The sequence below is a fragment of the Poecilia formosa genome, unplaced genomic scaffold (genome assembly GCF_000485575.1).
Source record: "Poecilia formosa unplaced genomic scaffold, Poecilia_formosa-5.1.2 Scaffold174, whole genome shotgun sequence".
NCBI lineage: Eukaryota > Metazoa > Chordata > Actinopteri > Cyprinodontiformes > Poeciliidae > Poecilia > Poecilia formosa.
Genome location: NW_006800113.1, coordinates 431,819 through 503,907, shown reverse-complemented (window position 1 = coordinate 503,907; position 72,089 = coordinate 431,819). Strand labels below are relative to the sequence as shown.

Sequence of the window (72,089 nt, the reverse complement as noted above, 5' to 3'; positions counted from 1 at the left end):
CCCACCCATATGCATTTTGGTAAATGTGTGTTTTTGGCTAAATACACAATAAACATGATCAAAATAAGATTATTTTATTTGAACCTAGAGAAAAAAATTACAACATAATATCTCTGACTCTTCTCATCAGGACGGCATTTTAAGACCTAAAGGCTTAAGCTGCATAGCAATTATGAATCGTCAAGTTTTATTGAGTTCTCAACTACCACAAGAAGATGACTCACCATAAGAGAACTACTTGACTTGTATTGATTGAGTTGCTCCTCAAGAAATGTTTTTTTTTGTTGTTGTTTTTTTTTTTTTATTATTATGAGAGCTTCAGGCTCATAAACAGTGAAGATATCAGTATCATGTGTGGAATAAAAGCTAATTTTAGCTCAGTCTAATCTCATGATGAAGAACTTCTTCAAAAGTCTGGCTCGGAAAGTTTAAAATTTGACAGCTTCTTCCAGAACCTCTGACTTTCAGTAGTAGCTGTAGCTGTCCATTCCATACGTTCATGCACAAAAATAAATCCTTTGTTGACCAGTTTTGAACGTCGCTCGAGTCTACAACCTCAACCTTCTCAATGCTAACCCCGTTAGCTGCTCTAACTATGTCTAAAATCAACGGTAAGATCATTTGTTTTTGACTTGTTGAGATCCAGTGAGTTATCGTGAACAACGTTTAACATTTCTCCTCTGGAATTTCTGGAAAATCTGGAATTTGTCCAGATTTTCTTTCTTTTTTCCCCCCCATTCTTTTCCAGAACACTTAAGTGAAATTCCAGTCTTTTCCAAAGAGCTTAGGAATCCTCCATTAATCAGATGATCAGACACATATACTTCCTTAATCTAACCGAACTTAATTAAGAGCTAATCCATCATTCTGGAACCCATTAGCAGGGACCACCTGTTGTGTCCTCCATGTTCTGCAATAAACCCCGACTTACAGTGGGCCTTTTCCCGCGTTCTGCTCAGTTTTCCCATAGTCAGACATCGTACTGCGAGCACAGCCTAATGATCGAAGATAATTTGCTGCTCGGGGTTTCAGAAAAAACTCAATCCACAGCTGAAGTTTCACCCATTCCCTCGATAAACGCTCCTCTAAAACACATCCATTCGGTTCGCTTTGAAGACAGATTTGCACCACTGAAGTCTACGATCAATCTGCACGCCATACCTGAGAGATAATTGCACTGAAAGCTTCACTGTGTCAATACGGACAGCTTATGTCTGCATAAGGAGTAGTGTTTTTACTGCTGTAATGAGTCAGTCAGGTGATGCTTAAAGATTCAAATGGCCCGTACGGATGAGGAAGGAGTCCCTCTGGTTGCACAGTCACAGTCGCCACCGCCGCTCCTGAATATCGACTGAGCCTTGTAACCCCATCAGTCTTTCACGCGAGTTACGCCAACGGGTGGGTTTTTGCTTTCATAAGGAAGTCACAGACGACTGCATGGCCACCAGCGAAGCTCCCGGCCAGTGCAGGATTTTTACTTTTTTTTTTTTTTTTTTGGACAGGGTTAACAGAGGATCAGTGAAGAGTGGCTCCCCGTGGCCCGTCTCCTTCCTTACCCCCCATCTCGGCATCAATCAATACCTGTTAACAAAAGCTCTGCCAGCTTTCTCTCCACTCTCTCTCTGCACTCTTATTCATATTTCAGGATGTTATTAGAGAGCACAGCGAAATGTCAGGATCTTTACAAGGTAAATATCTCTGTGAATGTCATGGGGAGAGTCGAGGGGGGTTGGAGTGAAAGTACTTTCCTACAGTGCCGAAGTAGGGGAGCTGCCAGCGTTTGGGGCAGGAGTGATGTCTCTGCCAGCGGCTATTTCACCAAGTCGTTTGTTTCTGCCGTGTTCTCAGTGATCAAATTGGCGTGGGAGTTTGCATTTTAATGTCTGGCTGCAGAAGGAACTGAGGGAAGATTTAGAGGAGGAAAAAAAACTGGAATATGCAAGCAGCAGTGGTTCTCACTAAGGGGAAAAAGAAGGTTTAGGTAAGTGGACTGCAATGGACCAGATACTACTTACAGTTGAAGGTCCATTTAATGAGTTAACACAGTTTTCTCTAGGCATAAACAGCTGACTGCACGTATGACAGTCATTTTTTGAAATATGACACGTTTAACAGGGTGTACATCTACAAAGAGTTCCCATTTAGTCTAATGTATCTTCCCATAAGTTTTGGGGATCATCTGGATGGGATTTGTTTAGGCAAATTCTGTTTGGTTCACAGTGGTGTTTGCCTTGCAGCTCGCCCACTGACTTGTTGTCCTGTCAAATCATTCAAACCAATCTTAAATGAGACAAGAGAGACCTTCAGGTATTTCTTGTGACCTCCTGCATGAATCATCAATGCACTGTTGGAGTAATTTTGACAGGCAGACCTATCCTGAGAAAAGTGAATAGCTCTGTTCCTTAGTAAATCAGCATCTTTTATCAACAAAGATTGTATAGATTTTGTACAGGAAGCTATACAGCTGGAATTGCCAAATACCATCTTAGCATAAACTGCGACATTTTCACTCAAAGTTATTACGCAGCGAAAACTTCCACTTTCTGAAGCTAAGGAATGCAGACCCAGATTAAAAAATACGAGGCTGTGTCTTCACAATCCACACAGCGCCTCGCAGGAGTCTCTCCTGTCCCTACGGCGGGTAAATCAGTCGTGTCTGGGAAAGCTGTATGTCTGATCAAAGCGGTGAACAGAATGCATTCAAAGCAGGTACCCAGGCTGACTTTACAGCTCATTTCAAGTTGTATGAGGGATACAAAGGGGCTCCAATGTGGGGCCTCCTGATCAGGAGAGGGAAAATTGCCTTCATTCTCTTCCCTTCTCCACGCGAAACATCCGCAGTGATGACAGCCCAGACTCCAAGGGATCGCTTACTATTTTTGAGTTGCTTGTTTTTTTGTTCTCTCCCTCTTCTAGGCAAACATCTGCACGATGCCTCTGAACGACCGGCCGAGTGCAAAGAAAGAAAAGACGATGAGAAACAAAGTCTTTGCATTCCCCGGTCAGCTTCCAGGATTGTTGGACGCCTCCGCCTCAGTTAGGTAACAGCGAACAAGAGCAATCAAAGATTCATTTGACAGGAAGCAAGAAGGCACAAGAGTGCCGCTTTTCCAGAACATGCCTCTTCATGGCTGGTGACAGCCAGAGTGACAGTAGCTCCTGTATGACCTCATTCAATTGATGCCTCCTTGAGAAGACGTCTCCTTTCTGTTTCTGACAGTCTCTTGTCTCCACTTCTCGCTTCCTTACCGTCCGGGGTAATTAGGAGATCCGTCTGACAAAGCAAGCCCCGACTCTCTATTTACCTCCCGGACGAGCTCTGTCGGGGCCCAAGCACTTACACTTTGTCAGATAAAGATTCATCTTTCTTTTTTTCTTTTTTTTTACAGATAATTGCCCGCCTCGCATTGCTCACGTTTCAATTTGAGCAGCTCGGGCTGTGGAAAGACGCAATTTGTCTCTGATAATTACGAGAATTGTGAAGGAACTTGTCAGACTGAAATCTCCCAATTATGGTGTCCATTTAACATCTTACCTCAGACTCCAAAATTGATCCTTTAGGCGTCGCCAAAGCCTTTATTTGCAAGGCTGATGTGGCGCGTAAGCCGTGAGCTGAACTTTAAGAGGCAGAACAACCCTCGGCTTACCTTCCATCCTGCGTGTGATGACTTTTGCTTGCAGGGAGGCTGCCGCAGTCTCTAACATGTGCTGCTGAGTGAACTTCTGATGCCACAGTGCCACCTATTGGTGAAAATGTTTAAAAATGATGCAAAGGCACACGTGCCTGGTCATTTTAAACCAATATTGCCTTTCCCATCCTGCTTATGCGCAATGTAGTTTGATTTTAGGTTTGTTCCTGCATCAGAATAAGAGGATCCAGACTTTAAATGAGACATGAGAATTTCCCGTCTTCTATTCTGCAGTAAAACGGCCTGTTTGCTTGGAGAACCTGTCGATTTGTCTTTGGTAAAATAGTTTTTAAGCCTTGCCCGGGTCCTGGTACAAAGGGAGAAAATAAAGCAGAGCAAATCTCTCATCCCTTGCAACTGTGTGCAACTAATCTTGTTGCTCGGGCAGAGACGAGGTCTAGACATGTCGCAGAGGCAACAATCATCCATCATGTCCGATTATGCCATTTAGATGTAATTGCAAACCCTAGAGGATCGCTCCATGCACTATAAAAATGCACATGCAAGCGCACCGCAAGCACCTGCAACGTTGGAGAGAGAGAGACGGAGAGGAAGGGTGGAATATCAGTTTTGGCTGGGCAGACAGAGAGACGGAGAGCAGGCAGCACCTCCATGCACATTTCACGGACAATCAAATTAGAGCTGGCGTTCGATACATCACTGACAAATTGTTTATTAAACAAAAGGCTTGAATTGCAGCCGAGCCGAGAGAAATTTAGGAGAGTCCTGCGCCCTTGTAAGGAAGGCAGCCCGTTCTCCTGGAAACGCGCCTTTTATGTCCGTTTTCTTTAAGCAGGAGCGATTGTCTGAGACCTTTTGGAAACGTAAACACCAGAATGCAACTGCGTGAATTAGATCACGAGTGTTTTGAGTTCCAGAGGGCCCACCCACGGCCCCAAGAGTCTGTGGTCAAAAGCATCTAGCATAATGTTAAGATAATGTACTGTACCATTTGTTTCCTGTCATTTTTAAGAGTCAGGAAAGCATAATACTTACATATTTTCCAGTAAATGGAGGTCTGAACCCAGTGATTTAGAAGGAGACAGAAGCACTTATTGTCACAACTCGAGTAAAGCTTTGGTAAAGATGTGTGGAACCAATGTTTGGAACGCTAAGCGAACCGCAGAGGGCTTCTAAAGCAGGAAGCGGACTATGGCGCAGGGCATTATGGGTAAATACAACCTCAGCAAACGTTCCAGTGAAGCGCAAGCAGGAGGAGAAGTCCTAAAATCGCTATAATCTGACGCCACGCCATTTCTGTTTCCATTTTGTGAAGAAGGAAGTTGCGCTCGTCTCTTCTTCAGAGGTTCTTGGTGCACAGGTGAGGGAGTGAACAGGTTTCATTCGACTTGCGAACATTTTTTACACAACACTTTTCTGAACTGACTGATCAAACTCGTCTTGAAGTTCTTACGCTGTTTTCTAAATTGGGAGAAAACGCTCGGTTTCAACTACTTTTTCAGGTTTTAAACTTTATAATGGTGTTGCACATTTCATGTTCATCTAGTTTCAAAGTTTAAAATAAATGTTTAAAATAAATGACAAGTTTAAAATAAATGACAATCCGACACAAACGGGGGACGTTTGAAAGAGCAGTGTTAAATATTCCAGATGCTACGCTAACAAAACGGTGACTGATTCACTGGTTGGGATAAAACAAGTGACAGCCCGCCGGCGGCGCAGGCGGGGTTTGAGGAGCTCCACTGGATGTTTTGACGTGTTTTGACACCCGGCATTCCCCACGTCGCGGCGTCTGCTCCTCTGCTCGTTCAGTAGAGTCACACAGATGTTGAGCGTTAGCAGCTTTATTTTAAGGAACCAACAAAAACAATAAGTCGCCCAACCGGCTCTTGAACCTGTCTGTTACCGCTGAGGTAAATCACAGCGCCGGTGGTCCATGAAATGTTTACTGTACGCTGACAAGCGCAGTCAGGCGAGTGAAGAGGAATGCTAAACAAAAGTGAGGAAACACCGTCCTCCATCAGAGGATGAATGTGTCAGGCTTAGCAAATATAATTGTCCACTGTGGGAGATTGTGTGTGTGTGTTGTTTTTTTTTTGGTTTTTTTTACTTTGTTGGAGTGGAACTTCACCTGAAAGCTATCTTTGACAGGAAGCGGCAAAATATCATCAGATTAGGTCTGCTGAAGCGGCGAGGAGAAATTAAAAGTGTCTCCCCACTTCCGGGTGGGAGAGGGGGACTTTGGACTCCATGATGTTGGGGTGCGGTCGGGGCTAAAAGGTTAACTCCTCGTTTCTCCCGCCGACGTATTGTTCCTCCGCGAGAGGTGACGGCGTCTGTCAATCAGGACCTTTGCGGCGGGACAAAGGCCATTCAGAGGCCGCCATGAGAAATGTCAGGGATGCTGAGATAAAAAAAAAACCAACAAAAAAAAGATGTTCGGCCTTAGGTGGAGTTTGGGCAGCTTCATGCAGATAGTTTCCAGCTTATGTGTGGTCGGTAGGTGACGTAGAATGATGCATGTCTTTAATAACAGTCCATTAGCTCCCTGTGTGTGTGTGTGTGTGTGTGTGTGTGCGCGCGCGCGTGCGCGCGTGTGTGTCTTTAAAGCAGGAGGTTGTGCAGAGGCATGTTGGCCACTGATGGGTTGTGCTGGTTTTGCTTGTTGGTCCCAGTGGGACCAGACTGGACTGCTGTCTGTTAACCCTCACCCCTAAACATATTTTTCTTTCTCACCCCTCCACCCCCACTCCCACACACATTGTCATGGCAGTATTTTGTTAGTTCCTTCCAAAGAAACTAACGAAAGGTTTTATATTTGGTTTTCAACCTGCGGCTTCAGCTCTAGTATCTTTATACATGGATTATTCCTGCAATCACTGGATTATTTTTCCATCGGGTGCCAACAGAAAACAAATGGAGTTAAAATTTTTATCACAACATTTTATGGTACTATTGTGAAAATGATAAAAGTGAAGATAAGAACTATTTTTTATAAGTTACTTTATGGCGCAGCGATTATAGTGCAAACACTTCACTTGTAGTGCGCTTCTTTAGGACACAGACGACTTAAAGTATTGCAATTTATATCACACAGTTATTGCATTTAATTATACTTACAAATATATTGATATTTATCGACACTCTGATTGAAAACACTCTGATTGAAAAACAATCAAATAGCAATCCCGACATAATGACATCTTGTTTTTTTTTCTTTTAAACAATCATTAATTGGAGTTTATTGTGACAACCAAAAACCTAAATTCTTATGATGACAAGAAATTCACCACGATAAATGATAAACGATACGATACATGCCCACCCCTGCTGGAGAAATAAATAAATTGCACATTTGTGCAGCACTCCGGTAATAGTTGGCCCAGTTAGTTCAGGTGGATGATTTGAACCTGATTTATCCTCTTGGTGTAAAAAAAAAAAAAACAAACTTCCAAGCTAGACTTTTCGCAAAAAAAAGCCCTCCTTTTTAAAACTTCTCCACAACAACAAACATTTCCATTTCTTGGCTCTCTTGCCGCGTTTCGTTTCTATAAAACTTGACTCCGTAGGCTGCTATTTGAAGTAGTAGCACCAGAACCGACGCCAGCTTCTAAAAACACATGTTGGAAAGCAAAGCAGTCGCTCCCCTTCCCCACACAGATCCATTCAGCACCGCACACGCGCTGACAGAATGCACCGAAATCCACAGATCTCGCCCACCACAACAGCAGGCCATAACTAATCCATCTCCCACTACATGTTTTTAATGAGCCTCCATAACCATAATCCGTATGGTGCAGTGCGGCTCGGGCCCAATCGAGCTGTTTTTTGTTTTTTTTCTGACTTTGTGCTGTCAGCAAAATGTGACAAGGGACACGTGTGTGTGTGTGTGCGTTTGTTTGTAATACCTTGTGGGGACGATTTTCCTGACACGTACTACGTTGTGGGGACCCACTGCTCCTTGTGGGGACCGAAGCCTTTTTCACTGTTTCTGGGTCAGGGGTTAGATTTAGGACTAAGGTGTGAATTGAGTTTTGTTTAGGATAAGGGTAAGGTTTAGGCTGTAGAAATGAATGGAAGTCAATGGAAAGTCCCCACAAAGATAGCCACGCAAACATGTGTGTTTAAGGCCCTCGTGCGTGTATGTGTGTGTGTGTTGCTGTCACAGAACATCTGCGTTGTCGGTGTGCCATCGCGGCTGACGATTTCCCATCTGGTAAGGGAGGGAGGAGTGTGTGTTTATCGTCAAAAGCGGAGGGCTCGGCCTGTTTACCTGCCCTCGTCTGAAAATGTAGCGGGATTATCAGGGGGCAGGAAGTGATGGAGCCGCATCGCACGAGTGTGTGTCTGTGTGTGAAAACAAAATGGCTGCCAGGCCCTTTTCAGAAACCCCTAAAGGAAAGCAAATTAAAGCCCCGCGGGGCCAAATTAGAGGCAGCTAACCAAGTTAGAGATCAGCAGTGAGAGGGGTCTGACTGGCAGGACTGGACTGATTTCAACACACACACACGCACACACACACTACATCCACACACCTGTCTTTGTTTTGCCAGTGATCAGGATAAGATAAAAGCCAGTTCCTGACAATAGCAGCCTCTCTTTTGTGGAGTCCACAGGGAGATCCTGGAACGGCACTAACATATTCCTGTAGGTCGGCCTGTGTTAGTGCAATACATTTAAACTGATTTAAACCTCAGAGTAGAAGCTAATTTCTAGGAAATCGCGTTAGGTTTTTATTTGTCCACGCATTTTGTTCTTACTGTAAAATGTTCCTCGACGAGAACCAAAAGTAACGCCATTGTAAATGTAAATTAGACTAAACCAAACAGTAGATTAGTACAAAAAAAGGTGCTTTGAATGAAATTAATCGCAGTGTAGCTTATTTTGGTGTGTCAGAGAAAAAAGGAGGATGATTCAAATTCAAATGCCAAAATTTAACTGATTAATCAGAGATTAAGTTGAGTGCACAGTAGTTGTTGGCGCTCGATTTTATTTAGGGGTATCAGAATAAGCTAAAAATGATGGTGCTTTTATTCACTTTGAAAGTAAAAAAAACAACAAAAAAACAACTCCTTATGTAATGTTCATTACACCGACTTTGTATTTCTTTTAAATACGTTTAATTCTTGTATGTGTGTCTTTTTGTGGTGATTCGTGGAATAAATGTAGATGTTAGTCTGTTTGTATTTATTTATTTGTTTTGGCACTGTTATCTTGATTTTAGACTAAATGAAAAGTTGACATCTCGGTCATCATCACAATACATATTTTCCTTGTAATTTGTCATCTTTTGACTGTTACTTCGCTACTTCATGTAAATGCCACCTGTTTGCTCTTGACATAGATTAAAAAGTGCTCCGTTGATAAAGGCTGATCATTTGGGGCATCAGATTAAAAAACAAACACATGCCACACTTTTCAGACATTTCTAAAAAAAACCCAAAACACTTAATATCTTCCTTTCACTTACAAATTATGCTTAACTTTGTTGTGGTTTCTCACATGTAGTGGCAATGAGTTAAATAGTTTTGCAAGGCGTCCAACTGGGGTCGGCTTTTAGATTGAGGTGGAGCTTCAACACAGACCACCATCGCCACCATCAGGATGAGGTTGGAACGACAGGGTCATCCGAAAGTTAATTTATCATTCATGCATCCAGAAAAAGAAAAAAAAGAGTGAGAGTCTTTGACTTTTGGCACTGAAAACATACAATTTTCACATTTCTACCGTCATGTCTTGTAACTAATACATTTGTTGATATGTTAAAAAGCTGAAAAACGTTTTAAGTATTTTTTTTGTTGGAGTTTGGAAATCAAACGGCGTCCTTGTGATGCCACTTTGAAATATCATCCCCATCAAAAGATTGATAAAAGAGAGCAGCTTCCCTTTTTTCTTGTGAGTGATGGACGTGTACACACACGCNCAAATGTTTTGCTCATGTTTGGATATACTTTTTGTGTCTTAATGGTGAAGAAAGGCAATGGACTGAACACACAGCCTTGATGGACTCCAGAACTCAGGAATTAATCAGAAATCTTCCACCTGATATGGATTAACTGTGGTCTCTCAGTTAAAATGGCAGCAATCAGGCCAAGTAAAAATGACTCTATTAGTGTCTGTATCGGTATTTCAGTTCATCAGTCAGTTTGTGCTTGGTAATGGACATTACGTCTCCTGCAGGGTGGAAGGGACAATTAGGCAAACTGGACATATTGATGCAGGGAGGCAGGTTTTGCCCCAAGAAAACTGAGGTAACCCAGATTGATTTAAGTAAACCAGTTCAGGGGCCGCAAAAGAAAAACTTTACATGCTCTGCTTGTGCGTGTGTGGCTTTTCCAGGGTTCATCATTGGACTGGCGACCAATTCAACTCCGTCTTTTCAGCCTCAGGAGCATCCCAGGTTCGGTTTAAAGGATCGTTGTGCTCTTTGCTGCCTTTTTTTGATCCTACAAATTGAACCGTGAAGAACAGGAAGTCCACCCCCAGCTTCTTCAGAGAGATCAGAGTTTAAATTCTTGCAGACTCCAGTGGAAGACTCAATGCCCCGCTTGATTACTTCATCAGTGCAGCGGTAAGACCAGCTGCCCTCCAGGTGATCCTGCTGCAGAGGCAAACCCTGAATAGACACTTTTCCCCCCCTTTTCTTATTCTTTCTCTCTTTTTTTCGTAATCTGATATCCTCTCGAGCTTAAGAGAGAGGCGGATCTCGAGAAATCATGGATGTGTCACGGTTAAGGAAATGATGCGACTGGTAGAAAAGGTCAGAGGGAACGTCGAAAGATAAGGAAGGGATCAAGAAAAAGACGAGTGTGGAGGGTTGTTGAGTGGGCAGAAGAGGAGCAGCTTGTCTGAGCCAAAAAAAAAATAAATCAATAGGAGCTTGAGAGTCAACAGCATGTGGGTGGTTAATGGCATAATTCAAGCTCATTAGCACAGCATTTGACTTGATTGCTTGACCCTTACACCCGATCATCCCACTCTCACAGTTCCTAAAACTTTTGACAGATAAAGAACCAGCTGAGCTCACCCACCTGTTGTCCCAGAGAGTTTTTACTTCTCAGCAAACCCAGCCTGACAAGCCCCTCGGTTGTTTGCATTACGGCAAATGGAACACAACCGGAAACTGACATATTTCCTGTTTTGCTCCGGGGAGGAGTTCAAAATTGCTCTTCCGTCGCTTCTTTTCCAATATTCTGCAGCAGAAACGCCGTCACACGCAGAAGAAACGTACACCCGTCAGATTTCCGTGCTCCCTTACAGTCATTCAAAATTTAATTAAAATGACTGATAACACCCAATCAATGGGGAGTAATTTCTCCAAATGATGCAGCGCAGTTCGCAGACTGCGGCCACGTATTGATTCAGCGGCAGCCTGCAGTAAAGCCATTCATCTTCCATTAAAAACAATCTATTCTAATTTCCCCCTAAACTGTTTTTTTAGTGCCGTGGAAGGGAGGAATTATCCCGAGCCACCGTGTGCAACAAATTACACGTCGTTAAAATAAGAATATATTATTGTATGCAGTCATCGTGAGTTCCTGGAGGTTTTAAATAAAGTGCGGTAATGTATGCGCTCATTTTAAATTCCCTGAGGTTTCTGTTGATTGCAGCAATCATGAAACACCCCCCGCCCCCCAAAAAAACCGGCTCTTACAGTTGGGCAAGAAAGTGTCTTGGTTGAGAAAAAAAAAACTCCAGGTGCTCCTTTTTTCCTTTACTTTCATCTCTACATTCAAGTTAATTTCGTATCTGCACAATGCTTGTGTTGTTTTGCATTGGTCAATACAAAGTCAGATTTAAGGAGGAATAGTTCAGATCTCTTTTGCACACTGTTTAGTCTTTATTCCTGATGATAGAAGGACTCTCTGGGCAACAGCTGTTCAATCCAACCAGCCTGAAGGTCGTTTCGTGGATGAGAGTTGGTCCAGGTGTTTTTTTTCAACTTCGGTCACCCAGAAGCCAAACTGCACACAAAGAAGAAACGGAAAACCCTAACGAAAACGAAAACCAAAAACTGAAAACTGAAAACCGAAAACCGCAAAATGAAATTCTGCTGAAAGTTTTAAGATAAAAATGGACAAAACCAACAAGTCGACATGATTTCTAATCAAGTTGTCTTGTTGGTTTTGTGTTTCAGCAGGCAAAAAAAGCAAACAAAAAAAAAAAAATCACACCCACCCATATGCATTTTGGTAAATGTGTGTTTTTGGCTAAATACACAATAAACATGATCAAAATAAGATTATTTTATTTGAACCTAGAGAAAAAAATTACAACATAATATCTCTGACTCTTCTCATCAGGACGGCATTTTAAGACCTAAAGGCTTAAGCTGCATAGCAATTATGAATCGTCAAGTTTTATTGAGTTCTCAACTACCACAAGAAGATGACTCACCATAAGAGAACTACTTGACTTGTATTGATTGAGTTGCTCCTCAAGAAATGTTTTTTTTTGTTGTTGTTTTTTTTTTTTTTTTATTATGAGAGCTTCAGGCTCATAAACAGTGAAGATATCAGTATCATGTGTGGAATAAAAGCTAATTTTAGCTCAGTCTAATCTCATGATGAAGAACTTCTTCAAAAGTCTGGCTCGGAAAGTTTAAAATTTGACAGCTTCTTCCAGAACCTCTGACTTTCAGTAGTAGCTGTAGCTGTCCATTCCATACGTTCATGCACAAAAATAAATCCTTTGTTGACCAGTTTTGAACGTCGCTCGAGTCTACAACCTCAACCTTCTCAATGCTAACCCCGTTAGCTGCTCTAACTATGTCTAAAATCAACGGTAAGATCATTTGTTTTTGACTTGTTGAGATCCAGTGAGTTATCGTGAACAACGTTTAACATTTCTCCTCTGGAATTTCTGGAAAATCTGGAATTTGTCCAGATTTTCTTTCTTTTTTCCCCCCCATTCTTTTCCAGAACACTTAAGTGAAATTCCAGTCTTTTCCAAAGAGCTTAGGAATCCTCCATTAATCAGATGATCAGACACATATACTTCCTTAATCTAACCGAACTTAATTAAGAGCTAATCCATCATTCTGGAACCCATTAGCAGGGACCACCTGTTGTGTCCTCCATGTTCTGCAATAAACCCCGACTTACAGTGGGCCTTTTCCCGCGTTCTGCTCAGTTTTCCCATAGTCAGACATCGTACTGCGAGCACAGCCTAATGATCGAAGATAATTTGCTGCTCGGGGTTTCAGAAAAAACTCAATCCACAGCTGAAGTTTCACCCATTCCCTCGATAAACGCTCCTCTAAAACACATCCATTCGGTTCGCTTTGAAGACAGATTTGCACCACTGAAGTCTACGATCAATCTGCACGCCATACCTGAGAGATAATTGCACTGAAAGCTTCACTGTGTCAATACGGACAGCTTATGTCTGCATAAGGAGTAGTGTTTTTACTGCTGTAATGAGTCAGTCAGGTGATGCTTAAAGATTCAAATGGCCCGTACGGATGAGGAAGGAGTCCCTCTGGTTGCACAGTCACAGTCGCCACCGCCGCTCCTGAATATCGACTGAGCCTTGTAACCCCATCAGTCTTTCACGCGAGTTACGCCAACGGGTGGGTTTTTGCTTTCATAAGGAAGTCACAGACGACTGCATGGCCACCAGCGAAGCTCCCGGCCAGTGCAGGATTTTTACTTTTTTTTTTTTTTTTTTGGACAGGGTTAACAGAGGATCAGTGAAGAGTGGCTCCCCGTGGCCCGTCTCCTTCCTTACCCCCCATCTCGGCATCAATCAATACCTGTTAACAAAAGCTCTGCCAGCTTTCTCTCCACTCTCTCTCTGCACTCTTATTCATATTTCAGGATGTTATTAGAGAGCACAGCGAAATGTCAGGATCTTTACAAGGTAAATATCTCTGTGAATGTCATGGGGAGAGTCGAGGGGGGTTGGAGTGAAAGTACTTTCCTACAGTGCCGAAGTAGGGGAGCTGCCAGCGTTTGGGGCAGGAGTGATGTCTCTGCCAGCGGCTATTTCACCAAGTCGTTTGTTTCTGCCGTGTTCTCAGTGATCAAATTGGCGTGGGAGTTTGCATTTTAATGTCTGGCTGCAGAAGGAACTGAGGGAAGATTTAGAGGAGGAAAAAAAACTGGAATATGCAAGCAGCAGTGGTTCTCACTAAGGGGAAAAAGAAGGTTTAGGTAAGTGGACTGCAATGGACCAGATACTACTTACAGTTGAAGGTCCATTTAATGAGTTAACACAGTTTTCTCTAGGCATAAACAGCTGACTGCACGTATGACAGTCATTTTTTGAAATATGACACGTTTAACAGGGTGTACATCTACAAAGAGTTCCCATTTAGTCTAATGTATCTTCCCATAAGTTTTGGGGATCATCTGGATGGGATTTGTTTAGGCAAATTCTGTTTGGTTCACAGTGGTGTTTGCCTTGCAGCTCGCCCACTGACTTGTTGTCCTGTCAAATCATTCAAACCAATCTTAAATGAGACAAGAGAGACCTTCAGGTATTTCTTGTGACCTCCTGCATGAATCATCAATGCACTGTTGGAGTAATTTTGACAGGCAGACCTATCCTGAGAAAAGTGAATAGCTCTGTTCCTTAGTAAATCAGCATCTTTTATCAACAAAGATTGTATAGATTTTGTACAGGAAGCTATACAGCTGGAATTGCCAAATACCATCTTAGCATAAACTGCGACATTTTCACTCAAAGTTATTACGCAGCGAAAACTTCCACTTTCTGAAGCTAAGGAATGCAGACCCAGATTAAAAAATACGAGGCTGTGTCTTCACAATCCACACAGCGCCTCGCAGGAGTCTCTCCTGTCCCTACGGCGGGTAAATCAGTCGTGTCTGGGAAAGCTGTATGTCTGATCAAAGCGGTGAACAGAATGCATTCAAAGCAGGTACCCAGGCTGACTTTACAGCTCATTTCAAGTTGTATGAGGGATACAAAGGGGCTCCAATGTGGGGCCTCCTGATCAGGAGAGGGAAAATTGCCTTCATTCTCTTCCCTTCTCCACGCGAAACATCCGCAGTGATGACAGCCCAGACTCCAAGGGATCGCTTACTATTTTTGAGTTGCTTGTTTTTTTGTTCTCTCCCTCTTCTAGGCAAACATCTGCACGATGCCTCTGAACGACCGGCCGAGTGCAAAGAAAGAAAAGACGATGAGAAACAAAGTCTTTGCATTCCCCGGTCAGCTTCCAGGATTGTTGGACGCCTCCGCCTCAGTTAGGTAACAGCGAACAAGAGCAATCAAAGATTCATTTGACAGGAAGCAAGAAGGCACAAGAGTGCCGCTTTTCCAGAACATGCCTCTTCATGGCTGGTGACAGCCAGAGTGACAGTAGCTCCTGTATGACCTCATTCAATTGATGCCTCCTTGAGAAGACGTCTCCTTTCTGTTTCTGACAGTCTCTTGTCTCCACTTCTCGCTTCCTTACCGTCCGGGGTAATTAGGAGATCCGTCTGACAAAGCAAGCCCCGACTCTCTATTTACCTCCCGGACGAGCTCTGTCGGGGCCCAAGCACTTACACTTTGTCAGATAAAGATTCATCTTTCTTTTTTTCTTTTTTTTTACAGATAATTGCCCGCCTCGCATTGCTCACGTTTCAATTTGAGCAGCTCGGGCTGTGGAAAGACGCAATTTGTCTCTGATAATTACGAGAATTGTGAAGGAACTTGTCAGACTGAAATCTCCCAATTATGGTGTCCATTTAACATCTTACCTCAGACTCCAAAATTGATCCTTTAGGCGTCGCCAAAGCCTTTATTTGCAAGGCTGATGTGGCGCGTAAGCCGTGAGCTGAACTTTAAGAGGCAGAACAACCCTCGGCTTACCTTCCATCCTGCGTGTGATGACTTTTGCTTGCAGGGAGGCTGCCGCAGTCTCTAACATGTGCTGCTGAGTGAACTTCTGATGCCACAGTGCCACCTATTGGTGAAAATGTTTAAAAATGATGCAAAGGCACACGTGCCTGGTCATTTTAAACCAATATTGCCTTTCCCATCCTGCTTATGCGCAATGTAGTTTGATTTTAGGTTTGTTCCTGCATCAGAATAAGAGGATCCAGACTTTAAATGAGACATGAGAATTTCCCGTCTTCTATTCTGCAGTAAAACGGCCTGTTTGCTTGGAGAACCTGTCGATTTGTCTTTGGTAAAATAGTTTTTAAGCCTTGCCCGGGTCCTGGTACAAAGGGAGAAAATAAAGCAGAGCAAATCTCTCATCCCTTGCAACTGTGTGCAACTAATCTTGTTGCTCGGGCAGAGACGAGGTCTAGACATGTCGCAGAGGCAACAATCATCCATCATGTCCGATTATGCCATTTAGATGTAATTGCAAACCCTAGAGGATCGCTCCATGCACTATAAAAATGCACATGCAAGCGCACCGCAAGCACCTGCAACGTTGGAGAGAGAGAGACGGAGAGGAAGGGTGGAATATCAGTTTTGGCTGGGCAGACAGAGAGACGGAGAGCAGGCAGCACCTCCATGCACATTTCACGGACAATCAAATTAGAGCTGGCGTTCGATACATCACTGACAAATTGTTTATTAAACAAAAGGCTTGAATTGCAGCCGAGCCGAGAGAAATTTAGGAGAGTCCTGCGCCCTTGTAAGGAAGGCAGCCCGTTCTCCTGGAAACGCGCCTTTTATGTCCGTTTTCTTTAAGCAGGAGCGATTGTCTGAGACCTTTTGGAAACGTAAACACCAGAATGCAACTGCGTGAATTAGATCACGAGTGTTTTGAGTTCCAGAGGGCCCACCCACGGCCCCAAGAGTCTGTGGTCAAAAGCATCTAGCATAATGTTAAGATAATGTACTGTACCATTTGTTTCCTGTCATTTTTAAGAGTCAGGAAAGCATAATACTTACATATTTTCCAGTAAATGGAGGTCTGAACCCAGTGATTTAGAAGGAGACAGAAGCACTTATTGTCACAACTCGAGTAAAGCTTTGGTAAAGATGTGTGGAACCAATGTTTGGAACGCTAAGCGAACCGCAGAGGGCTTCTAAAGCAGGAAGCGGACTATGGCGCAGGGCATTATGGGTAAATACAACCTCAGCAAACGTTCCAGTGAAGCGCAAGCAGGAGGAGAAGTCCTAAAATCGCTATAATCTGACGCCACGCCATTTCTGTTTCCATTTTGTGAAGAAGGAAGTTGCGCTCGTCTCTTCTTCAGAGGTTCTTGGTGCACAGGTGAGGGAGTGAACAGGTTTCATTCGACTTGCGAACATTTTTTACACAACACTTTTCTGAACTGACTGATCAAACTCGTCTTGAAGTTCTTACGCTGTTTTCTAAATTGGGAGAAAACGCTCGGTTTCAACTACTTTTTCAGGTTTTAAACTTTATAATGGTGTTGCACATTTCATGTTCATCTAGTTTCAAAGTTTAAAATAAATGTTTAAAATAAATGACAAGTTTAAAATAAATGACAATCCGACACAAACGGGGGACGTTTGAAAGAGCAGTGTTAAATATTCCAGATGCTACGCTAACAAAACGGTGACTGATTCACTGGTTGGGATAAAACAAGTGACAGCCCGCCGGCGGCGCAGGCGGGGTTTGAGGAGCTCCACTGGATGTTTTGACGTGTTTTGACACCCGGCATTCCCCACGTCGCGGCGTCTGCTCCTCTGCTCGTTCAGTAGAGTCACACAGATGTTGAGCGTTAGCAGCTTTATTTTAAGGAACCAACAAAAACAATAAGTCGCCCAACCGGCTCTTGAACCTGTCTGTTACCGCTGAGGTAAATCACAGCGCCGGTGGTCCATGAAATGTTTACTGTACGCTGACAAGCGCAGTCAGGCGAGTGAAGAGGAATGCTAAACAAAAGTGAGGAAACACCGTCCTCCATCAGAGGATGAATGTGTCAGGCTTAGCAAATATAATTGTCCACTGTGGGAGATTGTGTGTGTGTGTTGTTTTTTTTTTGGTTTTTTTTACTTTGTTGGAGTGGAACTTCACCTGAAAGCTATCTTTGACAGGAAGCGGCAAAATATCATCAGATTAGGTCTGCTGAAGCGGCGAGGAGAAATTAAAAGTGTCTCCCCACTTCCGGGTGGGAGAGGGGGACTTTGGACTCCATGATGTTGGGGTGCGGTCGGGGCTAAAAGGTTAACTCCTCGTTTCTCCCGCCGACGTATTGTTCCTCCGCGAGAGGTGACGGCGTCTGTCAATCAGGACCTTTGCGGCGGGACAAAGGCCATTCAGAGGCCGCCATGAGAAATGTCAGGGATGCTGAGATAAAAAAAAAACCAACAAAAAAAAGATGTTCGGCCTTAGGTGGAGTTTGGGCAGCTTCATGCAGATAGTTTCCAGCTTATGTGTGGTCGGTAGGTGACGTAGAATGATGCATGTCTTTAATAACAGTCCATTAGCTCCCTGTGTGTGTGTGTGTGTGTGTGTGTGTGCGCGCGCGCGTGCGCGCGTGTGTGTCTTTAAAGCAGGAGGTTGTGCAGAGGCATGTTGGCCACTGATGGGTTGTGCTGGTTTTGCTTGTTGGTCCCAGTGGGACCAGACTGGACTGCTGTCTGTTAACCCTCACCCCTAAACATATTTTTCTTTCTCACCCCTCCACCCCCACTCCCACACACATTGTCATGGCAGTATTTTGTTAGTTCCTTCCAAAGAAACTAACGAAAGGTTTTATATTTGGTTTTCAACCTGCGGCTTCAGCTCTAGTATCTTTATACATGGATTATTCCTGCAATCACTGGATTATTTTTCCATCGGGTGCCAACAGAAAACAAATGGAGTTAAAATTTTTATCACAACATTTTATGGTACTATTGTGAAAATGATAAAAGTGAAGATAAGAACTATTTTTTATAAGTTACTTTATGGCGCAGCGATTATAGTGCAAACACTTCACTTGTAGTGCGCTTCTTTAGGACACAGACGACTTAAAGTATTGCAATTTATATCACACAGTTATTGCATTTAATTATACTTACAAATATATTGATATTTATCGACACTCTGATTGAAAACACTCTGATTGAAAAACAATCAAATAGCAATCCCGACATAATGACATCTTGTTTTTTTTTCTTTTAAACAATCATTAATTGGAGTTTATTGTGACAACCAAAAACCTAAATTCTTATGATGACAAGAAATTCACCACGATAAATGATAAACGATACGATACATGCCCACCCCTGCTGGAGAAATAAATAAATTGCACATTTGTGCAGCACTCCGGTAATAGTTGGCCCAGTTAGTTCAGGTGGATGATTTGAACCTGATTTATCCTCTTGGTGTAAAAAAAAAAAAAACAAACTTCCAAGCTAGACTTTTCGCAAAAAAAAGCCCTCCTTTTTAAAACTTCTCCACAACAACAAACATTTCCATTTCTTGGCTCTCTTGCCGCGTTTCGTTTCTATAAAACTTGACTCCGTAGGCTGCTATTTGAAGTAGTAGCACCAGAACCGACGCCAGCTTCTAAAAACACATGTTGGAAAGCAAAGCAGTCGCTCCCCTTCCCCACACAGATCCATTCAGCACCGCACACGCGCTGACAGAATGCACCGAAATCCACAGATCTCGCCCACCACAACAGCAGGCCATAACTAATCCATCTCCCACTACATGTTTTTAATGAGCCTCCATAACCATAATCCGTATGGTGCAGTGCGGCTCGGGCCCAATCGAGCTGTTTTTTGTTTTTTTTCTGACTTTGTGCTGTCAGCAAAATGTGACAAGGGACACGTGTGTGTGTGTGTGCGTTTGTTTGTAATACCTTGTGGGGACGATTTTCCTGACACGTACTACGTTGTGGGGACCCACTGCTCCTTGTGGGGACCGAAGCCTTTTTCACTGTTTCTGGGTCAGGGGTTAGATTTAGGACTAAGGTGTGAATTGAGTTTTGTTTAGGATAAGGGTAAGGTTTAGGCTGTAGAAATGAATGGAAGTCAATGGAAAGTCCCCACAAAGATAGCCATGCAAACATGTGTGTTTAACGCCCTCGTGCGTGCATGTGTGTGTGTGTTGCTGTCACAGAACATCTGCGTTGTCGGTGTGCCATCGCGGCTGACGATTTCCCATCTGGTAAGGGAGGGAGGAGTGTGTGTTTATCGTCAAAAGCGGAGGGCTCGGCCTGTTTACCTGCCCTCGTCTGAAAATGTAGCGGGATTATCAGGGGACAGGAAGTGATGGAGCCACGTCGCACGAGTGTGTGTCTGCGTGTGAAAACAAAATGGCTGCCAGGCCCTTTTCAGAAACCCCTAAAGGAAAGCAAATTAAAGCCCCGCGGGGCCAAATTAGAGGCAGCTAACCAAGTTAGAGATCAGCAGTGAGAGGGGTCTGACTGGCAGGACTGGACTGATTTCAACACACACACACGCACACACACACTACATCCACACACCTGTCTTTGTTTTGCCAGTGATCAGGATAAGATAAAAGCCAGTTCCTGACAATAGCAGCCTCTCTTTTGTGGAGTCCACAGGGAGATCCTGGAACGGCACTAACATATTCCTGTAGGTCGGCCTGTGTTAGTGCAATACATTTAAACTGATTTAAACCTCAGAGTAGAAGCTAATTTCTAGGAAATCGCGTTAGGTTTTTATTTGTCCACGCATTTTGTTCTTACTGTAAAATGTTCCTCGACGAGAACCAAAAGTAACGCCATTGTAAATGTAAATTAGACTAAACCAAACAGTAGATTAGTACAAAAAAAGGTGCTTTGAATGAAATTAATCGCAGTGTAGCTTATTTTGGTGTGTCAGAGAAAAAAGGAGGATGATTCAAATTCAAATGCCAAAATTTAACTGATTAATCAGAGATTAAGTTGAGTGCACAGTAGTTGTTGGCGCTCGATTTTATTTAGGGGTATCAGAATAAGCTAAAAATGATGGTGCTTTTATTCACTTTGAAAGTAAAAAAAACAACAAAAAAACAACTCCTTATGTAATGTTCATTACACCGACTTTGTATTTCTTTTAAATACGTTTAATTCTTGTATGTGTGTCTTTTTGTGGTGATTCGTGGAATAAATGTAGATGTTAGTCTGTTTGTATTTATTTATTTGTTTTGGCACTGTTATCTTGATTTTAGACTAAATGAAAAGTTGACATCTCGGTCATCATCACAATACATATTTTCCTTGTAATTTGTCATCTTTTGACTGTTACTTCGCTACTTCATGTAAATGCCACCTGTTTGCTCTTGACATAGATTAAAAAGTGCTCCGTTGATAAAGGCTGATCATTTGGGGCATCAGATTAAAAAACAAACACATGCCACACTTTTCAGACATTTCTAAAAAAAACCCAAAACACTTAATATCTTCCTTTCACTTACAAATTATGCTTAACTTTGTTGTGGTTTCTCACATGTAGTGGCAATGAGTTAAATAGTTTTGCAAGGCGTCCAACTGGGGTCTGCTTTTAGATTGAGGTGGAGCTTCAACACAGACCACCATCGCCACCATCAGGATGAGGTTGGAACGACAGGGTCATCCGAAAGTTAATTTATCATTCATGCATCCAGAAAAAGAAAAAAAAGAGTGAGAGTCTTTGACTTTTGGCACTGAAAACATACAATTTTCACATTTCTACCGTCATGTCTTGTAACTAATACATTTGTTGATATGTTAAAAAGCTGAAAAACGTTTTAAGTATTTTTTTTGTGGAGTTTGGAAATCAAACGGCGTCCTTGTGATGCCACTTTGAAATATCATCCCCATCAAAAGATTGATAAAAGAGAGCAGCTTCCCTTTTTTCTTGTGAGTGATGGACGTGTACACACACGCGCACACAGACACACACACACACATATAAACATATCTGGTGGTGGTGACATTTGTGAAGGTGGACCATCGTAAATCTCCGTTTTATGAGCAGCTCCTGCTGAACCCAGTAGACTGCTGACCACGTTGCCTTGACATTCAAGACCATCATGTATAAAAAGAAAAATGCAGACCTGGAGGTTTAAACTGCCTCAGAGATGTGATTGATTTGCCTCATGAGGGCAGTGAAAGGTTCGCTGTTGGAGGTTAGACTTGTTTCTGTTTTTTTTAAATGAATTTGCTCATTACAATCATCGTAAGCGGAGGCAGACACGTCTGAGTCCTTATCACATTCTGATCTACAAGAGAGAGAAGTCAATCAGTCACTGCAGACAATAAAAAAAAAAAGAAATAAAACAGAGATATTTCTTTATTCTAGATACAATTTTATAAGTGTTTTAATATTTTTACACAGTGGATCATTCCTGGGTCCACTCTTTTAGATTTGATATCTCTGTTATGCTGATCTTCAGGCATCACACATTAACTTCATTTTTTTTTTTTATTTGTGATTCTTCTATGTACTTTGTGGCGTCAGATAATTTAGCAGCTCCAACGCTGACTGTTCTAAAAATAGCTTTAAAGCTAAAAACAAAACCTTATGTTCTACAACTCCAACTAAAAGGTTTTGATAGTCTTGATTGATATTTCTCTCTCCTTCAAGCTGTGGCTAAAACTGAAATTAAAGTTTTGTGAGACATATCTGCAACTTTTAGGTCTTTCGCTGGAGAGACGAAATGTCTTGCATTTCCTCTTTAACTCTGTTGAGGCAAAGCGGAGCTCTGAGATTCACCTTAAACTTTAAAACTCTGCGTTGGATGCGTTTTGCTTTGTTTGAACATTAATCAAACTTTTTTTTATCTTTTGGTGTAAGGACAAAGGCAGCGTTGCTCTTTGAAATCACACAAAAACTTTATGTTTTTGGGTGAGACGCTGTGATGGGTTTCAGAGCAGCTGCTTTTTTAGGGTTTGTGTCAGGAGGAAATCTTTGCTCTGCAGCTCAAAACTCGTTGGTCACCAATGAGACCGCCAACCAAACCCAAAGAGAACAAGAGACAACAAGATCACAGTGGGCAACTCGGCTTTCTCCTGCCACCTTCCAGCTCAAAACCTACCAGCTCAGAAACCTGGTGAGGAGAAGACGTCACAAAGCCTTCAGGTGGCCCAGGCCAGGCTTTCTTCAGAAAAAAGGAAAACCGACCCAGCTGCAGAGGTGTTGTTAGTCCAAGGCCCAAAGCTCAACCTGCCCAATCCTGACCCCGGCAGAAAAAGACCTGGGGCGCTTATCAGGGGCGCTTTATCTTTCTGACAACTGGCCGGCATCTCGGTCTGCACAACATCAATCAATCTGAGTGATCTTCCAAGTTGTGAAGCGCGAGCGGCCCGTGCCTGCGCCAGCGGAGACCAGGTCAGTGCGCTGTGGTGAAGAAAAGGTCGCCGTGGCGGTCAAAAAGAACTTTCTAGGTAATGGCTGCTGGAATTGATCAGTTGTGTTTGTTTAGTAGTTGAGTTTCCTCCTGCTCTGTGTGAAAACAGCATGTCTGGGTTAGAGGCCTGAGTTGGGAAAGCTCAGGCTTCTAAGACTGACTTACAGATCAGTGTTCTGTTTCTTGTGATTTCTCTTTTTCCTCATTGTTTTCCTGTTGGACTTTAGAGCGACACGTTATTTGTTCTGTCTCTGAACCTCAGCTTGTTAATTTGATTCCTCCTCTCTGTTTCCGGTAATAGTCAGCTGATCCAACCCAATGATCTGAGTTTAGGAGGCTGATGGTGGTTCATGCTGTGTATCACATCCTGCTGTTTGAGACAGAGCTACAGGGCTGTGGCAGCACAATGACCATAAGCATTCAACTCATACACGACTGCCAGTGTGTGTGTGAAGTCACTGGGTGTGTTTCGATCCTCTCAGATGACAGAAGTGGCTCTTAATCTACACCTATTCTCTGGAAAAAAATTTTTAAATTTTTCCAACGCCAAAATGGGTGTGGTAACTCTGCTGTAAAAATTTTTACAGCAGATTTTAGAATACTGTTGTTTTGTCATGTATATAACATCGGGGAACAATATTGATGTATGAAAGTTCCACAGCAGTTTTTGGGATCGATTCTCTGTAAGGATTGATGTAAACACGTTTGCACAAGATGATCTGTAATGAACCGGTTTCTACGTTTTCCTCGCAGGAGGCATTACGCGAGCAGCAACACCTTAAGGTCTCAGTGGACGACGTTTGCCTTTGAAATGCAAACAGAACAGTAGCTTCACTTTGCGTTGCGCCTCATGACAGGTGGGTGCAGGTTTAAAAGAAATAAAAAATAAAATACTGATTTATATCCAGAAAGTTTAAAGATTAAGACTTTACTGCCTGCTCTTGAAAATGCTTAACAGGATGAGGTGAGATTCCATGTCTCGTAGGCGGGAGCTGACCCAACAGGGTCATCCTCACGGCGAGGCGATCAATATCTTCCTGATTATGGTTTGTAATTAATTCCAAACGGACAGCAGATGATATCAGAGCTGAACTGTTCTTCTGAAAAGTTGGTCTTTCTGTACTCTGATTACTTTAGAGAAGTTAAGCCAGTTTTTTAAACTGCATTTCACAGAAACAGACCTTCGTTTATGCTTCTTATCCAGGTTCAATTTCTTTAATTCCTTCTTTTCTTTTTATTGATATTACCGTATCTCCATCAGCCCAGACCAATCATCTTCCCCTGGGCATCGTTTTAGCTTCATCTAATCGGATTGATGGTCCCGACTTTGCCTTTCCACTTACTGTGCATGTTTGTCATGTGGATTTGATTAGAGGTCTGGCGGTCGCCCAGGGCGTCCAACGTCGTCTTCGTGAGAGAGACAATGCACGTGGAGGCGGCAGCGATGATGCAGGGCTACCACGTCCCTCTGAGGGTCTTTGTGGACAGCTGTGTGTGGTCACCGCGAACCCCAATCCAAGTTCTCATCCCAGTTACTCCTTCATCGGCAACCACGAGTGAGGAGCTGTGGACTAACTGTGGTTTTAAAAAATAAATAAATACAGATAAATTAAGGTTTAGGGAAGGTTTGTGTGTGTGTGAATGCAGTTTCTCTCTCTCTCTCTCTCTCTCTCTCTCTCTCTCTCTCTCTCTGTGTCATTTCAAGGTGTTTGACTGACTCTAAGCTGACAGGAGCCCAGTTTTACTTCATGCCGAGGAGCCAAGAGGATAAACTTCATTTCCAGCTGAAAGCCTTCAAGTTCAAACATGATGACAGGAGCGAAGTAAGAGAAGTTACTCTGTGATTTGTTTATGCACTTTGAAAAATACCATATATATGTATGCATTTATGCAGAAGCACATTTTGTCAGTGTGTCCTCTTTCCCCTTGGTTTTCCTTTTATCCTGTTTACATTTAACTGCACCAATGTCTTACTATAGTACTTTAAGGCAGGACAGGTATGTCCCAACGTTAGAATATTATCGAAAATAATATTTTAGAATATTATCGAAAATGTTTAATTTTCCAAAGAAAAAAAGGAAAAACTAAACGCACGGCTTGGATACTCAGTTGTGCGTCTCAAAGATTTATTTTTCTTATTTATTTATTTTTTCTTTTTGGAGCGTCGGCTTCAAAGTCAAAGCTGGCGACTCACTGAGAATTATAACTAACCATGTCAATGGAAAGTTGAGTGGAAGAAAAAGTGACTGCACCTGTGACTTGCATCTGAACTTCAAGAGCAACTAAAACCAAACCTATCCAAAGCAAGAGAGGAAGCAACTCATGAAACCAAGACAATGTCTGCGTTTTCATTGAGCATAAAATTGCGCAAAATGGAATTAAGAAATAAATTTGCTTGTTTTATTTTTTTTTTTAATGAAAACACACTTCTTTGCATCACAAGAGTCATGTGATCAACAACCAGATGAACACATCGCATTAACAAAATTATACATGTGTGATTTTTACTTTAATAAAGACACTGCAATTGTGAAATTGGGTGTTTGACATTAGTAGAATATTGACAGAGTTTTGCACACATTTGTAATGGAAACACCACTAAAGCGACTTACCTGTGGTAAAGACTAGGGCTTTTTTTTTATTTAATTTTATTTTTTTTACATTTTAGTCTGAAAGTCTGAAAAATCACTTTCAAGAACTGCAACCTTTTAACTCTGTGAAAATGGTGACTCCTACGTCCGATCTTCAAGTTCTACATAACATGCCACCTGAACGCGACAACAGTCAGTGTTCCCGTCGACTCTCAACACAAAGCCTGCTCCTTCCTGACCGAAGCTGGAAGGTGAGCCCCCTCACTGCGATGCAATATTTTTTTTATTTTTTTTTTACAACATGACACGTTTTTGATTGCGGACAGATGTGTGGCATCAGGTGGAGACAACAAGGTGTGTAGCTGCTATGAGACCAGCTGCGGTGGGCAGGTGCAGAGAAGAAGCCCCGCAGCAGATGCTGGTACGGTTTACATGACACTCCGGGATGGTTAGTGAGCGTACGGCACGCGTCCAGGAGACAAATTTTTTGACGCGTTCTCCGGTGCCATTGTGACAAAAGCAATAGCAGAAATGTGAGACGAATGTGTTTTGGTGAGGTTGAAACCCCTGTTTTAACCATTTTTAAGTCAAACGCTCAGACCAATCACTCGTCGCCCTAAAGCCAAAATGTTTTTTTTTCCACTTTGCATTGGTATCGTGTCTTTCCTCAGCACCGCAGTGGGACGGGATGGCAGCTCTGGGTCCCATCCTGTTAGAGGACGGCGCTTCTTCCTGAATCCGTTCAACAAAACTGAATCTGGTAACCCCTGGTAACGTCTTCCTGGCTAATTCTGCCTGCTGTAGCTAACAGAGCCAATAATCCCTGCCTTTTCCTTCTTGTGCTCCCTCTCTCAGCCTCTTACTCATCTGTGTGGAGCAGGTGTTGCTCATGTGGTGATGGTCTCAGTGAGCACTTTAGTCTGCAGCAGGCTCCATAAACCCGCTGGGCATTCTGTTTGTACCTGAGTTAAGCCAATAAAACATTTATAACCCCACGTCTTTCTTTCTTTCTTTCTTCCTTTCTCTCTTTCCTTCTTTCTTTCTTTTGAGCAGAACTGAAATGTCTGCTTCTCCCAAGTTGATGCAAGACTGACACACCTCTCCCAAGATGAAAAAAAAAATGTGGGAGAGAGTTTTTGTTAGTTTTACGTTTTTGTAAATGTAACTTTTCTTCTTCTTGCAGTTTAAGAGGGGTCAAAACTGCTGTCCAATCATGCAGAAAAAAATTTTGGTTAAAATTTGAATGCATGCAAAATGGCATTGCGTGTATTTCCATTGCTGGTTGTAGATGTTAATATTTCATGCCAACAGTACCAACATCCAACCTTAATATTGAATACATAAATTATGTTTTGTGGATAATTTTTCTTTCAGTGTAACCTGCATGAATATTTCCAGCGCCCCGATCGGTGGGATGCGTTTCAATCCACCCCATTACCACAAAGTAATCGTGCGGCGTCGCTGGTACATGCAACTCCCAGTCACAATGATCGCATGTTTAAAATTCGTCCATTTTCCAAGACTCCCCTTCCTGCCTGTAGAGGGGTATTTATGAAATGGGCCTCATCATGCCACTGTAGCTCACAAAGCCTGGGAAGATGAATAGATATAATTAAAAAGCCCATAAAGGCAAGAGCAGGGGCTTTTATTACAGTAATATGTGAAGGTCTTGTTTTAATGGGGTGTTTGTTCCCGTGCGTAAAGCTGACAGCGGTGCTGGCTTACTGCCGGATCGACGCCGAGCACCACACCTCCTCCTCCTACTGCCATTACACCAGAGGCTAATAAAAACCAATACCTAATGATTCACCAGCAGGAAGCATGACAGCGACCGGCACACAGAGGCAGCATGATGGACGAAACCCATAAGCTTCTCCTTACAAAAAGCAGAGGGGGAAAAAAAGGGATACAGGGAAAAGATGTGGCTCTCAGATAAAGGCGAAACGGAGAAAAGAAGAAATTATGAACCAATCAGTGCTGTCCAAATGCAAGCCGGTACCATTTTCAAGGGTTGTCTCTTGTAAGAAACGCTATGTTTATAGAGTTTCTTTTTTTTTTTAACCATCTTAGGAGCAGTATCTATTTTTTCAGACCAACTCTGAAATGTTCTATTACTTCCAGCAGCTGTGTGAATGAGCAGATGTCTAAATTTACACTCTGGACATGCAAATTTAATCTTAGAGGAGGGGAAAAAAATCACAATGGCATGTAACTGCAAACTAATACTGAGTAAGACTCAAAATCAAACCATCAAATATTTTTTGAAAATGTGTTCTGGCTAAAGACAAAAAGAAACATTTTAATAAACTTTAATCCCTATGTTAAGAGAAGAGCAACAAACAAAGCCATAGCCTTTGTCATTAGCTTAAGACATTATTAGCTTAGGAATTCTTTACTTGGTCTAACTAAAACTAAAAACATATTGTAAACATTCACTAAATATTAGCTTAACATTTACGTAGCACATTTTATAAATTATTGAACAAAACTGAAAGTTTTTTTTTGTTTGAAACTGGAAGAACAGGTTTGAAAGTTTAGTTGCTAAATAATATGCTAGAAATGCTACATTTACCACTTGTTAGCATTGTAGCAAAAGCTGTTAGCTCTCCCTGCTGTGTGCGAGAAGCAAAAGAATTACACTTAAAAAAAAACACAGGAAAGACACTACACCATATATTATTAAATAAGAGAAAATACTTAATACAGTGGATAATTCATTTAGCTTTAACAAGGCAATATCAAAAGTAATAATGGTTAGCAGTTTTAACAATTATTTTTATGGTCTATATCTGCTTTATGTTTGTATTACAGAAATTCTGTTGAATGTTTTTTCTTTACAATCTTTGAATTGGCAAAAAACTTTCTGTTCCCAAGAACTTAACTTTCTCAAGCTCAACTGCTAATATAAGGTTTTCATAATTGCAATTGCAATCCAAGTGATCTGTAAATGTTGATATTTGAAACCCTAAAAGGGCAATATATTGACAGTGTTATAAAGTTGTCATAATAAAAGCTGGTGAAGCCATGCCAGCTCATCAGTGGGCTGGTAGTTATGAGTCACATCCATCATTCTGGTAGCTACAGCAGACATTAGGGGATTTTCTGAGGCCACCAGAATGACTGTGCTTTTTGTTTTGTTTTTTTCTTATGAAAAATAAAAACTTGCCTTCAGCTTTAAGACAAGTCAGCCAAGTGTAAAAGCCGCTAATGTCTTGTCCTAGCCATAGAGGATCATCATCATTCCCATCGTACTTGAGATAGTCTGCTGCGTGGAGATGTCCAGCCGTTATAGACCCGAGATGACAAGCGAAATGGCTGGCAGTCCTGAATCAGCCGTTTTCACAGACAGGATGTGTGACCCTGAGGGTACGAGCACGCACACACACACAAACGTCCAGAGCATATGTGCACTTCTGTACGTTGCATGCACGCAAACCGACCATCAAAAGTAATGGTGTGTGACTAGAGGCAAACTGGGCGAGTTCTCTCATGTCTTGCAGCCATAATGATATCATTGCTGTAGAGTGTAGATGAAGCATGCTGGGGAATATGGTTCCACACCATTGGTGCTCCGCAGATGTTTTCTCGTACCACACACTGGTGGTGATGACAGAAGTGGGTAACAACGCCAGATCTGTTGGCTGAGGCTTTTGATGAGAGAGTACAACACGTGGATTTTCTTGAGACAAGAAAGAGGCTGCGTTTTCAGCTTTAGATCTGAATAATGATCTCAAAATGATCTTGGACAACCATAGACATTCCTGCGTACCTTGATCTCAGTGCTGCTTTCGATGCAGCTAATGGTTCTTCGTCGTCTCAGAAGCTGCTGCTCTCGATCAGTTGACTTTAAGCCCAACATTTTCAGTGTCTAGTAGTCGTTTTGAATCAGTGAAAGCAATCATCGTTCATGAGGTTCCACAGGGATCAATTCTCTGTCCTTTTCCTGTTATTAGACAACTCACCTGTAAATGATCTAGGAAAGGCAGAGCCCTTTAATAGAGTGCCTAAATTATCAGGATATGCTTGACATAATCTTCAAGGTTTGTTTGTTGTTGTTTTTTTCAGGGTTGATCTATTTTTATTCAATGAGCTTTATGTTCTCACATGTGTTTTAATTTCTACACACTTATTCTTATTTGCTTTTTTTATTTGTTTTTGATGACTGTACTTTTAAAATACACACAGTTTACATTTGCCATATGAAATGTAACTTGAGTCATTGATGTATTTGATTACTCACAGGGTTTCTATGAGGCTCACAGATCACTTCATCCGGCTCTGGTCTGTAAGATCCTCATAAACACACCAACATGCACGTTTCCTCTGCCCAGGCCCATAATTAACCCTCTTAATTAAGAAAGAAAAAAGTTACTAACTAAGGAAATGGATTTAATTAGCCTGATCTTAGCCCAGGAACAAATGCACGCCATAAAACACACACACACACCATCCACACTGAAAATAATTAAGCCTCTTTTATCCTTGCTAATGGCTTCAGTGACTCAGAGCCTTTCTCATTAAGACTATCAATAATATGCTGATTACATGCATCCACCAGTCTCCTTTATCAGGGCACAAAGGGACAAGTGTGTGTCTCTGGAGCTCCAGGGGTGGGGCTGTCTACCAGCATGACCTTATCTGCAAAAATAGACATTCAGATAGTTTTGACTGGGAAAGCAGAAGAAGCCTCACTTTGCCGTGTCTTCGTTTTTTTCCTTGAAAAAAATAAAAAGTTTATCTTATCAAAGAGGCCACACACGTTTCACGGGGAGGATTTACCTGTGAACTTGTGCTGTTGAAGGGTTGACAGAGCGGAGATAACAGACCGTGGAGTGATGGCGGACATATTTGAAGTTGCATAACATGGATTAGCATCGTCTGCGTTTTGAGGCCTGAGCACAAGTTAAATCTGTCCTTAAATAATGCAAAAAAAATAAAATAAATCATCTAAATTCTAGTCTTCTACAAAGTAAAATATTTTCTCTCTTTCACTTCAGCTGACTATTAATGTGACAAGAATAAAAGCAAGTTGCAACAAATAAGATTTTTTTTTTGTCTGGTGCTTCCTCCCTTATCTAATGCCACCCTGAGCAACTGCCCATATGGTGCCAATAACAAACTACCGCTGTCTAATGCAGTTTTCTGTTTATCTTACTAGATGATATTATTACCGACACAGTGGACCTTCAAGGTTATGTTTCTTCTTCAATGAACTAAAACAACATTTTCAACACTGATTTGTATCAGCTAATGCAGATTTGATGTGCTATTAATAGGAGTTTTATACAAATATTTTTTTTACATTCTGTTTTCCTTTTCATATTTATCCAGAAGAAATATCAATATTGCAATTGTTGACATGGTGGACAAGCTGCATTATATTTACATTCCATGCACTAATGGTGCAAAAAAAGCCAACGAGACGGAGCCTTACAGTCATTGTACCAGAGGTTAAAATTGACGAAACACCAAAGAAGAGAGAGATTTGGACAAATTAAGAACAAAAAGGGGAAATCATAAGAAAGCATAAATTTGCTTGGGTCTCAAAATCTTCACAAGTGTCAGATGTATGCTGCCTGTACTTCACCGATGCTGTGTGAGTCCACATATTTTCAGTTTCTATAACATCACCGTGTTTTTTTTCCCCTTTTCCACCATAAAGAGTCACTGATTGTTGTGTGCTCAACAAAGAGATAATAAAGTAAGACAGACAGGCGTCTGTCACACAGGCAGGAAGACAACAGGTCTGCGCTTTGACCTTCAGTCTCTTCCTGTTGTCACAGACACTGGGGTCCCTCCCAGAGGAAAGCAGTGGCCTGACCTGCACAGCCACACCTTCACCCTCTTCCCATAAAGCATCCCCACACATCCCTCCTGGGGGCTGCTATGCTGTCTCTCTGATCTCCTCTGCCTATTGTAAGATTTATTTTTCATATATGTTCTAAGAGACTATTGCAGCCACCTATGGCTCTGGCAGGGCAGACCTTTGTGTGGTTCCCAGACTTTCTCTTTTTTTTCTTTTTTTGTTACGAGGCTCGATTCAGTAGGAGAGATATTTGAATTTTAGGAAATTTGGAGCAACCTAAAGTATACTCGCATATGGGAGTGAGTATATGGGAGTGAGGTAAACTAATGTTGATTCAGTACTGCAGAAGCTAACCCCTAAATACAGAAGAAAACAATAACAACTCTATCAATTTCTTTTATTATGTCTTATTTCCACAAAAAGAGTGAGAAAAAGATGCTAGTAAAGTTTCCAGTCATATGTTATGATACATAACCATGGTTTCGGGTTACATGTTAGCCGTGTTTGACTAATGTCTCTGCTGCTCAGCTTCCATTCCTCGATATTTAAAATTAGTCCACATAACTGATAGTTATTTGCTCTAATTTTGGCCGAAATATATTAATTTTGTTTCATGAATATAGATTAGCATACCTAATGTTTGTGAAATATTTTGAAAGTTAGCAAAAGTGCGAAGTGAAATATTAGCTCAGTGATTCTTGAGAATAGGGACAAAATGGGTTTTAATTTTTCCATAATTTTTTTTTGTTATTTCTCAACCTTATGTATGCAAATATGACAAATAATGTTTAGGAAATGTAAAGATGCTAAGGTACAGGCTCCCAGTTGCAACATTTTTTTTAAATATTACATTTTTAATCAACCTGATCTAGAACATTGTCATCACCATCTGACAAAAATAAATAACAAATAATTTTTAATGACCCTATTAGTGACATTTTTACTCATTTTACAGAGGAATGCTTCTCAAGAAACAAAAGAAATATTATTTAAAACCAAAAACAACAAAAAGTCCATCTGACAGAGTTGACAGTGCATGACGGAGTTGACACAGAACTGAAGGTAGTGACAAACTAGTGAATAAAATAAAAAACTTGGTACATGTGAAGTAATGCAATTCATGTAAAATACATTAAAATGAATTAATTGCACATTTAAGTGAGATTTGACAACAATTTCACTGAAAGAGTCAGAAAAACTCTGATGGAGTTGACATCTGACGGAGTTGACGAAATGCCAAACTACCTCAATTTATATGATGTTATTCTGAAGGAGGTCATATTGTAGCTCGTCAGGTCCATGAAATCTTTACATTATACCAAAATTAAGCTTTTATTTCACAAAATTTCATCAAAGTTTTGTAAATTGTCAGTTATGGTGTTGACACATCATGGTTGTGACAAGCAACTTAGGAATAAAACAAAAGAAAAAACTAAAGAATAACTTAAGCTAACCAGAGCTAACTAGCCCTCTGAGCAAAGGAAGAGAAAGGAAGTGGTCATCATAGACATAATATATAATATACATAGACATAATATATTAAGTCTATGGTGGTCATGGGGTCCTCAGAAGTTCTGGTGCCCCCAGTAATGCCTGATTTTTTTTTTTTTTTTTTTTTACATTCTTTTCATTTCTGACGGTGTTGACAAAAACTAGGGACACATTTCAATGGAGTTGGAAAATATATAAAAATTATTTTTAATTAAATTTATTGATACCTCTATAATTATTTATATGACTACTTATACTTAATTGTCACAATATATAATTTTAGTATTTCTTTAATTATTTTAAACTATTATAATGTGTTGAGTTGTGCTCCTGGACAAGGGATTTTACAGGCACCATCCACCAACTACAATGTTTAAAATAAAAAAATATTCAGCAAATACCTGGAAAATATACATTGTTGTGCTCACATGACCCAGGTTAGTTGAGTCAGATATTTGAAAAAAATTATATTTTGTGTATATTTTATTCAGATTTTGTGCTTTATCCATAGGACCCGTTTTGTCCCTATTCTCAAGAATCACTGAGCTATATTACATTAGATAAGATATTAATAAAAAAATGAATCACTGTACTCATAAGTTCTTAATTTGAGTTTTACAATATGAATGATAAGATTACTAGAACTTTATTTTGAAAGACGGGTTACAACCCTCTCTATGACATCACATCGTATAACTTGATGACTCAACTTCCGTTCATTCTCTAATGCTACCTGCAGCCACAGTGAGTGAGAAAATCGTCTTCCTATTGACGAAGGCAAAGACATTTGTTACAGAGCGAATACTTTATTTCTGATTGCGAAGGAGAAAAATGGAGCCCCTGTGTAACTTTGTCGGAGTGGAGAGAACCAGGCCTGTTGCGGAGGATCATCACAAAACCCCTGAAGTAAAACCAAAAAACCAAAAGGTTTTCTTTAGTATGAGCAATACAGACCTTAAAAGTGACATATATTACACTAACGGACCCAAGGACGAGCCAGAAGAGGCGGCTCAAGGAAAAATGGCAGACCTTCAGGAACAAGACTGCTATATTGAAGGGCCCAAAAGACCCAAGGTAAAAGCAGTTCTGTATAACCCCTATGAGGATTGTGAACGTGTGAGAGAATTTATGGACTCTACTCTGAGCCACAGGGCTGATAATGAAGACATGACAATTAAAAGTCTGGAGGAAATCTCAACATTTGGAGATAATAGTGAAAAATACTACCACTTGTTAGATCTAGGCAGACCTAGGAAGCAAGGAGTTCTTTTTAACCCATATGAACATGATGATCGTGGACGAGGAAGGCGATTCATGAATCTACAGCCAAAGAACATCAAGCAAAACTTCTCAACTATTGTGGGGAGAAACGACTTCCCTAAATACCTCTACTGCACACCAAAACAACAGAAAGTTGGGTTTGAGCAGAAAGACAACTTTGCTTTTAGAGATCAGACGAACAGAAGACAAAATGTGGAAAAACAAGCTAATTCTCCTGGTGAAACTGAATCGGCGTTCAAGGTGAAGCAAGTCGGCGAGCTGAAGTTTCCACATGAGTTTGAGAAATTCATCAAGCAGCTGGAACAAAAGATCCAACAGCTGTGCATAGAAAAAGAAGGGACAGTGAGAACTGTCTTGATTCTCCAACATGAACTTGAGAAGATTAATAGAAAACTGAATGTCCAAGTTTCTGAGAACCTAAAGAAACAGGAGAAGATTGACCAACTTCAAGAAGAGCTTAAACGTGTCCAAAGATGTCTTAAGGAGCAGAACGTCGCATGCAAAGCCCAAACCGATACTCTCAAAAAGGAACTCTCTGAGTTGAAGACAAAACTCAGAAGAACAGAAGAACGTCAAGTAAAAGCAGAGCAGACCTCCCAGAGCTTGGATCAGAAACTCCTGAGAGAGAAGGAGTCGTCCAGCGCGCTTTTGGAGCAGCATTTGAGAGTTGCTGGCAGCCATCGCGTTGAGCTTCAAGCCGCGCTTCAAAATCTACGAGACCAGGATGCAAAACACAACGAAAGCAAAAAGCTCCTGCATTTCGAAATCCGCGAGCTGAAGAGCAAACTCTGCAAAAGTGAAGAACAGAAGGCCAAGGTGGAGCTCAGTGCCCAGGGCATGAAGAACGAGCTGCAGAAGCAGAAAGAGTCGTCCGCCAAGCTGCTGGTGCAGCGCTCACAGGAGGTCGTAATCATGCGGCGGGACCTTCACATTACGCTCCACCATCTAGACCAACAGGAGGCAAAACACCAGGAGCACAGAAAGGCTTTGCAGAGCGAAATCCAGGAGCTGAAGGTCAAATTGAGCAAAAGCGAAGACCTCAAGATGACAACGGAGCTCGCCTTGCAGAAACTCAAGAGGGAGCACCAGAGAGTCAAAGAGTCATTTGCTGACCATATGAAAAAGCATAACGCAAGGAAGACCATCAGGAGGAATGCTCAGCAAAAATGTAAAACAGAGGAGACATTAGCAACAGAGAAACAGGAGAGGGCTGAAGGAGTCCAAAGAGCAGGAGAAGAGAAAGAGAGGGAAGTGGAAAATGTCACTAGCAATCAGCTACTGGTAACGAAGCAGAAAGTGAAATTTCCTGTGGTGAAAAAAAATAAAAAAATAAAAAGGAAAGGTGTTTTCTAAATGATTGAAATAGATTTTTCTTTTTAAAGGGGGAGTGAGGTGGACGTGGTATGCAAAGTGGTTAGAATTTGTCACAATTACTCACAGAAACAAACAACACCGAAATCACAATTTAAGAACAGAACACAAAATTCACATTCATAGATTGATTGTAAAATTCCATCATTCCTGGATGCATGACAAATATAATAAGTCACAGCAGGTGTGGGGTTTTTTCCGGGTACTCCGGTTTCTATATACCAAAGAAAACAATAGGAAACTGAAGCCATTTCAGCTTAAATTAAATAAATAAATCATGAAATACATAAATAAATAAATAAATAAATAAATAAATAAATAAAGGAGTAATTGGTATCTTTATTTCATTTATATTTATTCACTTATACATTTATTTATTCCCAGATTTATTTCTGCCTGTCCTTTTTTCATTTTCTTATTTTCCTTATACATTTATCCTTTTCCAATTTTCCATTTTCATTTATCCTTTTGCAATTTTCTATTATCAGTTAGCTTTTCCCAAATTTTCAATTTCCCATTTTCCGTTTTCATTTATCCTTTTTCAGTTTTCCATTTTCATTTATCCTTTTCCAATTTTCCTTATTCATTTATCCTTTTTCAGTTTTCCATTTTCATTTATCCTTTTCAAATTTTCAGTTTTCATTTTCATTCATCCTTTTTTCAATTTTCCATTTTCATTTATCCTTTTCCAAATTTCCGTTTTCATTTATTCTTTTCTGTAAAATTGGACAAGGATAAATGAAAATGGATAAATGAAAATGAAAAATTGGAAAGGGATAAGTGAAAATGGAAAATTGAAAAAGGATAAATGAATAAGGAAAATAAGGAAATTAAATAAAGACATTTCAGAAATAAATCCTGGAATGAATAAATAAATAAATGTATAAATGAATAAATATAAATGGGAATAAAGATGCCAAGTGCTGGTTCATTTGTTTATTTATTTAATTTTGGCTCTCCATACTCCATATTTCTATACTATGAATGTACACAATACAAAGTGTACACAACACACAACACTGTAATTGTGACAAATTCTAACCACTTTGCATACCGCGTCCACCTCACTCCCCCTTTAAAAAGAAAAATCTATTTCAATCTATTCACCATACAAAGTGTACACAACACTTTGTATTGTGCCCAGTGGCTTCAAGTTTGTTGTGTGCAATAAGACCTCCAAACATTAACTTGCATAGTGTACATCAATAAATAGTGATTTGTAGGCAATAACATATTTTTCTCCTCAAACCTGCAACACTCTTTGATAGTTTTCATTTCACTTGACAAATCTGTGGTTGGTAGCAAAATTTGTCATCCACAGTAGCATGCAGAAATTTCATGTTATGGATTTGTTTCAAATCAGTACTGTCAATTCTTCTTTTATGATGTTGTTTTCCTGTTTATTGCAGTTTCCAAAAATCATACATTCTGTCTTGTCTTTACGTTTCTATCATCACCTTCTCTAAAAGTTGCCGGATGTTTCCTCCAGTACAGATGACAGTAGCATCATCTGAAAATATGATTGTTTTTAACCGATTCGATATAGGTAAAAGTCTTTACAGTTTGTATGCAGCATGTGTGGGGTCTGCAGCAGTGATGTTAGCTGCCCTTTTAACCCTACCTGATGAACTGACACAAACAGAATAAATGCCCAAGTAGACGATGACCAGCACATCTTCTTTGGGTGAAAAGCAGGGAAGTTTTTTTCTGAAACATGTTAGGCATTTTCAATTCCGAGCTTTTTTTTAAAGAAATAAAAAAAAAATCAGAAACATCTTTGGCAATGGCCATATAGGGTGCGTTCACACTGCAGCCTGAGTTGACCCAATTCCGATTTTTTTGCATTTCCGATTTTTTTGCCTGGACCGTTCACACTGTCAGTAAATGCGACCTGTATAGTATGTGTTCTGCAGTGTGAACGGGCAAACGACCTGAAAGTGTCCCGCATTTAGCGCAATAGCGCCCTCTAGTGTTCTGCCAACCGCCATAAAAAGAAGAAGTGCTCAGTGTTTGCGGAAGTAAACATGGAGGCTAACGGTGGAGCATAGCTTACATATTTGAAGTTGTTGCCCGGCAGTCATGGTTGTTGTTTTTCTTCCCGCTTGCGCATATCAGGACGCAGAATAGTGAGATTTGTTGAGAATCAGTGACGTTCAGTTCGAATGAATGCAACCTGAACGTTAGGTCGCATTTGAATCGGATACGTTTCGGATATGGGTCATATTCGAAAAATATCCGACCTGTGCTGTTTACACTGCCATGAAAAGATCGGATACAGGTCGCATTACGTCAAAAATTGGGTCACTTCAGAAGAGAAATGAGGAGACAAGTTTTCTGTAAACAGATTTAGCTAAATTAGAGCTTAATCTGTTTACAGAAACCTTGTCTCCTCATTTCTCAAACTTCAGCTCAGGTTGCCTGAAGACTTTTCTCCTCCTCTGAGATACGTGATCCAAAAGCAACAGGTCACAAAATGAACATGAAGTGTTTCTTGGAAGCGATCGCCTCCTTCAAACGTGCCAACATCACCATCCGGAACCTCTCTGACCCAAACGCCCACAATCAGAAGAGCTAAAGAAAAAAAGAAAGAAAGAAAGAAAGAAACACAAAAGCATAAAAAAAATAATAAATCACCATTCCGGGAAGTATTTGCATCGGGGAAGTTAACACAGATGTGAGGTATGGAGAAACAGATATCCTTTTTCTGACTGAAATAACATCAAACTCGTCCAGTAATGAACCCAACACCTTCCTTTGAAGCAGCAAGGGGACAACCACAACAAAAGGCTCCTTTTCCGCCGTTTCCCAACTTTATATGTGTGTGTGGGTTCTTTTTTTGAATCAGACAATGGATCAAAATATTCATGCCTTCTTGTTAGATGTGGGCTTGTTTCGTTGCGCGTTAATGACAGCGCGCTCAACGGTGTTTGATGGTGCCACGCAAAAGAGACGAGAAACTCACACCTTCTCAGTTATAGATTCTAATGCTCCCTCATTTGTCCTGCAGACCGTGACCTTTAATCCTGACTGGCACACCCAAAGTGGCAAAAACACACACGGCATCCAAAACACACCTCCTTTATCATTCAAAGTGTGCCCGCAGCTATCAACCTGAATAAATAAATCCCCCTCTTATCTCACAAAGCAAAACGGGATAAGCGCTCCCAACGGGTGTGGGATGGAGGAAGCTGTCAGCGCCTTTATTTTGGTTCGCTTTAGCCTCATACGGAGACAGATTCCTGTTTTTTTTCCTCTCAGATCCATCCTCCCCGGAGAGTCATTTCCCCTCCATGTGCGTGAGACTCGTGCGTCCCGCCTTCACCGTCCATACATGATCCGTCCTTCCGCCTATATCTTTTCACGCTGCAGAGTTTTCCAGGTTGGGAAACAGAAAAACAGGATTTTCCAGCTTTTTTTAATCACTCTTTGAGACAGTTTCTCACTCGAAATTATGGAAGCCCATTTCTGCCACTCTGATAAAAAAAGTACACATTATGAGACAGTATCTCTGTATATTGAGATAATATCTTAATATAATATCTCATTATAATGGGATTTTTTTTATTATTTGTTTATATCAGAGTGGCGGAAACGGGCTTCCATACTAAATCATACCTTCATTAGCCATTTATTTCCTTTTGCTTTGACACTTGTTAACACTTTCAGCCACTTTTATCACTGGTCACACCGAACAACTCAGCCGACTTTTATTGTGTTAACGTGATTTGCTTTCTGCGCAGGGCGAGGCCGATTTGTAATAAATAAAAAAATAACTCGTCTTTGATGACGTGTTCTTCAATGAACTTTCTATTGTGGCGCTTCTTCTTCCTGTTTGTCGAAAGAACAAAGGAAGCGAGAAGAGATCCCGTAAAAGAGGATCTCAGGAGAAGAGCAACATTGCCACCTGCAGCTAAAGAAAATCTTATCAGGCTTGTTCTTTTTCTTTTTTTTTTTCTTTTTTCTTTTTATTTTTTGTTACATTTAAACCTGAAACTCTGTTGTATTTTACTATAATTTTATGTGACAGATCATCACAAAGGAGCGTGAAGTCAACATGTGGAAGAAAAATTATGCATTTTTGCTTTTTTTATTCATGTTATTAATGCAAATAAGGCTCCTAAAGCTCATAAAAATAGGAGGAACACTGATGACGCAAAAGAAAGAAAAGTGAATTTATCATAATCAGTTTCGGCGTCGCAATTTTCAGCTATGTAAAAAGAAGGGGCGGGGGGATAAAGGTGTTCCTACAAACTACACAAATATGCCAGGTTTTTCTTAATATTAGTTTGATGTTCCATCAAAAGGTTGCACTCAAATGTAAAAATGAAGACTGTATATTAATGTGAAGATAAGAAGTTATTTATCTCAACCAGACACAGTAAAGTGAACTTTTAACTGAAATAAAGGGCACATAAATATAATAAAAACATTCCTTAATGTCCAAATTTATCTTCATGCACTCCATAAGAACGTTAGGGATAAAACTCAACACATTTTCTGTTTCTGTTACATTGTACACCAGAATGACTCAACTTAGTGTCTGACAATTTAAAAGAATAAATACAAATTATTAAATTTCTAAAATGTCTGCAGGCAATTTGATTTGAAAATCGTTTTCGAATGTAATTTGGAGTAGATTTTCCCTCTTAAATATTCAAAAACTTAACAGAGGACAAATTAATGCATTCTACATCACTTCCACTAGATGGTGCAGTCCAACTATTATTAGCTTCAGCGTGCCATCACCTTTGCACTGCCACTCAAGACGCTCACGGTTGGTTTTTAATATCTGCCTGTTTGTTTTAATAAAAGATAATACATTCATTATTGACAGAACCACCGTTCCCTCCAGCTTTACATCACGAAATTAGAAATAGCAGCCATATTTGTACCTGAGAGCATATTCAATATTCAGCGTGGGCATCTGTTGTGTAACCGGATTGAAGTTGAGCTGAACTGTGCCTTCAGCTCAGGGGGGTCAGGCCAAGTGTCTGTGAGCAAACATGTGTTGGAAACGTATAACTGATCCAGCCCCCTGGCACTGTATTTGTGAACAAACACTCACACCAAGACACACACATACACACGCACGCACACACACACACACACACACAGACACAAACACTCACTCACTGAACCGCTGCCCACTCTCACCCATAAATACATTTCCACAGCAAATCACACAGCAAATAAATCACCATGGTTACAGTAATGTAATAATTGGCGCACTGGAAGTATAGGCTTTGACTGATACTGGATGCAGAGCCACTTGGAAATTAGTGATTACAAGGGAAATGGTTCAATACTTGACTCATTTAGCGCAGAACTCAACGTACAAAGTGTCCGTTTGACTCTGGGCCAGTGCAAAAAAAAAAAAAGTAAATATGAAAAATGTCTTGCAATGAAAACTTTTATCAAGTCGTTTTAAGTCTAATTTGTGGTAGAAGTTGTACTATTATTAAAACACGAATAAATCTACACAACCAGCATGGGAGAGAACCGTAGATAGACATTAAAATATCTGCACCAGGAAAACTTTCTATGTAAAAGAAACACAAGAACATTACACAGAGTTAGTAAAAGCAAATGCTGTGTCAATGGCATAGAAAGAATTACTTTCTATGGGAAAGAAAATCAACTGCAGTATCTTTGTTAGCCAATTAGTGTCAAGGAAAATGAATGGCCTTTCTGGATTGGCTGCTTTGAAAACACCAGCAAATAGCATGTCAAGTAACATTGTAATGAAGTATTTCAGCTGCCCACACTGCATTTTCTGTCAAATGTTTTAGATTTTAAAATTTGGGAGTTACATATCAGAAAAAATTAATAGTGCAAAAGTTGAAATACTAGTCTGTATACAGATTCAGTCAGGAGAACTTTCCATAGAAAAGACATTAGAAAATAGCACAGTTCCTAACTGAGGCAGCGTTGGCATGGGAAACTGATGGGCTAGTGTGAGGCCGGTCGTTACCATTTTACATTCGGCAGAACAGCTCGAATCTACGGTGGTCCAGTTTTGATTGAATCACATGCAGACTGAACACCACTCCATCCAAGACAGTTTCCAAAACTTTCATTCCTTCTCCGTCCACCGATGACTCAACGCCATTTGTGGCTTTTCAGAGAGAAGAAAACCTAATTACTTTCCCCCCCCAAACTCCATTTTGTTTTTAACGAGAATTCAGAGAAAAGACAGAGCGTGTGCAAACGTGTGTGTGTGTGAGAGTGAATGTAATTAGCTAACTTCTCTGTGATCTTTAATGCATTATTGAATATTTCAAAGGAGTCTCAATCCTTTGAGCTAAGTGGCTGCCAAGTAGGAGTGACGGGGCCAGTTTGGCTGCGATGAAAGGCGGATCGGCCATTAAGGAGTCTGGGTCGACTTGATGGCCTTGTGTGAACCTGAAGCTCATGAATAATATACATTTCTCTACTGTATTTGGAAGCTCTTTGGGAGTTTCGTAGTGGGAGGAGGACGGTAATGCCTTACCATTGATTTGGTTTTATTTTTGGTTGAGCAATTTTCAGGGAACAGGTCAATTCAATTTCAGCGGTGAAACAAACTGCTGGCAGAAAATAGACAATTTATCGCAATCACCCCTGATGGAGAGAAACAGTCGGGGTCTCTTTCCGTCGCCGCGTTCCACGCGCCGCAACCTTGACAAGACAATTGCCGGGTTGTCATGGTAATATGGCATTTCTCCTGACATTTTCGAGATTTTCATCTCTCACAATTACTGCCAGTATGTTTTCTTCTCGGAAATGCCACGGCCGGTTATTGAATTTGCTCTGTTGTGGGGTGGCATCTTAAATTTGTAAAATAAATAAATAAATAAATAAAATCAAAACACAAGGCGGCAGAGTTGAAAAAGGAGCATCTTAACCTGCGTGCTTTGGCTGAATTCAGTCAAACCCAGATGTGGCCGCATGTCATAAAGGTCACTGAGTTTTACTTGAGCCAAAATGATTGACTTTATACCTTGCCAACTTAACTTGCAACAATGTGCAAAGGTAGAATTGTTGCAAGTTAAAAGATGAAAACAAAACAAAAGCAAGTCCATCAGCAGGGTTACACTTGAAAATTCATGGTCAAATCAAACAAGGAAGTGGATCACTAAAGAAAAGAAAGAAAGAATAAAAAACACTTTATTGTGAAATTAATTTAACTAACGGAACATTTTAGGTCCAGCTTGGAATATGGAGGACGTACAACTCACAAAATAAAAAGAACATTAAAACGACTTCAGCATCCTCTCATTTTATGGAGTTTAAAGATGTATCCTTATATATAAGATGTAACCTTATATCTTCTGCTTGACGGGAGCAGGAAGACGGTATAAGCAGCTCAAAAATAGGTGTTTATGGTAATGTTTTAATTATTTGGATAAACCGGTGTAAGCTTGGTGGGGACAACAGTGTTTTCATGAAATAAGATCTAAAAGTTGAGCACGGCCCAGCTCAGAGCAGCCGTCGTAGAGCTTCAGCTGCTCCTTTCATCCAGACTTGAACCCATTTTGTAATCTTTCTGACTGTCAGAGATGATTGTCTCTTTTTCGCTGTTCTGGCCCCTAAATCACAAATTACAAGAAGGGAAACGACAGGCTGTTTCCTGAAGGAGCCGAGGTCCTGCTGTGCGAGCAGCAATATGCTGCACATCGTCCGTCCTTCTGCGGATGAGAGGACTGTTTTCCCTGCATCCATCTGTTGTGGCACTGGCGTCAAAGTAAATGTCTGAACTAACTTAAACAAATTTGTAAAGAGGGACGTGTCCATGCTGGCAGAAGCCATCAGATCTTTTATTTAAGATGCCCTGAGAATTAAGTAAAATTCCCAAGTCAATTCAGAAGAGTAAAATGATATTACTCTGGTATTATATGTATTTGATGGGAATTTATAGGGAAGATAATTGGTTATTTTTGTTAAAAAAAACTATTACTTTTCACACTGAAAGCATTTTTTTGTGTGTGAAATCATGCTACTGCAATAAAGTCTGGATTTATTTAAGGGTTTCTACACATTTTTGGCAGCAGGTGCCAATGTGTGGTGTAAAGTGTGCCGTATTTCATAGTCTACGTTCATTTAACCACAATTACGAAGCAACAAATCATTCAAATGAGGACAGAAACACACAAATCATCATTTGCAGTCATATTTTGTCACATTAAGCGTTCAGAATGGACCTCTAATAGGCATCTTTTAGCAACCTCAACTTCCGTTTTTGTGAAACACCCAGGACAATAACTCACTTGCAGCATTTGAAAGCGCCTGACTTGCTGTTTGCTCTCCTGCATTCTGCAGCAGCAAGTGATTTATGCTGATGTCCACACGCCGTCCGTCCTCAAAGTGGCTCTTCTTGGTGTGTTTCTGTCTCCTGCCGTGTCTGAAAGCATTTAGGAATAATTTTGTTTAATGATAGTGGAGGCACCTTCAATCAGTCATTACTCAGCTCCTGTGATTAGTAAAATGTCCATCAAAAGTACGCAGTGGGGGCAGTAGAATGCCCAGGTGATCTCCCAACAATCAGTCAAATGGACTAAACCCGGGTAGAGAGTTTTGCTCACACACACACACCCACATGCACACGCATACACACACACCCTCCTTTTTTTTAATGGAGCTTTATGTCAGCCATAAGCTCTTTCCATTAAAACTCTGCTGTATTAAGCATTTGGGTTAAAAGCTTTCATAATCAGGTGTGCGCCAATTAAACGTTCAGGGATTTTAAAATCAATACTGCCATGGGGAGAGAACGTTTTCCACTTTGTATGTTAGTGAGCATGCATGGAGCCAAAAAAATAAACAAATAAAAGGAACCCCAGAATCAGAACCTTTGGTCTTTTGATTGTGCTCGCGGGCCACAGATTTGCCCGCATTGGGTGTCTGTTTACTGTCCTCTGCCAGCGGGGGGTAAACTCTTCCTTACTGCGCTGCTTTTTTACTCTCCATTTGAGAGAAACTAGCACCCGGAGTCCTGCCGACTCCGTGGCTGTTTTTCCGCCTGACGCCTCCTCATCTGATCCCAAGGTCCACGGCGTGGACCGCTACTGCATCTGATCTAGAGTCCAAACCCATTAATGAGCGCCACGCAAACAGAGATGCCTGCTTTACTTCTTCTTCTTCTTCTGTCTCTTGTTTTTTTTTTGCACATGTTGTGCTTAAATATATATTCTGTTTTGTTTTTATTGAGACTGAATTTGTATTTTGTAGTAATCAATGGTTATTGTTGTTTCTGCCCCTATTTTGCACGTTCTTATGCATGATAGCTTTGTGCATGCTGTGCATTTGTTTGCAAGTGAGTGGGCGTTCAGGGACTTTTAAAAAAAAAAAAGTATGCCAGCAGCAGCATTTTTTTTTTTTTTTGCAAATGCCTCCTCTGCAACTAGATCAATACATTAGGTCTTGGGGGTTGGGGCTGAGCTTGACCTATGTTAGCAGTTTTTCATAATCACTGATGTCTTAGGAAACGTTGTTTCTCCTCCACGGCAGTGCTGTAGAGACACAACACGATATTTTTCAAACGAAACTAACAAGCTGCAAGTCCAGATGCTTTCAGATATTTGCATTCTGACAGGCTGTAATGCCGCTATTCCCGATAGCATTCCTGTGAAGCTGGCCTTGGCCCTGACAGAGCGGTCCACCATGGCTGCGCTCATTGTTTCTGTGCTCAATAGGCAGCACATGGCGTGGGCAGCCGTCAGTGGGGCTAAATTTGTGCCTCTCCGCTCATTCCGGGGATATTTGTAACTTGCGCCTCGTTGACTTGTCGTCCTCCTCGGCGACAACGATCTCTTGTGTGTCACGACACGACTAGAGCACTCTGGCTGCACGCAATTAGGCCGCGAAATGCCACGCTCCTCTGTGAAGCATCAAGTGGCGCTGACAAACCAAGCAGATTTCAAAGTTGCAAAGTAAGAGAAAGGAGGTTTTTGTCATTGTTGGTGTCGGTTGTAGCGAAGAAAGCATTGGAAAGTACTAAAGAAAGTCCCAGTGATGTGGAAGACATCCAGTCTCGTTCTAGTACCAAAGAAAACTCACTCATACGTTGTCAGTGAGTTCTGGAGAGACTCCTGTTGACCCACCTGAGTAAGCAAGCAAGCACATATTGGGACCCCCTTGCGGTTTGCTTATCACCGTGGAGTTGGAGTTGAAGAGGTCGTCACACACCTGCTTCAACAAAACCAATGTCATCTGGACAAAGTATAGGCAGTTCTTTGATTTCCCCAGTACATTTAGTACAATTTAAACTGATTTGCTTTGTCAGAAACTCTAAAATACACGAGTGGGCAACAATAGCCTGGATCAATGACTACCTACCTGACATAGACCGCAATTTATAAGACTAAAGGATTCTCTGTCAAACCTGGTGGTCAGGAGCACCACAAGGAACTGTACTCTCACCATTCCTTTTCGCCCTATTCACTTCAGACTTCCAACACAAATTCTGACTCTTGTCATCCACAGAAATACTTAGATCACTTTGCATTTGTCAGGTGTTTCAGGGATGGACAAGCATCTGCGTATGGAGAGCTTAGGTCCTTCGAGATTTGCAGTAAGATGCTGCATATTTACAGGTTTGTTGCGAAAATTGTACTGTTTTCTGTCGTCATCTGTTGGTAGCAGCATCAGAACTAGGGATTTAAAAAGGATAAACAATCTGATGAATAGGGCTGATTCTGTTCTGGGGACGTGAAATCTCTGGAGATGACAGTGAAATCAAGAACTTTCCAGCAACTTTGAGCATCCTCTTCATGTGAATGTTAAACAACAACAGTGTCTTCAAAAGTGGGAGGTAGCCCCCAAAAATGTACTCAGGTAAGACTACCACCACCTCGACTTATTTTTACTCAATTGAAGGTAAAAAATAGCCGTCTAAGATATTAGGGTAAAAAAGTATTTTGTAAAACACCTACCTACGTTTGGAGTAGCTGTAATAAATAACATATTTGAAAAATAATAAATTGAAGTAGAAGAAAACTTTTTTGGAAATATAAAACTAATACTTGCAGTAGATATGTGTTTACTCAATAAAGAGTAGCGATGTTTCATATTAAGATTATTCAAGTAAAAGTAAAAAGCATAGTGGAGTAAACTACTCTGAGTATATTTTCCCCTAAAACTTAGTAAAGTAAATGTAACTAAGCAAATCTAACTAGTCACTAGTTAGTTAGACCACCTCTGGTCAGTCAGAGGCTCCATCAGAATTGCTGTAATACTGACTGCGACAGGAGATTTGCCTGCAGCAATCAGCATCTACAACAATTCACTGAAAAATTATTGTATAATCTAACCAACAGCAATGTTTATTTTTCCTCTGGGATTTGTAAAGTATTTTTGAATCGAATTAGTAATTTATTTTATAACGGAATAAATGGTAATTATATTTTACCAGGTGTTTTCTCTTTACGTTAACAGGCTATTTTGACAAGCACACGGACGCTGGTTCATAAATCACTGGGCCCATCTTTCCCCCAGAGCTATTCACTGCTGTCTCCTAGTAACAGGAGCCCCTTCCCTTCCCTTCACTTCCCTTGATTTCTTTGGACCGTACCACGTTCACTTTGGTGGGGGGGATGTCTTCTTCAAAACTAATTATATTTCTGTACAGTATCTGCAAATACGGAATATCTGTTTTGCATTAAAAGTGTTCCAGTTCCTAAAGCTTGGATAATTTAAAAAACTGATAAACTCAATCATATATATTCACAATTACCTCTCCACAGAGAGAGGTCGACCTTACCTCGAACTGTCAAAATCGCTTGTTGCTTTCAACCTTTAAAAGTAGTTAGCGAGCTAGCATGTAGCGGGTCAAAGGCGCCGCTGTGATATTTGTTTTTTTTTTAAAGAAGAGAAGCAAAAAAAGTTTGTAAGGAGGAAAAGAGCCGGCGAAAAGTGCCAGCTGAAGACCGTGACTGCCCTTTCGTGCCGTGCTGCGGGTATCCAGTCGTTGACCAGCCGTTGGCGGCGGGCTGAAGAGCAGCTGGATGTGACAGGTCTCGACATCAGGTAGGCTGCAGGTAGCTAGCTTAGCAGGTAGCGTTAGCATCCTTTAGGTATTCATTTTATGCACACGTAGTGGCGTGTTAGGACTTCAAGGGAGGTTGTGAAATATTAGTAATAATTCAGGTCTTAGGTCTTGTTTGTGGCTCAAAGACCGAGAAATAACTCCACAGAAGCAGAGAGCTGCTGAAAATAAGAAGAAAAAAAAAATGGATGTGATGTTGCATCGTCGTTGTTGTTGCTCTTATGACTTTGTAATTACTTAGTAGTTCAAATTTTAAATTAACTTTCGCATGTGAATACACATGCTTTCATTCTTTTCCTTTTCTCTGGCAAACATCTGCAATAATTATTCAAGAATTTATTCAGTTCAGTTTGACTGAAAAAGACCTTCTTTTTTAAAAAAGAAAAAAAATCCCAGCGGGAAATTAAATATTGTTGAAACTCGTTATCGAAGTTCAGAGAGTTGTTGAAATGCTGATGGCTATAGGACCAAATTATCTCTTGTAGCAGCCCCTATTACAGCTGTGTTGAAGCCTCTAACTGAAGCATAACAGTGTCATGAAGAGGATGCTTCCTTTTGCACAACAATGCAGATGTTCCAGAACAGAACCTGCCTTTTAAAAAAAATAAAATAAAAAAAGTGTGCAGCGCCATTTCTCCTTTTAAACATGATATGTGAAATTATATCCAAATAGTTTGTTTGTTTTTTTTCTAACGAATCAATATCCTCTTAATATTTCAATGAATTGTTCAAATTTTTGACAGAGAGCTTTAGACGAGCTTCAACTGGCTTTTTCTTCTGCAGTGGAGTTTTGTGCAGTGAGTTTTGTGAACAAAAATGTTGTTTTTAGGTTACATCCGACAGGGTTAGGTTATCGCTAGCCATTTGACATACTGTTTATCTCCTGGGTTTGAAATTAGGTTAAAAAAAAATACCAACTCTTCACTGACTGACTGTATGTGCAAAAAAGCTACAGAAAACAACAGATACATTTTTTGTCAAAGGTATTTGCTGCCCCCCAAGGTTGTACTGCCCTGGGCAGTGTGTAGTTTTGCACATATCAAAAACTTCCACTGGTTGTGTGCAAGATATTTATATATATCCCGTATGTGTGTTTATTTAAAATAATACGTTTAACATTTATTGTGTTTTTGACTCGTCACATTTTTTAAAATTCTGCCATCTGCAATCATCCAGAAGGTCACTGCAGTCTGAAATCTTTTCAAGGTTGGTATCTTGTACAATTGGGCCAAAACGCAGTGAGCTTTCTGTTTTATGCCAGTAAATACAGATGATTAAAATCTGACCTTTGTGTGTTTGAGAAGGACATAACCTTCCATTGTTAAAAAGCAAGACTTGAAATTGGATATAAATAGCACCACTGTCAGCTACGTGCGTCGTTTTAAGACAGACTGATCAAACTAAAGGAAGCACACCCCTTTACTGCTTGTTATTTGATTATGGCTAATAATAGAAAAAGACAGCTGCCTTTTCATTGATCTGTCTTCGCCGCCCTATTTCTGAGCCCTGCTTTTTTTTCCTTTTCCCTCTCGTGTCATGTTGAACTGTTGGCACACAGTTTTTACCTGGCAGTCTTTTTTTGATATAAACGATTTTTTTTTTCTTTTTTCCTGGAAACGCAGATCGTTGTGAGTGTGCCGAGCTGTTTGGGGTCAAAAAGGACAGGGATAATAGGAGGGGAGGGGACTCCACGAGGGAAGGAAGTAGCTGAGCTTGTTTGTCTGCCAGGCTTTTGTTTGTTTTCCTGTTGGACATATCTGAGATCTGCAGTGGGAAAAACTGTTTTGCTTCTAGATAAGCTACAGTAGATGGTTTTATTTTATTTTTTTGCCAGCATCCTAACTCCTCCTCTTTTAAATCTTGCAACTGTACTTGCATGACTCTCGCTGTTGTTGTAAGCTGACACTTTGCTCTTGACCAAACATGGCGTTGCCCGCCCTCATCGTAATGCTTCGCGCAATAGCAGAGCGCTTGTTTGTCCCGTCTCCCTACAGGTGCGCTGACGTTTATGTCGCCGTCACCAGACGTTGACGCTTTTTCTGTTCTAATGGCCTTTCAACACTTTTTTTCCACGTTTATGTCGTCACAAACACAAACTCTAATGTAATTCAGATTTAATGTGACAGGTCAACACGGACGCATGAGTGATGGGAAGTGAGATGAATGAAACTGAATCGTTCAAAATGCTAATACATAGCAAAAAGCTAACATTTTACATCATCTTGAATGCATGTTTGTGTGAAATATAGTCATTATATTAGCAGAATCAAGACACAATTTTACCAGAACAGTGTCTTAAAATTAAGTTGAGAAAAAAAAGTCATTTTAATGAGAAAAAAGCTTGGATAATTTTTTTTTGTTTGGAGTTTTCATAAATTTCATTTTCCTAATATTCCACCTTTTTTTGTTGTAACATTAACTTTATTCTCATATAATTTTGACTGTATTCTTGTAACATTATGACTTTATTTGATGATGGCTCTACAAAGCATTAACTCGTTGCAAAACGTTGAAAACAATGTGTCCTTTCGATATTTTCTGCTTGCAAAATATAAAAACATGTAAAAGTTTATATTAAAAAAAAAATCGGACAGTAAATACATTTATTGGTCACCTGGCTGCGACTGATACCGCGTCACTAACAACCTTTGTGTGAGCCAGGAAGATGGACATAGAGAGAGACAGAGGGAGAGAGAGAGAGAGAGACAGTACAGCTGTTCTATTGAATCTGGATCGAAAAGTCATGAAGCAGGATCTCTGACTCATCAGTTCTGTGGCGCTCCGGTTTCACGGCCCATGTGATCGCCGGGCAGCATGTCATCAGCCCGGCTTGGAAGGGGAGAGGGGGAAAAAAAAAACCACACACACTGCAATACATTATTATTATGACATCTATTATTATTTTTATGTTTCCCAAGCAATAACAGTAGTAATTTTCCAGTCCAGTAAACGAAAGAATTGGACTGAAATAGAGTTTGGGAGATAGCTCGCGGAACTGCGGAGGAAACGTGCAAGGTGAGGGATGGAGAGAAGCCACGGGGAGGGCGAGAGAAAGGTGCTTAAGTGGAGGAGGAAGCGAGGGATGCTGGGATGGAGGATGAGTTTGGAGGACGGATGCTGAGAGGAGGTGGAGGAGAGAGGTGGGAGGGAGGGTGCAGGTGTAGTGCTCCGGTTTCCTGGGGGGATGGTGTTAAATGCGGCGATAAAACGCAGACAAGGACACTGCTGATCTCCACTATGCGGCTGCGCAACACTTTGATTACTGCTTGTTTTCCTCCCTCTCCCCCTCACACACCCGACCACGGCCCGCTCCTCTAATCAGATCGCGCGTTGAATTTAAACAACGCCGCGCTCTCCGGGATCTGAATTTGTGACGTTAAGCGGCGCGTGAAATTGGGGAAATACCTTGTGAGAAATCAGCATTCAGGTGTTTTGACTGTAAACGCAGAATTTGTCCCATCAATCGGATTGCTCTCCTCCAATCAGGAGGCGGCGAAAGCTGGGATTCAGAGCAATGCTGTGTGTTATTGGCTGGAGCTGTTCGGGGGCAGGACCCCGACAGGCTGGTGGGCAGAAAGGGGCTGGCTTTAGGGGTGTGTGTCTGGATGGGGGGGTGAAGGAGGAGGTGGGATGTTGGCTGGAAGTGTTACAGCCAAATAGTTTGAGTAGACACTCTTTTGCTTCCTGCCCGCCCGCCTGCCTCGCTCGCTTTGCTCTGCGGCTGAGAGAGAGACGCTGAGAGAGAAAATCCCTGTCTAGGCATGGACCTCTGGCTGCGGTGCTCGGCGGCTCGCGAGGAATGACAACAGCTCACATGGTCATTAACTCCTCTCGCCGGGGCTGAAGGGAGAACCGCACCGGAGCCAACGGGTGCCTCGTGTGTTTGGGACTAAGACAGAAGCACACAGCGGCGCTCCGGGAAACGGATATACCGAGGTGGGAATGACTTGTCATACAGTCTGGGCTTTTTTTTAATTTTTTTAAATGGATTCTTTTTATTTATTTTTTTTAGGAGTTTTGCTGCAGTGTGCTGCATACCAGTCTGGGTGGGGAGGGACTTGAGGGAATGTTTTATCTGTGTGTGAGAGAGGGTGTGAGACAGGAAACAAGGAAAGAAAAATATAGGAAGAGAAATCCATAGGAGCTCTGAGGCTTTCCAGTCTCCCAACATAGACTTTCTCTTTCAACTCCTGGGGGAAAGGGTATTATCACAGCAGTTGACTTGCCCCTTTCTCAGTCCAAATGTCAGGAGCTCCACTTTTTCAAGTGTGACACAGAAAAGCTTGTCAAATCTAGAGTTTTTACAAAGTTCTTCCTGGCAAAGTTCTTTGGACAGATCTGGAACCGAGTCTGTCCAAATTTCGCTTTCTCGACCCAAAGCTGAGCGTGGCGAACTGAACATCGCCGCCCTGCGTGGAAAAGGCCAGAGCGGTGTCATGCGCCTGGCCGCAGATCAAGGGGAAGTGGGTGTTTTCTAAAATGGAACAACGGTCCCGGCCCTTCCTGTTGAAAATAGACCGGGCTAAATCACAAACGTGCCCCACCTTGAGATTAAATCTCAAGTGAATTTTATCTTCAGACAACTTACGCATGAGGAAAAAGGGGGGATTTAAGTGGTTTCATTTCAAGTGTTTGTTGTTTTTAAAGCAAACACGTCAGCCGGGCTTAGAACTGTAAAGCTAAGTGTGGTATTTATCCAGTTTTTACCATTAATTACCTTGGAAACCCTGTTAATCATCATATTTATCTGAGAAGCACAATTCATCTCAGGCAGACGACTGCTCTATAATTAGATGATGACTTGCCTGAGTCCCTTCGACTTAGCAGAGAGCAGACAAGAATGCTTAGGGAAAACAAATCTATTAACGGAGTGCAGGCAGTGAAATAAGCAAAAATTCTCTCGCCTTTTCTCAATTAAAGTGCATTTTACAAAAAATCCAAACAGATTGTCCTATATCAGAGGTATAGACTATCTGGGTCACCCTTGTTTAGCTAAGGCTATTATGATATGGGGCTCACCTTCCTGCTGACTCTGGAAAACGCTCATAGCTTAGTCCTGGTATAGAGTGTGCTGATCTCCCTCACCCATCATTATACCTAATGGTACTTGATAGAATTGAACTCAAGGATTCTTAGCTTAGACCAAAGGCATTTCATAAGCTTCGGGAAATGAAACATTTTCACGTTTCCTTTCTGCATTTAGGACCCCTCTCTATGGAAAACATTGTCCACTTGTTCCTCTTGGCCATGCAAATGACTGAACATCTACCGTTTGCCAGCGTAAAATGGTAATAAATGGAAATGCAGTCGCTCAGTAATCTTGCTCATAATCTTTTCTCTCACAATCATTAGGATTTTTTTTTCATTGTTTTCAAGTTCATATGACCGTTAAAAACAGGTAGCTTATCATCTCTGCTGAGCAAACACAAGCTACACAGATAAACCGCCTGGCACAGATAGCAGACTAATGGGTTACATGCTCGCATTTCAGAGGTCAAGCCAATGACTTTCACTAGAGACACCCCAGTCTCGCTGACTCTCATTCAATTAAGCAGACTGACCAAGATAATGCCCCTGGCAGCTGGTCTTAGCAAGCGTCGGTAATCCACAAAGTCTAGTACTGCGGTGCTTTTCTTCACATCTCCATCCGGGTTCATCGGGTCATCCTGTCTGGCCACTTTGGTACAGGATGCACAGAATCTGCTTCTACCTCCAGCTCTTTAAGTTTCACTTTCTGTTGCCTATTTCTGTTAACACTACTCACACTGTTCCAGTGTTACACTGTGCGGTTTATTATACCTCACAGGGTTTATATCCGTAAAATGCAAACACAACTTTGCAATTTCCTTTTCTGCAACAGCTCAGAGTCTATTACTGATTTTCTGATGGATGAAGTGTCACATAGAAATATCACATACTCTCTTAATGAATAGATAGGTGTAGTTTTACCCCATCAGCTGACCATTCCTTTGTCTTTTTATACATTAGCTTTGTCCTGACAAGAAGTCAGCTTTAGTGTCCTCCATCCAAAGAATTTACCTCTTTCTGACCTTGAACTCAGTTCAGTTCAAGCGAACTCTGGCGAAATGTCTCATGGCCTTTTTTCCAAAGAGAAATCCTACAACTGCAAAACATCTGACGACATTCCAATTTTGTTTTATACTCCTGTCGTCTTTAGAAGTTCTCATGTCATTCTTCCCGTGGTTCTTTGGTGCAGCGCCGCTACAGGCGAGGTCGGAGGTGAACACGTTTTTCAAAGTGTTTGGTTCCTTTGACGTAGTGCAGTGTGAAAGCAAACTACACCAGCTGAAAACGTAACAAACGTTGCAATTTTGGTCCCCAGTTGAACCGAATCTACTGGATTATCAGGTGTGAAAACACCCAATGATTCTGAGAGGTCAATTGTTCAGGACTTTTGCTCCTGGTGGTATCTTCTATGATAATTTCATCTCAATCATGAAACAACAGGTAAAGGGAGGGTCGGTTGCTCTCATTGGAGGCAGTCCCATCGGTGGGAAACTCGTCGTCAACTTCCTTTCTATACTGCAAAAACATAGAGTAAATGTCACCAGTCTGCCCACAGATATGTGGTCATGTTGCTGCATGTGTTCTTTATCTTACTACCACCCTTATAAGGGACCTTTTTATCTTCAGCCGATCCCGTTTGTTTTGAATATCTTTCATTGTTGCTTGTTGAGCCTCTTCAGGTGACCCCGACAGGCCCTTACTGACACCAAGTGTCAGAACTCGTTTAGTGAGCTAACCCCCTCCCCGATTTTTTCTGTCCAAATCAAACGTGTAAAAAGCAACGCACTGGTGTTTTATGCACCATCATTTCAGGCTAGTCACTTAAAAGACAATGGGCGCCGCCGCTTCCTCACATGGGTGACAAATTAGGTTAGCTTCATGGCCGACATCTTATGGCTTCTAAAAATAAGAAGGGATTAATTGCTAAAGGTCAGATCTGACATGATTCTTACCTGACTGTCTCTTTCTGCAGCGATTGGTTGGCTCCCTGGGGGTGTGATGTGAAATTAAATCCCGCCTTAGAGAGCAGAGACCGGGCATCAGTACGATCAGGCAAAGGAAGCTTCTGATCTCATTTCACATTATCAGCACTAAAGTGGGACAATATGATTAGCTAAGACGATGGTTTTGGATTTATTGGCTTGTGGCTGCATTTGGTTTGTGATTTGAAGGAGGAAGCTGCTCTTTAACCCCCCAAGGCGATTTTTAATTCTGCCCCTTCTACTTCTATAATGATTAAGGGGCGTATTTCTGAAGAAATGCAAAGTCTTTGTAGACTCTTGGACAAGTCTTAGCTTGTTGCTCTCAATAATTTAAGATGCTGGCCTACATGCCAGATGTTCGGGCCAAACCTCCGTTTTCCATTCATTCTTTTTATACACATTGAATAGTAAAATAATCTTTTAACCAGAGCTCTAGTTTTGTTTTTTGTTTTTTACAACCCTCCTCCAGTTTGGAGCATCCTCCCCCTCTCCCAACCCACAGTTACCAAGCAAAACATTTCCAGATGTGCCCAGAAACGAGCTCCCTGCTCAGTAGCCTAGTAATGGATTTCATTCTCCCGAGCGAAAGGTCACTTCCTCAGATTGTTCCTTTATCAATCGTCCCCTCGCTCTCACTGCACGACATCGAGACAAGCGGAGCGGTCTCTTTACAAGACAAGGAAGGAAGCTCGTACCGACATACCCCCGAACGAATGTGAACCGACAGGCTGATGTCAGCGAGGCGGTCCCTAATATGGACGGAGAGAGAGGAGAGGCTAGTGAATGTTGTGTGACACTAGGCAGCGTCATAATCATGTCTGGCAGTGGCATATGCATCTGTCTCAGTCTCTCTCTGTGGCTGCTGGACGGCCGCCCAGAATAGTGCAGTGCTGCACTTTTCTATTGGTTGCACCATGTGTGGCTCTACGGGCCAGTTCCTTTTCCATCTCCACTCGGACTGTTTGCTCTCGTCTTACAACACAAAGGGCTTTTCTCCATTTCCTGTTTTTGGTAGGGACTATGTTGGAAAGACTTTGGACTTCCAGTCTCTACATACTCAGCCAAATAGCGCAGCTGCCTTTTTTTTTTTTTTATCGCCTTGAACCACGTGAACCTTTCTAGATTTTGTCACAACCACAAACTTTGGTGTATTTTATTGGAATTTCATACAAAAAAAAATGTTCTTCTATTTTTTTTTTTCTGTTTCAGATCAGACAGAAAGTGCCTTTGGAGTTAACATCCCTACTTGAAGACTTGGTCCGAAGAGCTCCGGATATTCCTCTGCGGTCTCTGCCGGTCACAGCTTCAAATCCCACCTGGTTTGTCCTTGTCTGTGCTTTTTGTGCGAGTTAAAGCTGACGCCGAACCTCTCCACCGCTGGCCAGGGTGCCAAAGCTTAAAGGCGCTTCGAAGGGAAGAGCTGCACACCTTTGTGCTGTCCTAAAATGTGCCATTGTACCTGAAAATAGGGCCACCTTTGCTCCCCAAACACCCACCCCACCCACCCCCTTCGAAAGAGATCATCACTCATAAAAAGGACATTTTGGGGACAGTAGTGTGACCAAGACATGCATGACCCCTCTGCCTCGCCAGAGGTCTGCTCTTGAGATTTACTGATTGATGATGATTGATGAATGTGCTTGACTGACAAACTTCCACAACACAGTTGTTCATCCCATGCTCAGGTTTCTCCACCAGATTTTCTGTCTTTTTTTTTTTTTTTGTCCGCAAGGACAAAACACCTCCGCTGACCTGAGGCAGAGTATTTTTAGCTGCATGTTCCACTGGTTTTACTTTTGATTTCACGTGTTTTTAACCCGGAGCTCTGTGTCGAAGCACCTCCTCTTCCCCGAACCGAGTGGCTCCCTCTCCTTCCTCCAGCCCCGTGGCCATCAGACCCCCTTCGACATGGCTCTAAACATAGCCTCAATACGGGACACAAAATGGCTGACCCTGGAAGTGTGCCGACAGTTTCAGCGAGGGACGTGTTCGCGCAGTGACGAGGAATGCAAATTCGCCCACCCACCCAAAAGCTGCCAGGTGGAGAACGGGAGAGTGATCGCCTGCTTTGACTCGCTAAAGGTACGTATTCACACAGACACAAACTTGTAAATAACCACATGTCATGTGTTGTAGATAAAAGTTTGAGGCCCAGTGACCTAAAAAAAAAAAAAAAAGCTACACAAGTGACATAAAACATTAGAGTTTATGGTTTCCCCTGGTCGGTCAGTATAGGACGTCTGCTCAAATTAGCATGTGTGTCAGGTCTCCCTGCTGTACTCAGTTAGCAGACTGCTCTGACCTATGAAGCAAAAGGCCACAGAGGCCTGTTGACACGTTCAGTGCCACCAGCGACGGCTGCGTCTTTATTTTCTTTTTCATACAAAAAGTTCTTCTAATGTCACCGTGCCTTGTCCATCATCCACGCTCCCAGGCCAACATCTGATCGCCTCGAGCCGCTCCAGGGCGTCTATTCTCGGATCTGTGTCAGCTGTCACGATGTTTACAACCGGTGGGAAGACATAAAAGCACCAGAGGCTGCTGGGGAACGGTTTTTAGCGATAAAAGCGGCACACTGCAGGTGCAGTCTTTATTTATTCCACTATTGATACTTCATCGTACCAGTAGAATGTCCAAAATTTAACGCCAAATACTTGAATATCCCTTAAATCGTAGCAAGGCTTCTTCACAGTAGGCGCGACATGCTGTATCTAAGAGGAGGCTGTTATTTTTTTCCTTCTCTTTGCTGCAGATGTGACAGTGATAAATAGCAGAAGAAACTAGAGCAGCATACTACAAGCAGTGAGGAGTTTTTATCTTGTCTTCTGAAGCTGCAGCTTACACATTAAAAAGGCAGATGGTGGAATTTCTGTCGAAGATACTGTCGACAAAAACGTATAAAAACCCTTGTGAAGACCATCTTTGTCCCATATTCCTTACAATCAGTTAAAGCAGATGTGTGTCGAACTTCATACGTTATACCTTTGCTTTTTGCTTTGTATCTGCAGATAGAGCAAAGGGGGATGCTGGGAAAATGCCTTCTTTTCTGTCCTACCTACCATTATAAGTGTAAACATATGGAGTGCTTAGTTGAGATTAGATGAAAATCTTAAAACTTTATTTTGATTGCAACGCATTTAAAAACCCTCGTCATCAGAAGTCGTCATGGTCAGTCTTTTTTTTTTCTTCTTTATAACACATTTTAAAAAAGCTGCTTTTATTGGTGCAGCCAGCTGCCTTCTTGGCTGTGACTTTAACAGAGTAAGGATCATTTAAGGCGTAGTTTGCGGCGTTCGCGGAGGGGCGTTCGCAGAGCGTCGTTCCTTTTTATGCAAGCCGTTAACTCTGTTGTAGCTTAACGAGCCGACATCTGACTCGGATCAGGACCGATTTGTCGTCGCATCAAGCAGATCTTACGCACACCCTGAAGGAAGGAAAGAAGTTTTTTGGAGATGATGTTTAGGATCCAACTTAGAAATCGTTACTCTGCCTGAAGAATTCCCTTTTTTTCTTTCTTTTTCATTTTTTTGTTATGTTCTCTTGCTCCCCATCATAAAAAATAGCCTCCTGTTTTGTTTTTTTTGTACAGCAGGATTTTACCCCCAGCTTGTCCCTTCAGTCACAAAGAGTCTCCCCATGACAGCTGAGAGAGTGAAATCCTTATTATGCATTAGGAAATGTGTTTCTCTCAACGCGGGGCTGATTTTCACCCCATTACGCCCATATCATCTTCCCGGGTCTTCTCATCCGATCGTGTTATCGTGGCGGGGTTGTGCGCCACCAGCCGTAACTTGGCCACAGATTACAGGGCCCCTCGTAAGAAGAAGCGGAATGAAAGGTGACTCTCAAGAAAGTAGTCGACTAAAAGGTGTTACTCTTGTCTTGCGACGACAGGAAAGCACGCCAAGGGAATGAGGCATTTGTTGTTTTCAGGCTAATTTGCTAAAAACTCTCTTGTGACCACAATGGGACTTTGTCTAACACTCCTACTGCTTTTTCTCAGCCCGAACATTGCCAAAGCACAATTATCTTCTCACACAGGTATGCTTTGATGTAAAACGACTTTACTTTAATGACTTGAACTTGTCCGTAAACTACGATTGATTTTATATAAACTAGACGTCTTCTGGAAACTGAGAAAAAGTTGCTGTAGTTTAGACCTGGTGTGTGTTACTTTTGAGACTGTAATTCAACCATAAATAAGAGTTCATGGCAGTAAAATCATCTGAGACGCATCTGAGAGAGAGGGCGGGTTTGAGGAGATAAACGGTCGTTTGAAAAATTTCATACCTCTGCTTTGCATTTTCAGTTTGGTTGCTTTGCATGCAGAGTGATGCTGTCCCACAGTTCTCAGCATTTCTGCACCAGATGTTTGGGGGGGGTTCTAGAAAAAACAAATCTTGTGCTACTTTTGTCAGCTTTTTAAAAAATACATTCAAGAAGCCATGTTAAGCTAGGCGAGGTCTCATAGATTTCCCACTTGGCATTAAGGCCCTTCGTGTCACCATTTTTGTCCAGTGTATTTAGTCGTGTGAGTATTTTGGGACACTTGACGCACATTTGAGCCATTTATATTAACAGTCTGATAAAAACAGAGCTTTGAAATGCCCTTTAACAGCGCACGTTGTTGTTATTCCTTCAATCGCAACCTTCAGTGCCTCCTATGGGAATTTATGTGACAGGCCAATATAAAGTAGGGCATTATTGTGAAGTAGAAGGGAGAGGGTAGACCGTTGAAAAGTGTCAGTCCCCTTTAATTAAATAACCCTGGAAAAAAAATCCCGTCTCACCTTACTTGAAAACAGAACAGCTAATATTTCAACAGAAAAGGGTATTTAACACAAAAACACACCACACTTTTCAGATTTTTTGTTTGGATAATGTTGGCTACCATGCAATATTTACCTTACACTTCATACATATGTTCCCTTCTATTGGTATCATATAAAATTGAATTAATTACACTAAGATTTATGGCTGCTGCGTGGAAAAAAAAAAGGCAAAATGAATTGTTTTGCACTCAAACAATTTGATATGTTTTGCCCTTTGCTCCTTCAGAGAAAACCTGTGTGGATATCTCCTGACAGCCCCCGTCCCTTTAGGCTCTTCTGTACTTGTTGCGCGGTGGCCATGGCAACCGTGACAGAGTGGTCGCTGTGGGCAGAGTGGAAGTGGGGGCTGCAGGAAATGAGCGAGAATGCCTACCTTAATGGAGTAAATGCAATCACGCCGGTCATGTGGTGATGTCACATCAACTGTGCTGCAGACATTAGCCTTTTGTTGATGCTTATCTCCTCTCTGCTCCAATTCACCCGTTTTAGCGGCGAGACTGAAACAATTTATTTGTCCTTTATATATATTATATATATATATATATATACACACACACACACACATATTTTTGACAGCTTATAATTAAAGCAACTATTTAGATTAGAAATAACATTTGAAAATTATTTGTAACAGCTTGAAAGTGCACCTTTTTTTTAAAAAACAAAACAGACTGTTAATGGAAGATTATGTGGTTGTTTCAGATCCATAAAATACAGAGGGCTTTATGGTGGTTTAATATTTCTCAGCTACTTGTCACAAACTGTTTACTCAAGCCGTACCTACACAAACTGCAAATGTTAATCCAGATAAACTTGTTCAGACAGAAGTCGTAAGGAAACCCTGAAGCTAATTGCTGCCAAATTTGCTTACGAATCCTCCGACTTTAACTGTAGGAACCCCTATCATCGGTGCGCGCACCGGCGTCGTTTGGAACTTCGCAGACGCTCTGTTAGACATGAACTTTACGCCCGTGGCCTCTTGTTTTAAAAAGATGGGCTCGCCTGCATTCCTCTGTGTAATCCTCTCAAACGGGGCCACACCCTGGGCAGAGCAAACATGTGGAGGGGAATGCATGCGGCGCGGCGATCGCTGGCGTTCCCTCCGACTTGATCCTAATGTGAGGCTGCAGTGGACCTCCGGTATTCATGCGGGTTAGCGACCAAAACCAAGCAGAAATCGGAAATAAAAACAAACCTTTTATTTATTTATTTTAATGCATTTACAGTTTAATATGAATATGTCATGTTGATATTAACAAAAGTTTGAATGAAAAAAAATCTTAGTCTGCCCCTTCTCTCAAAAGTCAGTTCAATATATCATAAGCAAGTAAGCGTCAATCAACCATTCATACAGACACACCTTTAAAGACAAAACAGGCAAAAATAATAGTACAGAAAAACAGGTACATTATCTTTGTAATGATACACTACTCTACTGAGTCAATCTACTTCAATATACATCGTGAGAACATTATATATNTTTTAATTCATTTACAGTTTAATATGAATATGTCACATGTTGATATAAACAAAAGTTTTGAATGAAAAAAAATCTTAGTCTGCCCCTTCTCTCAAAAGTCAGTTCAATATATCATAAGCAAGTAAGCGTTAATCAACCATTCATACAGATACACCTTTAAACACAAAACAGGCAAAAATAATAGTAAAGAAAAACAGGTACATTATCTTTGTAATGATACACTACTCTACTGAGTCAATCTACTTCAATATACATTGTGAGAACATTATATATATATATTTTTTTTTAAAGTCATAATTCATCTACTAGTACTCCACAGTTTTTTTTAACCTAAGTGAGATACAACATTGTTTATCTCTACAATCTGATTTCTATTTGCTAAGTAACTGGAGATCCATTTATAGGCAACATTTACTTAACTTTTAAGGATCTGGAATTTCATTTAAACATATTCCAAGTCTGAAAATAAAAATCACTCACGAGGGAACAGTTCAAGTTATTTCTGTAAGATAAAAATCTTTTTTTAGGATTTTTTTTGTTTTGTTTTATTACCTCATTACAATTATGGAATTTCCTAATTTCATTATGGAAAGTTAGAAAACAAAAACCCTTTGTAATTTTTTTTTTCCCACCATGACTTTCTTCCACAATAGAATCAATTTTCACTGCTCTTCGCCCTATGAGCCGCCTGACACACAATGGAAAGCCTGAGAACTGAAAAACTGCCCATCTGCTGTACCAATGTCTCACCTGGTCTAAGTCCACCCACTAGCTCTGAGTCATCCTCGTTTTCCATCACTCTCTCTGCTGCCCACAGTGCTGATAAAGTGCTCGATTCTCCGCCACCCCTCCCTCCCCTCCGCGTAGAAAACGGCAGCCTAAATCAGTGCTGCAGAATCAATTCTTTCCTCACATTTGATTTCAAAGCCAGCTGGACTCAAACTGCCTTAGCGCTGCAGTAGTTGCTGCTGTTCGCGAGCGCCTCTGCAGCAAAGCTGAAGGCAGATCTATCGCGAGTCAGGCAGGAGACTCGCTGTGCTCTTGACCTTTCAGTAGTGGTCTCATTAATTATTGATGCATCTTTTTGATCATCACTTAGAGACAGACTCAGGTTTTCTGAGAGAGGCATTTATTTGCTTGCCTATGCGGCCTTGTCTCATCTTACATCCTTTCGAATGCATACATTGCTCAGGAAGTCAGTAGTGGCATCTAAAAAGGTCACCGATGCTCGCCACAATATGTTAGCTACATTGCTAATATATTAAGAGATATGGTGTTTAGCCTGATCTAAATTAAACATTTGGGTGCAAAGACGTGTATTGATTGCGTCCTCCGGGCTTCCTTAATGACTTTCTTATTAGAAAAATGATGGAACTCACTCCTAAACATGCTAACCAGTTTCCATGCAGTCCCTGTCAAGTTGAAACGGATGCACACTCTCACCTTGGGAGCTACAAACAGCTAGACAGACAAGCCTGGCTGTCTCCCAGGGGCCAACCTTTTTAATGAGACAGAGATCTTCCTAATTGGCCTCATCTAATGAGGCAACAAAAATGCAGAAATCTTTAGGGGACCCGCAGAACAATGGGTTTCTGGTTTTTTCTTTGTCTAAACGACTGCTGGTCTGTGTCACAATCCAAGCCTGGCGTGACTTCCTGGTCCCCTGCGAGGACACGTGTTTGCAGGGATTTTAAAAAAACCGTTGCGTCGTCTGCATAATAAATTCCCCTCTTAACCCGTCTTGACCTGATGAGACAGTGACATTGTGATATTAGTGATAAACAGCAGCTGAAAACACACACAAACAGGATAATAAACTAAGTTCAAGGACACGTCTAAAAGCTGCAGGACATCGGCCCTTGACAATCGGAGTTCTTTAGCCATCGTATTCAGCTGCCTGCCAGCTTCTAGAAGCTGAAGTTGTACGGTAGAGCAGCAGAACTTATTGCTATCAAGTCAATTCCTAAAGAATTACAAACTCAAAAAGTTTGCTTGTATGCAGTATTTGGTGGGGTGTTTTAAACGTCTTTGTCGTTCCTGCAGCAGTGGTTGTGTTTTGCACTCATTCCAGCCGTACTGGATGATGAGATCAGTTTTAGCAAGAAGCCTTTGACTTTCCCAACAGAAATCCAGATATGGGGGTTGTTGTAGGTGAGTTATCGTAATTCGGTTATTGTAAACCATTGTTTGATATCGGATAACAGGGACTTGGACTGTACAGTTATCTACAAGGGTTAATGTAAGGTTAGACCAGTGTTTCTCAACCCTGGTCCTCACCGCCCCCCCTGTCCTGCATGTTTTAGGTATTTCCCTTCTGCCACACACCTGAATTGTGTCTCTGGGTGATTAACAGGCTTCTGCATTACTTGATGGTCATGCAATCATTTGAATCAGCTGTTCTGGAATAGAGGCACATCTAAAACATGCAGAGCAGGGGGGCGGTGAGGACCAGGGTTGAGAAACACTGGGTTAGACAGTTATGCACTGTCTGAGCTAGAGGATATCATATGCAACCTTCTCCTCCCTCTTTCTGACCACTTGGCATGGTGACCATATCATCAAGGTCAACTTCAGGCCAGTACAGCAAGAGCTTGTGTTTGTCTGAGTGGAGAGAGACAGAGAGAGAGAGAGCAGCAGAGTCTAAAGATCACTGATGAAAGTGAGACGGCCGGTATCACACCCAACAGATGCCTGCACTGGTGACCCACAGTGACAGGTGGAGGACACTAATTGGCAGCGGGCACCACCGCAGCGTACGGTGGAGTCACGGCGAGCGAGAAAATGAAGGTGCGACGTGAGGATATGGGGGGAAAAAAACGAGGCAACATTCAAGAGTTGTTAAAACCGAACCAGTATGCACTCGTTTATTGATCTCAACTTTACTTTATCAAGCAGAAGCAACTTGTGCAGCTTCCTCGATTATTTTTCTCAGTCATATGAAGCCTGTTTTCATCGTTTTCATTTGGGATTAGAGCCTCTTCAGCCCAGAGGAGTTAACAGACATCTCAGAGGCCTCATCATCGCCGCCGACAAACAACATGCCCGTCTAGGCGGCACTGAGGCTTATTCCCCTTTGGTTTTCTAGATGAAAATCAAGTTGATATAGTCACAGCGGCGTGAAAAATGTGTATTTCCTCTATGTGGTTCTTTTCCTGATTCGTCAAACACATTTTAATATCAAAGATAATCAAAGTAAATAGAAATTAACAGTTCCCATAAGATTATTTTATTCAACAAAGAAGAAAAGCTATTCAAACCAACCTTGCCTCATTTGTACTTAGATTATTTTCGCTAACTATTCGTTGCTAATGATCAAATAGATGCAGAGAGCATCAAGTCCAGCATTATCAAACAGTTCTGACACAAATATTAGTGTGATTTAAAATTATTACACTAGTATCCGGATTCTTGAAGACTGTAAGGAAAAAAAAAACTGTACATCTCAACTTTTTTTTTTTTTTTCTGCCAGCAACCAAAGCTTTAATCTCAAAACTGGAGAGTAAGCAGCCATACAACATTTCTGCTCCTATCTGCTGAGTGTGTTAGAAAGAGGCTTTGATGAATAGATCTGCTCTCTCCCGTCCATCTCATTATCCTCTTTTATCTGTTGTATGGATTTACACAACTCTTCAACACGCTTAGACGTGCTGTCGATACCGTCGAGGTGTAGCGCGGACCTCTCCGTTTGCGCGTTGTCCCAAATTGTTCGCTCGCTACTAGCCACTCGAGCAGTTTTGTTTTGTTTCAGCTTTGTTCATTAAGGAGTGTTTGAAATCTGTTTGTAAATGTAAAAAACGAGGGAATTGAAGTGAGACCTTTCTGCTGCGTCCCTCTTGGGGGATGCGACACAGTTCTTTTCAAAGTGGGCCATCAACGCCATCTAACCTACTTCTGTGGACTCTTTCACCAGTTTGACATTGCCTGTAAGCTGCAGGACTTGCAGAGAGATCTAAAGGTGTGGGAAAGTAAGACAATCATCTCATTTTAAGTGTCCGGATGCAGGCAAATTTGTTGGCACCCCAAGAAAAGACGCGTAAAAACTCCCCTAAAAATTAACAATAATAAGCTTTCACTGCAGTATCGTAATCTAACCCTGGAAATTCTAGCTAGAGGGTGACCCTCCATGCATTGATGCCTGCTTGTATGTGGAGATTAAATAAGTCTAGAGGGTGGGTTTCATGTCTCAGCAGGTGTCAGATGATCAGATTAACTGAAGCAGGACTCCGGCATCCGGCTGGATTAGCAGGTGCCTCACAACGGGACCATCGCTCAAAAGAAACGCAGAGATTCAGAGCTGGCGTTGTACTGTTATGGAAAAATTTAATTGCCAATTGCCACTAGGTGAAAATCACTAACTTGAAGGCTTTAAACTGTCTTAAGTTAATAAAAAAATCTAAGTTGGTCTTTAATATGCTAATTACAGGTCTGATGTTGTGGGAGGACTATTCAACTTGTATGTAGATTTTTTTTCTTCTGTTCTCTTTTAAAAGTGACTGACTAAAGGCGCACAGGAAGTAGCTGCTAATATACACTTGCTAGTTAGCTATCTAGCTACCTTTTTGGGACAATCATTGGTGGATATATCCATTTGACTGGGCGATATTTGTTTTTGCAACTGGCTCACTTCTGCTGCCAGCCCCAACCATTCCCTATATTTTTAGTTTTCTATAAATATAGGGAATAAAACGCTTCACGTTTTATTCAAAAAGGCCTTAAAGTCTTACATTTGACTTGCTGAAACCTGCAGATACCCCGCAGTACCTCAACCAGCAGCTAAATTTTGTTTTTCCCCTCTGTTTTCCAGTAAAATCAAAACTCAGTTGATGGACTAAATTCTAAACCGTAGCACTCAGTGTAAGCGTTAAACCTGGAATGGTTGTTAAATCACACAACATTCAGCAGAAATCTTAGTCTCAACCCTATTTTCATCCTGTATAGCACCGTTCTTTGAAGTATCACTTGGAATTCAATAAGTGCCTGACCTGAGTTAGCTGATCACAAGCTCCAAGAGAGCCAGTGCTGCATGATGATAACACAGGCATGTGATCTTCAGCTGATGCACACCCCTCTCTGCTGCTATTCTGAGACGTTACCGCACAGACCTACTGGGGAAAAAAAACAACGCAATCAAAGAAACGGCGGGCGAAACGTTAAAGATGGGGGAGATTCTGATGCTTCAGGTACTTCATACACACCTCAGCTTGTGAGGTGTGTTTGCTTTCAGTGAAGAAAGATGTGGTGATATCCAAGGACAAACAAGAAGAAACATTGCAATATAGTTTATCACGCCTAAATCTCACCCTTCTGTCTCTGTCTCCTTTTCTGTTTTTTTTTTTTTTAATCCTTGGGTAATCTCAGGCGTGTCAGCAGCAGTGCCACTCCTTCATCTGCGGGATTACAACTGGTGAAACAAAGACACTTAATTACCGCTGATGCAACGTCTTATGTGTCTGCTTTAAGTGTGGGTGAAAGGAAATGTAGTTTCAATTGTAACAGGTCCGCTGCGTGATATTGTTATGTTTGTGTCCTTACTTATTATTTTTAATAGCAGTGTAATCTCATCGGCAAGCAGACGTACCTGCGTACGGCATAATTAAAGCTGAAATGAACCTGGTGCTGAGCTTTTACAGCAGCTTTGTTTTTTACATTTAAATGACTAGCGCTTACCCAGTACTCAACATTGATCTTTGATCTCCATTACCAGTCGAAATGTAAGCAAAAAGCTTTTGGCTATCATTTCAAAATGGATTTTCAGTGTTTCCTGCAGTCCTGGGGCAGCAGCGCTTCGAACGGACCCATTAGTTCAAACCAATCCATTAGAGCCAGGCAAAAACAAAACAAGATCCTCAAGAGGAGTCTCTCTCTGTCTTGGAGGATGAAGCAGATCCCTGTCCATGTGCACCCAGGGCCACACTACTTAACCGGGACCTTTTTCGGTCTTCTGAGCACAGAAGTGCTGGCGACCTATGGATGGGAGGCTTGCTTCAAAGTGGTTTCCAGGTGAGCAGCCACAGGGCATCCCATAAGCACCGGTTGGTGTCTGTGGAGAGCCTTTGAGTAAATTGAGCCAGGACAAGAGGAGGGTATGACCATCAAGAACAAGTGATGATCAGGAACAAACATCCGTCCGTCCGTCCATTTGATTGCCGTCTGCTCGTGCGCGTCTATCATTTCATTTAATTGCCATCCATTTATGCATCCATACATCCATCTGGCCGACCGTCTTTCTTTTCTCCTCCCTTCCTTCCTTTCTTCCTTTCCTACTTCCTCCCATGCATCCATACATCCATCTGGCCGACCGTCTTTCTTTTCTCCTCCCTTCCTTCCTTTCTTCCTTTCCTACTTCCTCCCATTTTTAAAGCCTGACCACCGCCGTAACTCTTAAGAACTCTAGGAATTTAATAGTATGAAAAACATAAAGGAGCCCTAATATTGCTTCAGATTTGGACATGACAAGATTAGTACATAGATACTAAGAACCAAATGGGAGACGGGATGAGAAGGTCTAAAATAGGCAATCCAGCAGCAGCTGTTTTCTGTGTGAGAAATGTAAATGTAAGTCACCAACACCTGGAACCTGAATCTCCTTTGTGTCTGTATAGCTAGAAGATCTTCTGTGTGGATATTTATAGCCACTCATACAAACATCTGTAAGCAAAACATCAAGCACAAAACAGAACGGCGTGAAACAGGTTTTTGTGCTATTTTTTAACATGGCAACTGACCTGCAGGGTAGACATAAATGGCACACTACAGAGACAGGCACTGAAGTACACTGAGACAACCGAGATGTGAGGAGATTCGGAAGGAAGGAATACAGGAGGTTCTTTGGCTAAGCTGGAAGGAGATTACACTTTTCAAAGGTTTCATGTCAGAACGATTTGCGTCAGCTCCTTACAGAGGCCTTCCGTTTGCACATAAAGGTATCGCGCCCTTGTGCATCTGCGGTGGCGTCACAGTGCCGCCTGAAAACTTTGGCTGATTTCAGTGTGTTTTTGTCCGCAGGTACTGCTTCCTTAGAGAAAACGTTGCTCTGTTGTCTTTAACTAAGAAAAGGCTCGCTTTTTACTGCTGACCCTGCTTGTTTCTAAGCTCTTTCTTTGGGATCGTCCTTTCTGGACAGCATCTTGCCAATAACGCCAGACAGACTCTCATTGATCAAGTCATCACTGTTAAGACACCAGGACTTAAGATATGCAAAGCTAAAGGAATAAACCGAAGGCGTACTGTGGAATTAAATGCACACACACACACATTGCAGATTCCCTAGGTGTTTCGTAATGCGTCAATATTGTTTCTTAGGTTGAAGTGTTGATGAGGGAAAGGAAGCAATTGCTTCTTTTATGCATATCCATCTTGGAAACGCACCAGGACACCAGCTTTCTTATTAAGTCCTACTAGAAGCACAGCGGTGCAACACGAAGGCGTTCCCAGTCACGTTTATGAGGACTTTTACAGCTCCTCGGTTGGCGGCGGCCTATAGGCGGCCTCTCTTTCTCTCTTGGGCAGACCTTAAAATAAAGCACCCATTGAGGGAGGAAAATGCAAATGTTACAGTGGTGAAGGGAGAGGCCCACAACTGAAGCGCTATTCTTCAGAGCAGGGCGGAAGACTGGACCTCTGTGTCTGCGCCACCCACAGACACACAACGGCCATCGCTCTGACCATTCACCAATGAAGGAGATGGCAGGGGGTCGCGGAAAGGCCTTCTAGCAAGAGATATGGCTATGTTCCACCTCTCCAATGAGCTTCCCTGAACGCAGCTGGGTAGTTGTTGAGGAATCCCGCTGAAAGTCAAGCAGATGGACATGGAATCAGCCTGAAAACATTTCTCTGCTTCTTTTAGTCCAGCAGGGTTCAGGGCGTCCTTGCATCCATGAAGTCTTAAATTCCTGTGTCTAAAATTAAGACCTTAAAATGTCTCAAATTCTTAAAACAATTTGAGTTGGCATTTTTTCCCCTCATTGTGTTCTGCCACTCCAGGCAGTTGAGGCTTCTGCTAATTAGCTAACAATAAAACCGTGCTAGCTAGCTAGCTAGTTAACTGTCAACAAACAGGGAGCGACAAACAGCAGCGACAGGCAAAAGTCCCTGGCACTTGGGATGAAACCCAACGAAGACATAACTGACCAGGTGCGCTCGTCAGGTGAACCTTTTGTGTTGTGGGAAACTAGCACTCTGAACACGGCACCTCCACAGTGAAACATGGTGGTGGCACCATCATTCATTCCCTTTCAGGTTTTCTCCCAGCTGGAGCTAAAATAAATCCAAACATCACAGTTCGCTCAGCTAAATACTGTGATCTCTATGTCATGTTTGAGGAGATATAATGTCCCTCTCTTCCCTCCATTACAGTTTTTTTTGTCTCCCCATGGCAGCATGTTTACTATGATAAATGTTTGCCTTGTTTGTTTTCTTTTCTGTGCCCCCATCTGTGCATTGGCGAAATCTAAATCGCCGCAGTAGCCGACAGCAAAGATCTGTCGTTGTATATAAAGTGAATTCTGGTTATTAAGAAATTCAGTGTTTGAACACACTAGTGAAGGACCAGGCAGTAGCAGAAATGTTGTCCAGATTTTATTCCCCCTTTAAAGATTAAACAAGTCACTTTCTTAAGTTCTAAAAATAAGCAAAATTGTGTGTATGAGTTGATTTTCTAAATGATAACTGAGCTAGATGTTGTGAGCAGCTTTCCCTGTCAGGAAGCACCTGATCGTTTGTCTCTGATCACTCCCTCCTTGACGTTTGTTTCTCCCCGCCATGCAAGGGGGTGATTATCCAATCTAAATCACAGCAGTTATTAACCCATCCCAAAACATGGATCATTGCGTCCGCACACATGGGAGACACCGTCATGCCTACGATAATAAGCAGCCGCGTGAGCAGGTCCTCGGTGAAAAGGTGTAATTTCACCTTGTAGCTATGACTACACCTAAGGCGGCTGCGTGAACCGCTGAGGTGTTCTCAGCCGTTCTTTTCATAAACAGCTGCTTGAAGCCAGAGCGCACCGTGAACGAGTTTATGGTGGTTTTTAATATAGCTTTATAGTTTGTTTGTGGTTTTGTAGATTTATCATTTGAGTTTTCACTTTTATCTGTGCCTGCATAACCGAGATTTTCTTCACTGTGTTCATTTATGCAAGTTCATCATAAAATGCCTGCTACCATTTTAAATGTCAAGAAAAAGTTCTACGTTACTGTCTTATTCAGGAAATTAGAATATGCGCCCTATTAAAAGTACCTTTAAGCAATTTAGGATTTTCTTAAAGCCCACATTTTTGTATTGTTTTTTTTATTATTTTTTATTGGGGTGACACAATTTTCGTATTTTAAGTGTCATGTTTTCAGTAATGTAATTGGAAAATAAGTATATTTAACAGAAGTAAAGGCTTTTTAATTATTCATTAGTTTGTAATTAAATCTATATGATGGGTTTTACTAGTGATAAAGTTCCTAAAATAAATTGACTGTTTAATAATATTTAGATTTATTAAATGTCTGTACTTACATTTGATTTGTATGATGACACCCTGCAAATCTCAGTAACTTATTAAATTTTAGAGTAATTATTTAGATTTATTTAAAATCAGTAATCCATGACTTCTTGTTTCCCTGGGGAGTGAATAAACTGAAACACTCTGTAAAGTGGAAAAGAGTAAAGAACTAACTAACTAATTAACTAACTAACTAACTAACTAACTAACTAACTAACTAACTAACTAACTAACTAACTAACTAACTAACATCTACAGTTAGGTTTAAAAAGATTTGAAGTATAATCCAGATTTATTTCAGCCATTAATGACAGTGAAGATGATGCTAATAGACATTTTCAAAAATCTCCACCATATTGCATCTTGTGATCATAAATCTCCATAGCAACAAGTAATTTTTGAGCTTATCTGAACGTAGTTACGCCCTTTAGCAACCAATAATGTAATAACAGCCTGTGGCTTAATAATTTGGTCCATTTTAAACATATTAAAGCCAATAACATAATAACTGACCAAAAATGTAATGAGGTTTTTGGGCCAATAATATAATCGCTTTCTGGCAATACGTTATTATAGTAATAGGTTATTTGGGCAGTATGCTAAAAATCCTTTGAAAACAAAATGACTGCGGCAGATTGTGTAATAATACATAAATAGTTCTTCATTTCCTGAAAATAGAAGGTTTTGGGGCAATTTGCTGATTTCAAATAGGCACGCTCGCTCTCTAATTATGACTTAATTAGCCAATTTAAGAATGAATTTGATATGCAAATTCCTTATTTAGAGTATTGTTTCTTTTCTTACACATTTAACTTAATTACATCCAAAGAGGAATATGTTTGATGTATGCATATGATAGTTTGATCAGTGTGTTAAACAGCTTTACAAACGGCATTAACTAAGAAAAACTTGAGCGCTTTCTCTTTATAATATTTTACTGGCAAACACATCCAGCCCAAAGATTGTCCATATATGTCTTTTTTTTTCTTTTTTCATCTTAACCTTTGACTTGATGAGAACCAAATAAAACGCAGTGAAGCTCAACGCTTTTCTCCATTCACAGATTTTCATAATATAACATTAAGATTATTAGTACAGTGGCAGCCCCTGAGACAAAGGAAGAGAGGAACAATAGAAATTCCTGCAAAGACCGGAGCAGTTTGAGATGGCTGTCAAACCAAATACTTGAAGTCGAGGTGGTTTTCCGGTAAAAAAAAAAAAAAAAGCAAAAGCCTGCACTTAGTGAGATTTGAACCACTCTCCCAAGTCTCTTCACCGCAGTTTTACTTCATTGCTTCAAACGATGAGCAATTCCATGAAGCATCTCTCTCTCTCTCTCTCTCCTGCTCTGGCTGCAAACAAAAGAATACAGGCCAAAAGAGAAGAGTGGCTGCCTTTCTTCTGAGTCTACCTAAGTTCATCAGGAGGGTCTTGGGTTTGTTTTGATCTCTGCAGGGCGCCATGGCGACGGCGTGCTTCCCTGCAGCCTCGGTCTGGGATGACGTCCAGAGCGCAGCTTCATCACCCGGCTCCGGCTCCCCTTTCTCACACCCTCCCACGCGATCCCCCCCGCCGCCCCGCACACTCGCGCCGGCCTACGCTTTCTTCCTGGTGCCCGCTGATGCGCGAGGCCACCGCATCATTTCATGGTGCAAATCATGAGGGTCCAATTATTACTTCTTTTTCTTTGCGTTCAGTTGTCGGGTTAAACGGGTGACTTTATTCCTCTGTTTTGAAGAAGTCTGAGCAGACACTCCAGATTTCTGTGCGCACGCATGCCTATGATTGTGTGTGTGAGACTTGCTAGTGATTTGGTATGCGCGTGTGTGGGAAGGTGTGATTGTGTGTGTGCTCG

General features: G+C 41.4%; 2 protein-coding genes and 1 pseudogene across 13 annotated transcripts in view; all 3 read left to right on the top strand.

The window, feature by feature from the left end:
* The first annotated feature begins 23,072 nt into the window (after positions 1-23,072).
* Positions 23,073-26,442, top strand: LOC103147155 (zona pellucida sperm-binding protein 3-like; annotated as a pseudogene).
* Positions 26,443-33,466: 7,024 nt separating this feature from the next.
* Positions 33,467-44,451, top strand: LOC103147154 (coiled-coil domain-containing protein 18-like). Its single transcript, XM_007565360.2, has 2 exons — positions 33,467-35,307; positions 44,299-44,451. The coding sequence occupies exons 1-2, from the start codon at positions 33,577-33,579 to the stop codon at positions 44,449-44,451; spliced, it is 1,884 nt and encodes a 627-aa protein (XP_007565422.2). The 5' UTR covers positions 33,467-33,576.
* Positions 44,452-47,158: 2,707 nt separating this feature from the next.
* mbnl2 (muscleblind-like splicing regulator 2) overlaps positions 47,159-72,089 on the top strand; it is a 42,335-nt gene continuing 17,404 nt past the window's right edge. For 4 of the 12 annotated variants that reach the window (XM_007565298.2, XM_007565305.2, XM_007565299.2 and 1 more), the window contains exons 1-2: positions 51,029-51,355; positions 55,639-56,511. In XM_007565298.2, the coding sequence (XP_007565360.1) occupies positions 56,338-56,511 (174 nt within the window). In that variant the 5' untranslated portion in view covers positions 51,029-51,355; positions 55,639-56,337. Of the gene's footprint in view, positions 47,401-51,027; positions 51,356-55,638; positions 56,512-72,089 lie in introns of those variants that run through there. The other 8 variants (XM_007565297.2, XM_007565296.2, XM_007565304.2 and 5 more) reach the window with 5 other exon arrangements.

Bases quoted from the DNA above. Each gene is read 5' to 3' on its own strand.
- LOC103147154 (XM_007565360.2), top strand. From the start codon at position 33,577: ATGGAGCCCCTGTGTAACTTTGTCGGAGTGGAGAGAACCAGGCCTGTT. The intron at 35,308-44,298 runs GTAACGAAGCAG...GTCCTCTGCCAG, and splicing joins TCACTAGCAATCAGCTACTG to CGGGGGGTAAACTCTTCCTT.